General features: G+C 42.7%; 1 protein-coding gene across 3 annotated transcripts; it reads right to left on the reverse strand.

Moving 5' to 3' along the window:
- Window positions 1-12,006: 12,006 nt before the first annotated feature.
- LOC144683746 (uncharacterized) lies at window positions 12,007-58,556 on the reverse strand. Of its 3 annotated transcripts, none has more exons than XM_078547090.1 (8): window positions 58,335-58,556; window positions 57,778-58,006; window positions 39,231-39,405; window positions 35,642-35,785; window positions 26,355-26,480; window positions 22,695-22,940; window positions 20,223-20,348; window positions 12,007-15,934 (listed from the first exon to the last, which is right to left on the reverse strand). In XM_078547090.1, the coding sequence occupies exons 2-8, from the start codon at window positions 57,906-57,908 to the stop codon at window positions 15,680-15,682; spliced, it is 1,203 nt and encodes a 400-aa protein (XP_078403216.1). In that variant the 5' UTR covers window positions 57,909-58,006; window positions 58,335-58,556; the 3' UTR covers window positions 12,007-15,679. The 3 variants fall into 3 exon arrangements, with proteins under 3 accessions (XP_078403216.1, XP_078403214.1, XP_078403213.1); XM_078547088.1 differs by lacking the exon at window positions 58,335-58,556 and adding an exon at window positions 58,221-58,248; XM_078547087.1 differs by lacking the exon at window positions 58,335-58,556 and having other exon boundaries at window positions 57,778-58,237.
- Window positions 58,557-72,089: the final 13,533 nt, after the last annotated feature.

A 72,089-nucleotide genomic window follows, 5' to 3' on the forward strand; every position in this document is an offset into this window, starting at 1 on the left:
GAGGTGGAAATGAGTCAAGACGAGCCCCAAACATTAAACGCACATGCAGACAGGCTGGTCAGATGGCCTCAGGAATGCCACATGGCATGTTATGAACCATAGGAGTGAGGAGAGTGCAGAGGTACCTGATGCGGATGCATCGTTGCCCGGATAGTTGCGTGGCTGAGGAAAAATCTCAAACAGTAACGACATTTTCCGCTGATCACATGAGATTGAGAGGTCACATTATTGGCCTTCATTGTGTTAGGAGGGGCATAGACTGGGTGGGCAGAAGGCAACATTTCCCCTTGGCGCAGGAATGAGTAACATGGTGGCATTCATCTAAGTTGAGTGCCATGAGGTTCACAGCTGAGGTGCTGAGGACCTTTTGGATAAAGTAATGTTGGGCGCACTGGCTGAAAGGGTGCTGGATGTTCCAAACACCCTCAGATGAAATAAGTCTTTGGCTGTGCAGCAGCGATCCAATGGCATGTTAGACCATGGGGATAGTGGTCACAAATGGGATAAGGTGACTTTGGAGGGTGGTGGAGACGCTATTCCTCAAGGGGATGAGGGTCCCTTCTGTATGACCCACACGTCAGAGAGTCTCAGTCTGTGGATGAGCAGTGTTTCAGCATTAACAATTGCAGCAACCATCAGTGGTTTGGATGGTGGGCAGACAGAGTGGATGGGACTGTGGACCTCAAATACCTGCCCGCTGGACCCCAGCCTCGCCACCCCCGGCCACCCTGGCCTCCTACCTCCTGCCCAGCTCCATGGCCTGTTCTTCGAAGGTTGTGAGGCGCTGGAGGAGGGCTCGCCCACCTCCAGTCCTCAGGTGCTCGCGGGCATTGTGGTGACTTTTTGCCTGCAAAACAGAGAAGACCATTTATTGGGGCTGATCGCTCATGTACTCTGCACGTGCACGCCGCACCCCAACCACAGTGGCCCATCTGAGGCCTCCAGCGGCTCCTGTCCACACTACTGGTGATCAGTCCTCAGAAGATAGTACGGCTGCTCCCAACCCCCTCCCCCAACGGACACCTTGGACACATTCAGCATCCATCACTTTGAATAACACACGGGTCTTAGTGCCCATGGCAAGGAGACGCAACTAGGTTCAACGCCAATGCCAGCAGATGGCAGTTGCCTAAAACACCTTGAAGCTCCCCTTGGACCATCTCATTACGATCAATATGACATGTGTTGGAGTTCTGAGTATGTGTCTAGCTGCCTCCCCTGCAGGTTTCCCCCAGGCTACTCAAATGCAACAAACACCAACATATGCTGCAGGGAGAACCCAGCTTCTCCTCAACCACTAAGGCTGGTGTAAGCATGGTCAGTACCCATTTGCCCACCCAGCATGCGACAGATGCCCTATGCAGTAATGATAGCAAGACGTGGGGTGGGGGGGTCAAAGGCTAAGGCTGCCTTCTGGGTCAAATGGCCAAGACAGACATGGTACTCACCCGTCCAGAAAGCAGCAAATCATTGAATCGTTTCCTGCACTGTGTGCCAGTGCGCCACACATCATCATGGGCACTTACAGCGTCACCCACCTCCTGCCACGCCTGGCTGGTGACATGGGGGGCCCTCCGCCTCCCATCCTCTGGATACAGAAGGTGCTGACGGATGCCCACCTCTTGCAGGAGGACAGCAAGGCGTGCATCGGAGAATCAATGGGCACATTGGCCCTCCGCTGGCCTTTCCTGCAGCCTGCCCCCCTCCTCCTCCTCATGCTCATGCTGCTCTCCACTCACACCTCCCTCCCTCTCTCCATGAGTGGCCATGGTGCACTGCCTCAAACAGGCTGCCTGGCCACTCTTTATGCAGGCTGCTGGTTCCCAATTAGCCGCCCGCCACCATGACTATTTTCCCTTTCTCCACAGGAGTCGCTTAACCGCGGGACGGGCGTTAATTGACCCACCCTTGGAAAATGGCGGCGTGGCCCGTTTCTTCAGCAGCAATCGGCCACCTGCCCGCAAACGGAAAATTCTGGCCCATGGGTTACTGTTGCCTTGGTGGGAGTGATTAATTTGGGGATTTGATTAAAAGTTATTATGGTAGTAATTTGTAGATATGTATATGTGTTTAATTTGTTGTAAATTTCTAAATATTTAATTCGTTTTATATAAAAAAACCTCTTGAGCCTCAGTGGTCTTATTCCTGAATTCAGAGCTACATCTCAAATATACCAAATGAAAATATAGTTTATGACAGTTGTTCAAGTTCCCCTCTGGGGTTTAAACAACTCAGCCTTTAGCAGCTGCTGTGCCATAACACCAATAGAAAACTTTTTCTACTGCACAATGTGACCTCACGTCAGCAAATTAAATATTTTTGCAAATAGGCTTTATAAAATGTAGAATTATCAGCAAAGTCCCTCTTTTGGTTATGGTGGAAGTCTGCAACAGTTATCCTGCGTATTGCCCCTTGGACTGCTGTGGAAACTTTATTGTAGGAGAACCCCCTAGAGCAATTAGTGATCCCTTTGTAGGTCTTCAATCTTTGAGGAGCTTAGTTTGCACATCCTTAAAACCCACCTTTGTGACCAAGCTTTTAGCCAACACTCCTAACATCTCCTCCTTTGGTTCTGTTTGATTGTAGTTCTGTGAAGCACTGTGACATTTTACCATGTTAATGGTACTATGTAAATGCAAGTTATCATTTCATGCATGGAGAACTGCAGAAGATTGGTGCACCATGGTATGATAAAGTGATATAGTGGGAGTATGTTGCACATGCATCATGAATTTTTGACTTATTCTGCACTTGATCAATAATGAATCACTATTCACATTGAATGCTGTGGTGGGGGGTGGGCTTTGAATTTCCTCCGAGTAAACTGAGCTGTTGTTATGCCAATGAAAAAAGATTTACATCCTTTGGCCCCTAAAGAGGTAGTTACACAGGGCTCCTGGGTAAACATGATTTAGCATATATTAGAGTAATCATTGGTGTAAATCTTGTGTAAAGCAGATGTAATGAGTTGAAGTGCATAGAAATTGGAGTGCAGTTTTCATAAAGGCAGTTCAACTGCACACATAAAGCTGGGGAAGGAACAGGTCTGAACCTCACTCACTTTAATCTCCAAAAACATTGGTGCATGTCCCATCAATTGTTTCAGGATACTTTTCAAGAATTATATTTCTCTCAGCAACAGATTCACCAAATGGCCCGGGAAGGCAACAGGGCAGGAAACTAAACAAGAAAAGTAAACATTTTACAACTATGTTCCAGGACCTTCTGGAGAAAACAAAGATGCCCAGGTGTGTGCTAGCAAGCCAGCTGGAACATCACTTGTGATGTTTAGTGGAAGCTGGCATTGAGTGCCAACTCCTTCACCTCCAGAATGCAAAACATTGCTGAATGATAGTCAATGACATTATCAGGGCTGGCGAGGTAACACACCTAACACTCTTTTCCTTCTTCGACCATCTGGGCAATAGCACACTCTTCATCCTTTTAAAACACCATTTAAGCAGCCAGTTGTTCACAATATACCCTGGTTAATGGGAGCTTTAACTTGGCATCCTGTTCTATAGCTAACAGCTCTCCTAACAACAATTGTTTAAACACACAACTCTAAAACCACTTTCTCCACTTTATCAGGCTCTTAATCACACCTTTACATATTTGCATCTCTTGAGTCAGCTTTCCCATGTGCTTAGCATATACTCCTTAACTGTCAGCCTTACACTCATCTCTTAAGGTAGAAAATAGTGCAGAATGCTCGACAGAGATTGGCCGGCAGGGGGACATTTTCACTATGAAACTTCTAATGTGCAAAGAATAGACATTCTGACAACAAATGGTAAAGACACTTGCATAATGCTGAAGCCATGTCTGTGATTGATGACCTGCACTGTCACCTCAGCATCACATGCAGTACCTTCAACTTCCTTGCTCTGTCTCCTTAATATCAAGGGGTTGTTGTTCACCCATTCTTAGCTGGTGACCTCCTCTTCTGCAGATCCATTTCAGTAATGGAGGGACGGAGAATGATGAAGGAAAGAGGATGAGGCTGAAGAGATGGAGCAGCAGAAAAGACATTGCTATCTTGTTAACAATAATGTTGATAACATTGACCAGGACGATGAGAACAGGGGTCCCTGGAAAATCATCTTGCCCATATATCTCTCCCCTGTGCTTTCATGATGACCTGTGGCACTTACCACTCCATACCTAGGCAGCAGCTCAGACCATCTGGGCATAATTGGATATTGTTAATGAGTTGATGACACTGTGGGATTCACAGAGCTTGAGGTAACTTAAGGACTAAAAAGTGAGTGAGGATATGTCACCTTCCCAGCAGAGGCTGAAAAGCAGGCTGCCCATGGTTTTGGAGTTGTGGGATCCAGAACTGATTGGTACTCACCTGAAAATAAGGATGCTAAAGGAATACTATATTTATTTGCAAGCTTTAAGTTCCAACTTTATGGATGCACAGAATACAAATGTAAGTATTGCATAAACATAAAAGCAAGAACCAATTGAGAAAATGGCAGCTTCAATGGAATCTGCAGCAGATGCCCTGCTAAGAAGAAATAGGAGAGCGATAAAGAGCAGCTTCCATGTTGTCCATGATGCATGCTGCTGTCTTTTAAAAGTCTTCACGATCTGTTCACGGTTGTTAGATGAGCCATCCCACTGCTAACTGGGGCCATAGGTCCTGGGCTTGGTGGAATGGCAATGACTTGTGTTGACTTGCCTGATACAGATATCTGTCCTTTCAGTAGCACATGCCAGACATTTCCCCAAAGGTCACCACAACATTGGAACTTGCAAGGTCACATCAGGCGGTAAGGCCCAGAGCTGCAGCCAGCAGTGGCTCCCTGACAGGCGCAAGCTGCCACAAGACAAGGCCCGCATGAGGAACTAATCACTTCCCACAATCCTGGCCCACACATGTTGTGAAAGTAAAAGCAGTAGAGAAAAGGCATGTGTGGGGCCCTAGGGGAATTCTGGTGTTAAGAAAAAGCAGGGTGTGTTGAGGTGCCCTTTGCTATTATTATATTGTCATTGATTCATGCAATATAACAGCCAAGTCTCTGCCCTCTCAGCAGACTTTAATTCAGATCTCATACTAACTGTCTTCCAGATTTACCTTTTCTATACTACACAACTGTACTATACTGTGATAAAAACAAAAAGCTAAAAGCTACTGCGGATGCTGGAAAACCAAAACAAAAACAGAATTACCTGGAAAAACTCAGCAGGTCTGGCAGCATCGGTGGAGAAGAAATCAGTTAACGTTTCGAGTCTTCATGACCCTTCAGCAGAACTGAAGCATAGATAGGAGAAAGGTGAAATATAAGCTGGTTTAAGGTGGGGGGGCGGGGGGAGAGAGAAGTTGAGGGTGTGGTGATTGTGGAGATAAGCAAGCAGTGATAGGAGCAGATAATCAAAAGATGTCACAGACAAAAGGATCAAAGAGGTGTTGAAGGTGGTGATATTGTCTAAGAAAAGTGCTAATTAAGAATGGAAGACAGGATACTCAAGGTACAGCTCTAGTGGGGGTGGGGTGGAAAGACTAACAAAGTTTTAGTTTTAGATTTAAAAATAATGGAAATAGGTGGGAAAAGAAGAATCTATATAAATTATTGAAAAAAAAGGGAGGGGGGAGAAACGGGGTGGGGATGGGGGGAGGGGGAGTTTAAGATCTAAAGTTGTTGAATTCAATATTCAGCCCAGAAGGCTGTAAAGTGCCTAGTCAGAAGATGAGGTGCTGTTCCTCCAGTTTGCGTTGGGCTTCACTGGAACAATGCAGCAAGCCAAGGACAGACATGTGGGCAAGAGAACAGGGTGGAGTGTTAAAATGGCAAGCGACAGGGAGGTTTGGGTCTTTCTTGCGGACAGACCGCAGGTGTTCTGCAAAGCGGTCGCCCAGTTTGCGTTTGGTCTCTCCAATGTAGAGGAGACCGCATTGGGAGCAACGAATGCAGTAGACTAAGTTAGGGGAAATGCAAGTGAAATGCTGCTTCACTTGAAAGGAGTGTTTGGGCCCTTGGACGGTGAGGAAAGAGGAAGTGAAGGGGCAGGTGTTGCATCTTCTGCATGGGCATGGGGAGGTGCCATAGGTAGGGGTTGAGGAGTAGGGGGTGATGGAGGAGTGGACCAGGGTGTCCCGGAGGGAACGATCCCTACGGAATGCCGTCAGGGGGGGTGAAGGGAAGATGTGTTTGGTGGAGTTGGCGGAAATGGCGGAGGATGAAAAACACCTTCAAAAACAGCTCCTCTGACATGTCCTCCTTCTTCCTTAACCGAGGTTTTCCACCCACGGTCTTTGACAGGGCCCTCAACTGTGTCCGGCCCATATCCCGCGCATCCTCCCTCACGCCTTCTCCTCCTTCCCAGAAACATGATAGGGTCCCCCTTGTCCTCACTTATCACCCCACCAGCCTCTGCATTCAAAGGATCATCCTCCGCCATTTCCGCCTGCGGTCTGTCCGCAAGAAAGACCCAAACCTCCCTGTCGCTTGCCATTTTAACACTCCACCCTGTTCTCTTGCCCACATGTCTGTCCTTGGCTTGCTGCATTATTCCAGTGAAGCCCAACGCAAACTGGAGGAACAGCACCTCATCTTCCGACTAGGCACTTTACAGCCTTCTGGGCTGAATATTGAATTCAACAACTTTAGATCTTAAACTCCCCCTCCCCCCATCCCCACCCCGTTTCTCCCCCCTCCCTTTTTTTTCAATAATTTATATAGATTCTTCTTTTCCCACCTATTTCCATTATTTTTAAATCTAAAACTAAAACTTTGTTAGTCTTTCCACCCCACCCCCACTAGAGCTGTACCTTGAGTATCCTGTCTTCCATTCTTAATTAGCACTTTTCTTAGACAATATCACCACCTTCAACACCTCTTTGATCCTTTTGTCTGTGACATCTTTTGATTATCTGCTCCTATCACTGCTTGCTTATCTCCACAATCACCACACCCTCAACTTCTCTCTCCCCCCGCCCCCCCACCTTAAACCAGCTTATATTTCACCTTTCTCCTATCTATGCTTCAGTTCTGCCGAAGGGTCATGAAGACTCGAAACATTAACTGATTTCTTCTCCACCGATGCTGCCAGACCTGCTGAGTTTTTCCAGGTAATTCTGTTTTTGTTTTGTACTATACTGTACTACACAACTGTACCATACTGTACTACACAACTGTACCATACTGTACTATACAACCTCTATGAGGTTGTCTCAAATGCAATTCTTCATGGTGAAAGAGCCTTAATTTCCACAGTAGACAATGAGTTAAATCTTCCTGGAAAAATAACATTGAGTGCAAAACACATACAGTTAATAATGCACACATTCAGAGGAAGAATTTAAGGATTCCCAAGAATGACACCTGACTATTAAGCCCAGTTCTTTTTATGAAATTTATTGGATATGTAGATTAATTGCTGCAGAAAGTTAGGGTTCATAATTTCCAGTGTAGGCACTTTTTTTAATGATGTGATAACTGTTAATGCAATGACAATTAATCTCTCCAGCACAGAAAGGGAGTGGTTAAATCTGTTGAGTTTTATTTCTGCATATAGTAAATTCTTCAAGGTGATTTTAAAATTGCATTTTTTATTTCTTAATTTGTTTTATCATCTCTCTTTTCTTTCTCTCACTCTCTCTTAATCCAATCTTTCTGCTACCTGCTTTGATTCTAATTCACTCTCCTTCTCCATTGCTCCTCTATTTCTTTCCCATTGGTTAAGGAGATAGACTGTTGGACCTGTCATTTTGGACTTGTCATATGTTAAAGTTCCACATGCCTTGTTGCCTTTGCTGATTTGTCATTATTAGCTTGCAGTTCCAGCAAGTTAAGCTGAAAAAATATTTAGAGCTGAAGGATGCAGGAGAAACATAACTAACATCACGCATGGTGAGGTGTCCCGTTCAGAGAAGTTTTAGCTCATCATTTGCAATTATATTTAATTAAACCAAGGAGATACTGAAAGTTCTGTTTCATGTGCAAGGGTGTGTTGTTCCTCTAAGGATTCTGATCTCACTGTCTTCCAGTCACAGAAATATTAACATCTGTTTTCTATCACTATTGTAATGACATTCACCACCAAGAAAAACTTGCCAAATGGCCTGAATTCATTGCCCACAACTCCACTTGTCTATGTTAAAGAATATTAGAGGGCATGATATGTTAAATCATTGGCACTCCACTTAGCTTTGTGGTGTTTTCTGTCTCTCAATTTTTTTGCCTTACAGTACAAGCTAACAAGTTTATGTGTTATTTATACATTGTGGTCAATGTGTTGGTATGTGCACTATTATCCTTGATGTAGAACTGTACTCTGTGAATTGCAATGTATCTGGTTGTACTGTTGATTAAACTCATTTCCTCCATAAATGTTAAGCACTGCAGCTCCACCCTGTGGTGAGAAGGTTAGAAAAGCAAAATTCAAGTCTCAAATAAAAATAGAATAAGTTGAAAATGCTCAGCAGGTTAGACAGTATCTGTGGAGAGAAACAGAGTTAATGGGCTGTATTTTCGGGGAGTTGGGAAGATTCAGTGGAGGGGTGAAAATGGCGGCCGAGATCCAATTCCCGGATTCCTGACCTCATTCCTAGGCTTTCCGGTTTTCAGGAGTGCATTTTGAGGGTGCGGGCTGGTTTGGGTAGTGAGCTTGCACCCTGCACTCCTGACCTGGCTGGCTCCATTGGCATGTCCTAGAACTCCACAATGTTCATGGAGTCAGGCCAGCTTTTCAGAGTCCTGAACCATAGTCTACATGAGGGAAGCTTTTGAAAGGTAAGTTCAAAAGGTCTTCCTCATGCCTCCCATACGAAGGTATGACCCCCATCCACCCGCTATAGCTCCTCATACTCCCCATACCAAGGTATGGCCCCCACCCATAGCCTGTTGCCCCTCATGCCCCATTGCTAAGGTATTCTTAGAGCCCAGGCATCCACTAGAGTACAGAAATACCTTTGCCACAGGAAAGCATTGTTTGCTTCATAGCTCTGTCTCTCTGATCTCTCCTGTTAATTTCACAATGTTTACTTATACAAGATAAAGAGGTTTCAAGTACTTGCAGTTTTGGCTATGGATCCTTTAGAGGGCCTAGGTGATTGAAACTTTCATTGGCCTTTAGTAAAAGGTTATTTTTAAGGAAGTGGCAAGTTATGAATGAACGACTTTTTTATCCATCTATTATTGTCACTATAGGGTTTATTTATTCCCTACAATGTATAGTGAGTGAATGAGCATGGAAGTGACATAGATTGGGGGGGGTGGGGGGGTGGGGACAAGGAAGAACAAAAGGAAAGGTCTGTGATAGGGTGGATGGCAGGTGAGATTAAATGACAATAGGTTTCATGGTACAAATCCAAAGGGAGTAGTAATGGGCATAGTAAAGAAACAAAAGATGTGCCCAGATGAGGTGTGAAAAGCAAGTCTCCTCTGATTGGACAGTCTCGTTTATGCTTATCATAGTAGGTCCAGTGAGATTAGCATTGTGTTGTGGGGCTGCCCTGTTCTTTTCAGCACTGCTTGTGGGTGAGCAGGAGCAGCAGTGTTCTCCCCATATAAAGACTTCCCTACTCCCCAAAGAAAGATCTCCCTCAAGGTTGGGAATGGGTCTTGCAATTCCCCCACCCTCAACAGATCATGGATCAAGGCTACCTGCAGCTGTGACCTGCTCCCCACTTAACTGGAAGCCAAACCGGTCTATCAGTAATGGTTTCTGATTAGGAACCTGTCAAGAAGAAAAGACACAAACTCCCCAGTTTAGACTCCACAGTATGTGGGGAACCCTGACTTCCGGGTTTTCCACCTGAAACTCCACCCAGCTCTGTTAATATCCAGGTGTTTGTTTCTTAAGTTTATCCTTCACACACCTGTACCTTCACATTACCATTGCTGACCATATCTAAAGCCATATAGGCCCCATGCTCTAGGATTCCCTTCCTGAACTTCTCCTACTTCCTCTCTTCCTTTAAGACCTTCCTTTAAAATCCACCTCTTTTACCAAGCTTTCAGTCACCAATCCTAATATATCCTCCTTTAACTTGACATCCAGTTTTCTCTGATTCAGCCTCTGTGAAGCACTTTAGGGGTTTCCTCTATGTTAATGGTGCTGTACAATGTGGTTAATGCTTCTTTCCTTTACTCGACCCAGATGATCTGTTCGTTCAATAATTATTTCATTTGCACTCCCTCTTTGTTTGCATTTTCCCCATTTCCTGCTTCCTTTTCTTCTGAATCTATTAACATGTTTCTTCAGCTTGTTTTTCAGTTCTAAGGAAGGGCAGAAGCTGAACATATTAAATGTATTTCCTCTGCAGAGATGCTGATCTGCTTGTTACATTTCTCATTTTTTTCTATTTTTGTTTCCAATATTTTTCACATTGATAATCAATAAGAAAGAAGGTGAAAGTGTGCACAAATTGACAGGCAAGAGTCAGGTTTCATTGTAAGCTGAATTTCTTATTTATTGCTGCAGATATTTTAAATCTGTTGTGCATGCATTGTGCAATTGAATGTTGTACAGACAGCTTGAGTAAATGGCTTGCAATTACTGAACGGCTTTAAGCATTTTATTGTATCAGTAATAGGCTTCTCACTTTGTAAACAAAATAAATCTTTTTGGGAGACCGTTAAAGGGAGATTGTAATGCAGTCAAAAGGAACAATCATCACTGATTAATTGTTTAATTTTATCAGGTTAATGTATGACTAGTATTTGTAAAGAATTAATGACAAAACACTAGCAAAACTCATTGCTTTATCCATCAGCTTCCGAAAGCCAATTCGCCTGTTATCAATTTTCTTTGTTTGAAGAAATGCACCCAGCCTTACAATCAATAATTTCTTGAATATTTCATGTATCTATATATCCTTTAAGAACTGTTATATTGGTGCTGATGCGGTAGGGGAGCCTCTTTCTTTTGGGAGCAGATAAAGCAGAGAGAACAAGTTGCGTTGAATATAACCATTCCCCTTATTATTTTGGCTGGATCACCCTTATCTCAGCAGGAGATGGTTGGATCATTCTGTCAGATACTGGGGAAGTCTGCTAACAATTAAGAAAGGCAAAAAGAATTGTATTTATATCATGCCTTTCATTGTTCAAGATGTCCCAAAGTGTCTCACAATTCATAAATTAATCTGAAGTGTAATCACTGTCGGCAAACACAGAAACCAATTTGCACAAGACAAGGTCTCAGAAAAAGCAGTAATCAGTTAATCTGTTCTGGTCATCTTACTTGAGGAATAAATGTTTGCTAGGAGAGTAGAACTCCCCTGCTCTTCTCCAAATTGTTCCATGGGATCTTTTATGTCTATCTGAATAGGTAAGAGTGGCAGCTTAATATGCTATTCATAAGATGGCACCTCCAGCAGTGCAGCACTCCCTCAGTACTCAAGTTTCAGCCTAGATTCTGCCATGTCCTGGAGTGTGACTTGAACCATATGGTTCAGGAGTGAGAGTGCTACTGCTGATGTTCGACAGCCATGACAATCAAACAGGATGGAAAGAAGGGAATATGAAAGAGTTGTTTCTCAGATATTGTGAAACCAGACTGGTGCAGAATGAACTTCAGCTTTTGCCCTTTCATGTATCTGTTACCTGTAGGGTAACACTATGCAAACCAGAATTATCCTTAAATTTGATTCTAATCTCAGTTGAATGAACTGATCTCATCTGGAGCGACATTAAGAATGCTGCAATGGCCTCTGCACCTAATCTAAGGAGTGGAAATGTGTTCCAGCTTCTCATAACTCTCCAGTGACCTCAGGCGAAAAGTGAGAGATCTTTGGTTAAGGAAAGCACCAGGGTCAGCTGTAATATAATTGACAAGCATGTAGCACTCACAGATGATGAATGAAGAAAGACCTGTTAGCCCTCATGAAACCACACCTCACCATGGTTAAGTGTCTTTGATATAAATGAATGGCAGGAATTTGGGGGGAAAATAAAACTGAAGTTGGAAAATCTGACAAATACTTTTTAAAAATGTAATTAAACATCTGTGGTTTGATTTCCATGTAAACAAATATTTCAAAAATCAGTAAATCATTAAACAACAGCTTTTAATTCAGAAGAATGGCTATTCATATTGCAATGGCTGTATTAATAAGGTACATAAACATTTAAAGGCACAATTATTTTACAGCAAGATATTACATGGAACTGTCATCATATTTAACTGAGTTGCAATTCTCCCCCACCTCCATTCCAATCGGTGGCAAATTCAACTGTGGTGTGTGTCTTAGAGGCGGTAACTAGCTTGTACCGCTATGTTATTTCTAGTACAGACCAGCTCTGCATAGACTGCATAGTGCTGAGAAGATTAGGTAAGTGGCAACACACTTAGGGTACAACACTTCAATCTCTCCTATTAGATAGTGAAAGAACTCCGCCGTCCACTGTGCAACACATTTTTGCACTATACTGGGACAGGAGAGTAGGGAACAGTGAAATCAGCCACTCAACCATAAGTACAATACCATACTTCATAAAATATTCAGGTCTTGATATTTCTTAAGTAAAATACTATCTTTCAACATGTAATTAGTTCTGTACACTCAGAATCTAATGATCATGACAGTTTTAATTTATTTTGTCATGAGTAAAAGTGACACCAGGTTTGCTATTATATTTTAAACAGTGATATCATCCTCACAGTGATATCATCCTCTGAACAAGAACATATAAGAACTTAAGTTGCTTCCCTTGCAGAATTGAAATGAACCAAAGGTGATTTGTCTAAAGCGTATTAAACATATCAAGTTCTTGTTTTTCTATATAATATATCAAATTTCAACATATTCTACTGGCTTAACAGATCCCTTGTTCTTCTGCCAATTTGGAATGCCTATTGATGACTATTTATATCACAGGATGTTTTTACAGCAAATGCTTCTGTTGAGGTCACTATGACGCAGATGCACATACCTCAATAAGGCAGCAGAAGTGTCAAAATATTTACATGGAGCACCTTACAAATAACATAATGGGTTTGCACCCTAAAGGCTGAATCTGTATACAATACAAAGACCAAGCATATCAGTTTTTAAAATATTTAGCTGAATTAGCACTGGACATACAAAGCTATAGAAGGCTGGTGTCAAAATTATCTTGTTTGTCTACTTTTCAGAGACACCAGATTAAGGCCTAGGTTCCTTGATTCATCCTCACAAGTGATGCAATTCATCCCATAACAAGTTAGCAATCTTTTAAATTAATATCTCGAAGAAACCAAAACTGTATTTACTCCTAATGGAGTTTTATTAGCTATAAGTTACAAACTTTACTCTGAGGAAAACCCAATAAACCAAAAGATTATGGGCAGAATTTTATGGCCCCTCCCTCAAGCGGGATCTTCCGTTCCCGCTGTGACGGGGTTTTAAAATTCCACTCTATGTTCTACACAACTTTGTTCTGCTTGACTGTCAGGAACTATGGGATAGAAATTTCTCAGTGCAAATCTCAACATGGTCATTAAACAGTTCTCATGCTTTATTTTAACAAATCATTAGCCTCTTTAGTCTAAAATGATGCACAAACAGGCTACTAAATAAACAAGATTTTTTTTTACAAATAGCATGAAATAATTTCTTCCACTTTTTAACCTTTCCCCCAGATGCAGATAATTTTAAAATAGTGTGTGTAAATACATGAAAAGTAAAATGCACTTCAATATTAGCAACATAAGAAATGTAGCTTCATTTACACTAGAAAGAATGCCTTACTTCTGTATGGCACATTTCATGCTATCAGGGCACCCCAAAGCACTTTGCAACTAGTGAAGTCCTTCTTAAGTGTTATCACTGTTGTAATGTAGGAAACGCGGCATCAATTTGCTCACAGCAAGGTTCCACAAAAGCAACATGATAATGACAAGATAATGTGTCTGCATTGGCCCTATTATTTAGCACCTGGGCAATGAATGAGCTACATAGTTGGCACATCTCTTTGCTAAAACATTTCAATTTGAACCTTAATTAATCAGTTGGTGACAAGTAAGCCTGAAATATAACACAAGATTTAGAATATCAAGATAGATGGCATGTCATAAACTATCCTGCATACCACTTTGAAAGTAGATATCACTCATTTAGGTAGTGAGGAAATATCGGGTGACAACTGTGGAAGAGTTACATGGAAACTGTACTTATATATCTAAAGTTTGCTGCCTCCCTTGACTAGCTTAAAATTGCCACTAAACCTTACCTTCAACTGGTGGAACCCCTCATTCAATGAAGAATGCTGTGATCTATGCTGTGGTCAGGACGTTGGTGACAACGAATTCCAATATCTTATGGTGAGTTTTATTGGTTGTCCTGACCATCCTAGTATCTGCTGTTGGCGTAGTAAGGCTGAACTCTTGCTCATCAGTTGTATAATGACTAAAAAATGATTATTCTCTGAGTCTTTGGGATAAAGTCTGGTGACAGGAAATGGAACCCAGTGATCCACTATGACAAATGCTGAAAAATCAGATTAGTGAGCCAGGCAGGTCTGAAGTAATCCAGGTTGCTGTTTTGTTTCATTCATCCATCAGTACATATATCAGTAGGGGCTAACATGCTTTCCCTTTGCTTCAGTTAACACTGAAAATCATTGCCTTAATGGTTGGGATGGTCCTTCTTGAACAGGCCAAGGGATGCTTCCACTGTACTATGCTAGCCAATTCAACTCCACAGTAGCCCTAAGCACAATATTTACCAGTCTGGCCAAAGCTGGGTAATTCAACCCCATGCAAAGTCTGAGTGTGAAGGTCAGCCTTGGAACTCAAATTCTACACTTGGGTCCAAAATTACACTGCTGTGGTTCCCAGGGGTAACCATTTGATGAGTGTATCAGACTCAACATATTCTGTGAATAAGTGTGATACACTAATTTTCTAAAAAAAAAGGCATGAAAGTGCAATGTGTCAGGAATGATGTATATTGTGGATGAGATTGCCAACTTCCTGACAGTCTACCAGACTCAGGTCAGATGTCACACTTTACCCGAATCAAGTCATGGGTCTGTTCCCACTGAATTGTGTACAGCAGCAATTCATTAGCAAAATCTGATTCCAATATTTTCACTCCAAGAATTAAAAACATCAGCAGCACTGTGATGTCACCATTTTGTTGTGGTGCAAAGTAAATCACAAATCTTTTTACTGGTTCAAAATGAAAGATGTTAACATATCTGTAATATTTATGCATACTCAATATGAAGTACCCACTTAAGCAAGAAAGTGTTTTTTTCTCTTTAGACCAGTTAAGAAAATGTGACTGTATCCTGTACATTCAGGAAAGACAGAACAACAAAATCTAGCTTTATGTTACACGTGTAAAAAATCATTCATAACTTTAATGATATCTGTTTTATTTAAAAATACATGATTTTGAAGCCATGAATTTGGTTCGAAATTGCACTGAGGGATATTAGTAAGAAACATATGCATGTGTTCATGTAACATACTTCAGTCTGCTATTTTAACTACAGCATTATATGAACCCATTTATAAAATGAAAGACAATGAAATTTTATATAAACGTGTTAATGCGTTCATGTGTTTAAGTTGCTCTCCTATATTTAGAGGGCATGAAAATCAGAGAGGTGTAAATTATACATTATATGTTATGGTCATGGATTTTCTTAATTTGTGAGTAAAAACATAAGTGTGGCAATCTTCCAAAGTATTGACAATGCTCTTGTTTGTACCTGTCTTCTTCCAAGTGTTTGCTCTAATGATAGTCAATGGAGTATGGCTCTGCCTGAATTTCTGCAACTCTGAACCTATGGTGATTTGAACATTCGGCATGTCGTTCAACGCAGTGCTTGCCACACTGTACTCTCCTAATCTCTGGAGATTTCTGGTGAGTGTTGTTGCACCGATGAACCAGAACTGGCTCCTTACTTTCCGATTTACTCTTTAGAAGACGCTGTAGAATTTCCTTGTCAGATCTTTCCCTTTTAAAGTCATCCTCGTAAATCTTGAGCTAAGGAAGGAGGGAAGCACAGTGTTAGCCTTTCAGCACAGAGCAAATTCTGCTTTTTATTTCAGCCCCTGAGCCAATTTATCCCCTCTTCTTCCAAAGGATTTGTCTCTTAGAGTTAGATTGTACAGATGCTGGCAACCTTCCAGCATCCATGATTCTTTACATAAGAAACAAACAAACATTCACAAGGTATTTGATCATGAAATGTTGACAAGACAAGATTGTAGTCCTTGTCCATTGATGTCATGGAAGAAGGTTGTTCTTATCAAATAAATATTCTGCAGCAATGGTTAAAAGTAACCTTGAGTAGTTGCTCTAATACCTCCCCACATACAGTATTCCATCCACACTGGCAACTTATTACTGACCATAAAGATACCCTTGGAAAATATTTTCCTTGGTTGGACACTAACGTCACTAGATACCAAACTAGAGAAAAATCAAGAATTAATTCTTGATTTAGGAAGTTTAGGAAAACTTCCCAAACCATAAAATGAATAAGACTGCTGTGCCAGTGTTGAAATATGTTGGTGTACTGAAGGATTATTTCATGATTGTATAGCTATTATTTATACTATTGGAAGAAGGTATTGTCTACTCACTATATGTAACATAACTGTGAATATGCTTATAGGCTTATTTCATAGTTGACACAGGTGATGTCACAGGAGGAGGCCATTTGGCCTATTGAGTCTATGCCGGCTCTTTGCAGAGCAATCCTGTCAATCATACTCCCCCGCTTGATCCCCATAGCCCTACATGCTTATTTCCTTCAAGCGTTTATCCAGTTTTCCTTTGAAATCATTGATCATTTCCGCTTCCACCATTATGGGCAATGAATTCTTCCTTTGTGATGGATTCAAGATTACAGTCAGGTTAACTTGGAGAAAAGCTGAGTGCCGGCAGACACTTGTGCAAGGAGAACAAGACTAAATAAAAAAACAAGTCCTTTAAAGAAGCTTGTATACATGTTTTAGTCTTTGCTTACACAGTAGCATTGATAGGGGCCTGGAAGAGGGTCATCTACCCAGCCTAAGGGGGGAAAAGCTGGAACAACATTTAAAACCATTAAGGGAAATAATAATTAATAGCCCAGGAATTCTGATGGGAGCATGTCAATGTTTTGTAATGATAAATTGCTAATCATCAGCTACATGGCTAAAAATGAGAGAAGGAAAGAAGAGACAATGGATCAACGCTGGTTACATGAGTCAATGTCAGGAGTTCTATGGGGTTTCTCTCATCATGTGGCTGCAATAATGGGCAATGTCTGTCACTTGTGAGGTCTGAAAACTGAGAAATAAGATCCTGAGTCTTAACCACTGATACTTTAATTTTTGGAGGACAATATGTACTTTTAAAAGGAGAACTGCACATTTCAATAGGTTACCCATGAAACAATCCTTTGTCTTGCTTCCTGTAACTTATATAGAAATCATTACCAGCAGGGAAAGTGACATTTCTTTGTACTACAGTTTTTATGATTCATAGTGACAGGTCTTTCAGTGAAACTCCCCTCTCAGCTTTCTACCCACTTGATGGACATATGATTCTGTGGGAGTACGGTTGCAGCTTGGCTAATGTCATTAATGTCCGGCTATTCTGCGGTGCATTGAAATTAGCGAGGAGCATGTCTACTGCAAAACAAGTTAAGCATCAACTACACTAAGCCCCTCCAATGCATTCCTTGTGTGACATCATATTGCACAACACTGCTGTGACATTAAAGTCATTGCTTGTCCATTAGAAAATATGTGACTACCAAAACACAGGCATGTACGTTTTCTTTTCATTTTTTATCCAAGGCCCTGCTTATGTTACAGATCAAAGGCTGGACTGGTTCACAAACTGGCCATATTTTGGTTACCAGTTTACAGTATATGTCATCAGCGTCAGTGCTGAAGTAATGAAGATACAATCCAGGGACCAGTTTCACTTTGACAACGATTTTAATGCAGTTTTAGGACACCCAATATAACTGGTTCAATATGACAACAATTTAGACTTCTATAGTGCTTGTAATGCAATAAAACATCCTAAAGCACTTCACAGAGGCAGGAGAAGAAACAAAATCCATTAACTTACTCTCAGCACTTCCAATGAACAGTAAGCTCCATTTAACCAGAATTTGGTGCAGGAAACAATTCCTCAAACGTTAATGGAATGCCAAAGTTGAAATGTTTAATATTTCTGTTTCAACCAACTAAGTTCCAACAACAGCTCCAACTATATGTTCTTAACTGTTCAGCAGTATTTTTTTTAAAGTATACTGTAATGCACTCGAGAGCTTCTTGAAGCAGTTGTGGCCTGCCTTTGGAAACATGTTCTCGTGCTGGTCAGCAAAGTATGTGCTGAATGTAAGGTCAGCTGATTTGCTCTGCGTTACCATTGTTCTCAAGTTCAGCCCTGCTCACTGGCACAGTAGCACATTTCAAAGGACAGGCCCTGGGTGGAAGATGATGTTCTGCATTTCTTTTACAATCTAGCCTAGATAAGGAAAGCTTTCTTTATGCAACAAGTTATTTTTCACCCTCATAAAAACTGTTATATTCTTTCTTGTGTTCTTACACAGTCATTGGAGGAAGCTCCCGACATTAAAACTTTAGAGATTAACCAGTAAGGATCTTGAGAAAGAGTAACTGCACCGTGACCGGAGGGAAAACCCATCGGGGATTATAGGAAGCACACTAAAACTTCAGGGGAAGTGTCCAGTAAATTGGAGCTGCTGGCGCAAGTTCTCATCAAGCCTCATGAATGAATGTGACCAGATACTAAGGTGGTTGTTAAGTCTGTGTTCCCAGTATCATAACAACCTGCAAATATTACAAAACATTGTGCTCTGTGAGTGGTCAAATTCTTTCTGGTGGCCTATGCATATGTGGAATGTTTAATTAAACTAAAGGAAGAACCATGTTGTCAATCTGGCTATGGTTTATGACTCCCAAAAACAATGAAAGAAAGTAATTAACATAGGAGTTCAGCAACAAACACTGAAGCAACAATTTCTGCTGTGTCGATTGATTTGAGTACGTCACTCAGAGGATTCACTGCATATTAATTGTTCAATACATTCATTCATAAATTAAGCAAAACAGCAACTAATATAGTCTAGTTACTAACATCTTTATGACTGTAATAACAGCTCCAACTATATGTTGCAGCCAGCACTCTATTATTTTGACTTAAGATTACTGATTTCTCTCCCTACTACTATCACAGTAGATTAGATCATCTCTAGCCCATGTGAATCCTAAAGTCTCCTCCAACTAGCTTAAACACCAACTCAAAAAACCTGCATTTATACAGCACATTTATAACATTTGAAAACATCCGAAGGTGTTTCATAGCAACATTATCAAATGAAATTTCACACCAATCCATAGAAGGAGATACTAAGACAGATGAAAGGATTAGGTTTTAAAAAGCATCTTAAAGGAGGAAGGAGGGGTAGAGAAGCAGAGAGGTTTAGGAAGGGAATTCCAGAGTTTAGGGCCAAGGTATCTAAAAACACAGCCATCAAGGGCAGAGTGATTAAAATTGAAGATGTGCAATAGGTGCGGGTAAGGGTTCCACGCTCAGGGTATGAGCCATGGGCAAAGGCAGAACTTTTGGTGGTGAATTTTCAGTGGTGATGGCAGAAGAGCTAGAAACTTTGAGGGACAATGGCTGCTTAGAAGTGGAGGATCCTCTGAAAAGGGGACTTGTGGCTCCTTTAAACACACTTGAGAAGGCAACAGGAAACCACCTCATGTATTCTTTTCTCTAGTCATATTGTTCATTGAAATTGAAAATGGGAGGCGCCTATAAGCAATGTGGTCCAAGACTGCGAGGCATGAATAAATGAGCAGAGGGGCTGCTCTTAAGCAGATCACATCTACAATAGGTCACAATTAGGTGAGCGCAGACATCTCAGAGGGCTGTGGGGCTGAAGAAGGTTGTAGAGATGAGGAGGGATTTCAAAACAAAGATGAGAATTTTGAAATTGAGGCATTGTTGGACTGGGAACCAATGTAGGTCAGGGTTGACAGGTGAAAGGTAGGACATGGACAGCAGAGTTTTGTACAACCTCAAATTTATGGAAGGCCAGCCAGGAGAGCATTTGAATGGTAAGTCTAGAAGTGACAATGACATGAATGAGGGTTTCAGAAGCAGATGAGATGAGATGGGGAAATTTAGGTGATGTTACAGAGGTGGAAGTACGCAGTCTTGGAGATGGTACAGATGTGGTTGGAAACTCATTTCAAGGTCGAAAACGATACCAAGGTTGGAATAAATAAGTTTAACTAACCTGTTGCTGCAGAAGGTTCATTTGCAGATACATTTCATCTGTTTTCTTCCTCAGCTTTTCATTTTCAGCTTGAGTGCGCTGTCGGTCTTTGCGTTCCGTCTTATAATCAGATTCATAAAGCTTGGTCTATATTTAAGAAAATTATGAATCAAATTTTGGACAGATTCTACATTAAACCTCAATAATTTTTGCCATAGTTAGAATCAAAGGCCAGCAAATTTGGCCATCCAATGCACGTTTTGCAGGCACTAAGGTCCCAATATGGTGGCATGGGGCTCATATATATTTCCGGCCATATTGGGAAAAGAAATGATAACATTGCTATAAAACACCTTTGGATGTTTTCAGATATTATAAAGGTGCTATATAAATGCAAGACCCCCGTCCAGATCTGAAAGATGCATTAGGTCTTTGTATTGGCAAGTAAAGGACTTAACGCTTGTTTGAAGCCCCTGCTACAAGATTGGTTTACCCTGAGGAAGCCAGCTAGTGCCAGTGCTACTACCAGCTTCAATTAGTAAAAACAGATCTTGGGACTTCATGTCATCAAGAAGATAAGTTTTGAAATATCCAGAACTGAATAGACATGGAAGGTTGCATCATCAGAACAGGTACAACAGAGATGGAGAAACTGGAAGAATGAAATAGGGTCCTTAAAGGAAGTGGGGCATGAGGAAATGTAGTTGAAGTAGCTGTGGGAGTCAACGGGAGGCTTATAGTAAATATTTGTTGATGGCCTATCCCTATACTCGCACTTCTGATAAGTCTTCCCTTTTCCTCAACTGAGGATTCCCACCATCTTATTTGACAGAGCCCTTGACCGTCTCTTCCATTTGCTGCACTTCTGCACTCACCCCTTCCCCTCCCTCTCCCTCCCAGAACCATGATAGTGTTCCCCTTGTTGTCATCTTCTCAACAGATCATCCACCATCATTTCCACCACCTCCAGAATGATGGCTACCACCAATCTTCACCTCCCTGCCCATTTTAGCATTCTGAAAGGACTGTTCCCTCTGCGACACCCTTGTCACTATTCAATCACCCCCCACAATCCATCCCCTTCCATACAAGTGCCGGAGATGCAACACCTGCCCATTTACCGCCTCCCTTCTCACCATCCAAGGTTGCAAACACTCTCAGTTGAAACAGCAATTTATTTGTACTTCCTTCAATTTAGTATACAATGTTTGCTGCTCACAATACAGTTTGCACTATATTGGGGAGACCAAACACAGACTGAGTAACCAATTTGCTGAATACCACTGTTCAGCCTGCAAGCAAGACACTGAGCTTCCAGCCGCCTGTCATTTTCAATTTCCAATTTGCTCCCACTCTGACTTTTCTGTCCTTGGCCTCCTGCTGCATTTCAGTGAAGCTCAATGTTAGTTCAAGGAACAGCATCTCATCTTTTCATTAGGCACTTGACAGCCTTTTTGACTCAATGTTAAGTTCAACAATTTTAGCCTGAAACTTGTGTCCCTATTTTGTTCCTCTTTGCTGTTGTTGATTTTACTCACTTGTTTTACTCTTTTCTTTGCTGTCAGACAGCAGTTGTTCAACATTCTGCCATTCACACCTCCTCCAGACACATCCTTTTTTTCCCTTTATCTATCCCATTACCACTCCTTTTGACTTGCACTACCCATCCTTCTGTCATTTAACCTCTCGGGTCTTCCACCCTGTCACAGGCCTTCCCTTTTGTTCTCTTTCCCACCCTCATTGCTTTCACTTGCCCAAAACCTATTACATCTCTAACTTTTACCAGTTCCGATGAAAGTTCATCGACCTGAAACATTGGGATAAATCTGCCCAGTTGCGCGGAGGTGGCTTTGGTGGTCAGCAGACGGGTGGACCCCATACTGCAGGTGAAGCCCAACAGGTCTCTGGAAGCAGCCTTCTGGCAGCAGGCTTGCAGGCCAGTGAGACCTTCTTTATTTACGCATTTCCCCCCCAACTCACTGCCCTCAGCTGCTTCTGTGGAAGGTGTCCCTCTGCAAATGACAGCCTGGCAGTTGTGACCACAAATAACTTTAAAATTTTCCTACATCTTCAGAGGGCACCTCCACATTGAAGCATCCTCACATTCTCCTGCCTCCCACAGCAGTGCCCACCTGCCCCAGTGGGGCTGCTGGCGTGACAATTCTGCAGGTCCTCCCATTGGCCCAGCCACGTACATGTCCCGCCTACTATTCTTAATTGGATGATGCTCCTGGAGACAACCTCTTAATTGATCACCTCCGGCAAGAACACACAGGCTTCCAGGTATCACCAGCAGGGTCGGGACCCACTTTTGGTCCCAACCGCTCAAAATCTTTGAAGGTAGTAAGATTCCACCTGCTAACTCAGTTTCCCTCTCCACAGATGTTGGTTAACATTTTTTTAAAAATTTCCCTTCACCTCCGCAGTATCATCCTATCACAGCTTGATTTGAAGGAAGAAAACAAGATCCCGAGGAGAAAGATTACACCTTACCTGACATACGAGAGCAAGCATCTGGTCTCGAAGCTCTTTACACTCCTTTTGTGAAATTGCATTGCTGGTTATGTGTCGAGCTGCTTCTGGTTTTCCCAGTCTGCACTGACTGTGGTCCCTTGGCTTCTCTGAGACCTGTACATGTTTTGGTGATGAGGGTATTGTGTCTTTATAATCCGGTTGTGATTGGTGATAGACGTCATTTGTTTTTTCATTGCGTCGAATTTGTCTCCATGGCTCCTCTTTCTAAACAAGGATACAAAAAAGTTCAGATAATACTGACCCTACCTTACCATAGTTTTCATATCACATCAAGATTTTAGCAAATTCAGGCCCGATGTTAATATTACATGATAATTGAGCGGAATGGAAAAAGACAGAGCGTTTGAACATTACTTGAGGAAGATTTAAAGTCAAGTAACTTGGTTATTAGCTTACATTGTTATATATGCACACATGCAGGCACACAAACATCCAACGTAACAGAAACTAGATACAGTGCTTCATCCATCTTACACACACACACACAGTCATTGGAATTGATCCAAAAGCAGCTTGCACTTGGAACCTCTGTACCTGGGAGTATAGTGCAGCAAGAATGTAATGATGTTGGAATGCACAATCTAGTTCAGCAGACCGGTAACACCTGCATTTTCACTGGTGTAGGGATAACACACAAATCATTCTTGTGTAAATACCATTGCCTGATGTCAAGAAGGCCATGGAATGAAGAGCCAGGGGTGGTTGGGGACCTGGCTTTCCTACGGTCATGGTCTATGTTGGCGGAGACGGTTGGCGGTGGAGACCCCATTTTCAATTTATTTGGGTGGCAAAGGGATTATTTGGGTCTGTGTGCTTACTGAGTAATTTCTCTCTCTCCCTGGTGAAAGGGGAGTTACAGGGTCATCTGTCACAAGAGTTGGGAGCTGCTCAAGTGGAACATTGCTGAATAGCATAGCCTTTGTGGCCATGTCAGACTGCCAATCGGTGTGAGGCCTGGGGTGGGCTAGGACGACTTCCTCCATGCCTGGGCACTGGATTCCTCTGGAGCACACCCTTTGTCTGTATCTTTCTCTTCTTCTTCCTCCTCCCTATCCCTTTCTTTTATGGGACGTAGGCATCACTGGCAAGGCCAGCATTTATTGCCTATCCCTAATTGCCCATTCCTTAATTGCCTCGTCTAAGGAAGGAGTGGCATTCCAGGTCTTCCTCTTCATCCAGCTCCATGCCTCTTTGTATTATCATATTGGCATCACATAGCAAACAACCACAATATGAGACGCCTGGGTTGGTGTGTACCACCCAACAAATCAAGGCGATAGAAGTGCATTTTCAAGATGCCAATGGTCTGCTCAAACAGCTTCATTTTAGGGGATGGCTTGGGCTGTAGCTTCTCCCTGCTCTGTGTCTGGGTGCTGGGAGCCAGCTCTTCAGGGAATAACCCTTATACCCCAGCAGCCACCCACGGAGTCCAGATGTTGGCCTGAAGAGGTGGTGAGGCACTTGGGACTCTCGCAGGATGAAGGAATTGTGACAGCTGCCTGGGAAGCAAGCACAGACCTGCAAGATGAGATCCTTGTAGTCACTTTCCAACTGCACATTCAATGAGTGGAAGTCTTTTCAGTTGGGAAATCTGGCTAGCTGGTCTGTTGGTACCTTAATTGCTACTTGGGTACAATCGATGACCCTCCTGAACCTGAGGAAATCCATCAATTCTGGCAAATCCCAAGGTCCTCTGTGCCTGTATTGGCCCATTTGTCTGAAAATTGGCATAGTTTCCTGCTCTGTGGAAGAGGACATCCATGACCTGCCTGATGGTGTGAATAGCTGCTGGCTGCAAGTTGCCACCCAGGTCCACAGCTGGTTCCTTGACTGATCCTGATGCATAAAAATTTAGTGCCACCTTGGTCTTGATGGCAGCTGGTAGGGGACTGCAAAGCGGCCTGGAGGCTTCAGATCATTATGGACTAGAGCAGAAACGTCCGAGACCATATGCCTGTATGGGCACAGACCTTTACAGCACTGGCACACTGCCACTTGCGGGTACCTAAATCTTAGGAAGAACACCCAATGTCATGGGTAGAGAGTTCTTTCCCTTTTAGCCTCTCGTATGCTCCTCTGGCCTCCCCGGAACAGAAGGATGCATCTACTGCATCTCCTCCTCGCTGCTCTCTCCAATGTCAACGTAGACTGCCACTCATTGTTTCACTAGGGCTTCCTCTACCAATCTCTGATGCCCAAGTGATGCCAGCAGATTCATGTGACACTCAGGAGTCCAACCACTCACTGGTTATAAATACAAACTTCTCGGCACCAACGATAGTGCCTCTGGGCCACTGGATGAGCAGCTGAGTTCTCAATTCCCATTTCTCAATTGTTGAACAATGCATTCATTAGCAGTCATGGCTCCCTGCTCTGTTCATGACAGCTGCATCTCAGACCCTCCATTTTCCCTGTGCCTCCCAACTGAAAATCTCAAACTGTTGCTTCAAAGACTGTTAATGAGGTCCCCAAAGAGCTCAAGTCTCTACTAATTTGAGGGCTGCAGGTTGCCATCCCAGGAATCTGATTCAGCCACATACCATAGGAGCAGGAAGTATAATCTGAAATTGCTCGTTCTAGGTAGGTTAGACAAATGGGATGGAAATAATAGAAAGGGAAATTCCCCATCATGCAGTCTATACATTACTTTAACAAAAGGAGAAATAGCATTGTTCAGCATATCTTTGTGGCAAGATAAAATAAGGAACATTATTTTTCTCACCTTAACCAAATTGTTTCACATGCTGGCTCAGGACTTAATCCTAATCTATCTAACTTCCACAAACAGTGCTTTTTACCACTGCACTGCAGGGCTGTAACAATGGGTTTGCGAACAGACATCCAATCATCTTTAGAATAGGTTTATATTCTAGTTCCAAGTCTTCCACTGATTCATTAAAAGTATGGGGGAGTTGTACACTGCACACTCCCTTTACTCCAATTATGTTCTGACCAGTACATTTTAATGTTCATTAATGAGCATCACCATTAAGAATGCAAAAATAATCAAGAACAATCTGTGTAAAGGCAATAAGCCAGGGGGAACAGTTAATAGAAATGTAAGCATTACTGTCTCCAGTCAAACGTATTGACATATGTAGAATATTAAATTTTATAGGTAAGGTAAATCCAGATTATAAATTCACATTGAGCCAGGTCATTTGAAGCACAGAGCATAAATTTAAATTAGTGAAATGTAACTTTACACTGGTTAGTAATAAAATAAATTTTTACTCAAAGGGTGATAAATGTTTAGCATTGTTAGGATGTGATTTATTATTGTAAATAACTGTTCAAAAATTGGCATTTTCATTACCTCTGGGATTTTTCTGCAGTGATGTGGCAGCAGATTTCATTATACATGATGAGTGTAGAAATCTGTAGGATCTTTTATGCTAGGAATAATTTACTTAGAGAGAGTTAAGGATGTTTAAAATGCGGTTGGAAACAATGCTCGATGTGCTGCAGTGCTGGAGCGAACAAGCTTTGATGGACAGAAAGGTCTTTGTCCTTGACTTGAAGCAAGATTTACTGACCATTCACAATAAAAGGAGAATAAATTTCACCCAGCGCATAATGATAACCTGTAAGAAGTTGGAATAGAATTCAAAGACTTACCAAGGGTGGTTGGACTGTCTCTCTCGTGCTGTGTAATTTACTTTCCAATTGTCTCACATATTCCTGGAACTGTTGATTTCTCTTCATCTCTTGGATTAAGGATTGCTCATAATACTCCCTTTTGCGCTAATTTCAAAATGAACAGAAGTATTAAATACATTAATTAATGGCAACATGGATATCTAAGGTTGAGAGCCAAGTCAAGTGAACCTGCTTAGCAAATTAACAAACCATATTTTTGACATTATATCCATTCAAATAATGAGGCTAGTTATCCTGCACTGATATAAATAAATGGTAGGAGAAACTGTTGATACTAGAGACTTAAGCAAGAGATTCTGAAGTTCTTAAGTTTCCGTGTAGGATCTAACTAAATAATTGAACTCTTTGGGAGATGAGAGAATACATGTTCGATTAAAAACACAGAATACTAAACCAACTGGCAGTGTTGTTCTACTGACTCATAGCAACGACCAAGATCCCCAGAGGTTAATTTGGAGAAACTGTCTGTGCCGTTGATGCACTAATGGTCAAATTTGGATTTAACAGCAACTAAGTTGAAGAAGTAAATTAGGAAGTAGACATATTAACCAGCCCTCAGCATTTTCACTCTGTTGCCTGTTTGTCAATACTTACTGATAGAAAAAGGAACCGGGAATTTAAACTTGCAACATTGTGCTAAAGTCTTCCCAGAATGCAGCTGAGCACAACTTGGTTGCTCTGGCTGGTTGAAGGCTGCTGTAAATGTTTCTGGTCTTTGTGTGACTGAGGTAGTATTGGGCAGGTGCTAATTTGAGGCTCCAAGCGAGTGAGAGAGATAAATTTCAACATTATTTCAGTAGTCTGCTACCATATTCTGCACATTATAATAACTAAGCCTTACAACGATTTCAGAAGTGTTGGAATACTTTAAAAATGACAAAACATAATTATACTGGTAGTCATATGACACTGCCACAGCATAACTGTTTGAAAATACCAGTAAGCTGAACAATATAAAGATTCAAGACTGAAGCACCATCATTAATGGAATGCAAAATGAGCTTTCTGGTTCGTATGGATTCTGTTGGCTCTTCTTATTGCAACCTGAAAGGTAGGGTTAATAAGACATTTGGGAGGTGAGGTGGGGTAAGTGGAAGAGACTCAAGCAGTTACAAAGCTAGGGGTGTGTGACTGAGGCAGCGTGAAGGCTTGTAAAGAGGGGATGTGTGTGTGACTGAAGCAGAGGGGGTAGGGTTTTTTTTTTAAAAAGTCGTTCATGGAAGCTGAGCATCCCCGGCATAGGCCAGCATTTATTGCCTATCCCTAGTTGCCCTTGAGAAGATGGTGGTGAGCTGCCTTCTTGAACTGCTGCAGTCCATGTGCAATTACATCCACAGTGCTGTTAGGGAGGCAGTTCCAGTATCCTGACCCAGTGACAGTGAAGGAACGGCGATATATTTCCAAGTCAGGATGGCGTGTGGCTTGGAGAGGAACTTGCAGGTGGTGGTGTTTCCATGTGTCTGCTGCCCTTGCTCTTCTAATGGTCGTGGGTTTGGAAGGTGCTGTCTAAGGAGGCTTGGCGAGTTCCTGCAGTGCATCTTGTAGGTGGTAGACACTTTTGCCACTGTGCATCGGTGCTGGAGGGAGTGAATGTTTGTGGATGGGGTGCCAAACAAGCAGGCTGCTTTCTCCAGCTTCTTGTGTTGTTGTTGGAGCGGCACTCATCCAGGCAAGTGGAGAGCATTTCATCAAACTCCTGATTGTGCATTGTAGATGGGGGACAGGCATTGGGGAATCAGGAGGTGAGTACTCGCTGCAGGATTCCTAGCCTCTGGCCTGCTCTTGTAGCCACAGAATTTATATGGCTAGTCCAATGCAGTTTCTGGTCAACAGTAACTCCCAGTATGTTGATAGTGGGGGATTCAGTGATGGTAATGCCATTGAACATAAAGGGCGATGGTTAGATTCTTTCTTGTCAGAGATGGTCATTGCTTGACACCTGTGTGGCATGATTATTACTTGCCAATTGTCAGCCCAAGCCTGGATATTGGCCAGGTCTTGCTGCATTTGGACATGGACTGTTTCAGTATTTGAGTTATTGTGAATGGTGCTGAACATTGTGCATTCTTCAGCAAACGTCCCCACTTCTGATGGAAGGAAGGTCATTGATGAAGCAGCTGGAGGTGGTTAGGCCTAGGACACTACCCTGAGGAACTCCTGCAGTAATGCCCTGGAACTGAGATGATTGAGCTCCAACAACAACCCATCTTTCTTTGTGCTCGCTATGACTCCAACCGAGAGTTTTCCCCCTGATTCCCATTGACCCCAGTTTTGCGAGGGCTCCTTGACACCACACTTAGTCAAATGCTGCCCAGATGTCAAGGGCAGTCACTTTCACCTCACCTCAGGAGTTCACCTCTTATGCCCATGTTTGAACCAACGCTGTAATGAGGACAGGAGCTGAATGGCTCTGGCAGAACCCGTACTGAGCATCAGTGAGCAGATTATTGCTAAGCAAGTGCCACTTGATAGCACTGTTGATGACCCCTTCCATCACTTCACTGATGATCGAGAGTAGGTCGATGGGGCAGTAATTGGCTGGTTTAGATTTGACCTTTTTGTGGACGGGACATAGCTGGGCAATTTTCCACATTGCTGGATAAATGTCAGTGTTGTAGCTGTACTGGAACAGCTTGGCTAGGTGTACAGCAAGTTCTGGAGCACAATCTTCAATACTATCGCTGGAATATTGTCAGGGCCCATAGCCTTTGCAGTATCCAGTGCCTTCAGCTGTTTCTTGATATCACATGGAGTGAATCGAATTGGCTGAAGACTGGTATCTGTAATGCTGGGGACCTCCGGAGGAGGCCGAGGTGGATCATCTACTCAGCACTTTTGGCTGAAGATTGTCGCAAATGCTTCAGCCTTATCTTTTGCACTGATGTGCCGGGCTCCTCCATCATTGAGGATGGGGATATTTGTGGAGCCTCCTCCTCCAGTGAGTTGTTTAACTGTCCACCACCAATCACGACTGGATGTGGCAGGACTGCAGAGCTTCAGTCTGATCCATTGATTGTGGAATCGCTTAGCTTGGTCTATCACTTGTTGCTTATGCTATTTGGCATGAAGATAGTCCTGTGTTATAGCTTCATCGGGTTGACACCTCATTTTTAGGTATGCTTGCTGCTGCTCCTGGCATGCCCTCCTGCACTCTTCATTGAGCCAGGGTTGATCCCCAGCTTGGTGATAATGGTAGATTGGAGGATATGCCGGGCCATGAGATTACAAATTGTGGTTGAGTACAATTCTGCTGCTGCTGCCCCACAGCACCTCATGGATGCCTTGTCTTGAGTTGCTAGATCTGTTCGAAATCTAACCCATTTAGCACAGCGGTAGTGCCACACAACATGATAGAGAGTATCCTCCATGTGAAGACTGTATTACTGAGGCAGTGTGAGGTCTTGGGGGCTGGGGCATGATCTGTGTGCAACTAAGGCAGTGTGAGGGTTTGCGGGGAGGCGGTCTGTGTGTGGCTAAGGCAGCGTGAGGGTGTAGAATAGTCTGTCAAAGTGTAGAGTGAGAGCACGGCAAGAATGTTTGTGAGGTAATGCAGTCAAGCTGCTGAAAATGAAGTATTGCTGGATATGTAACCTGACTAATTTAATGAAAGCTTGCGTTAAAAAAGCTGGCTGCAAGGTCAAAGCCCAGTGAAACCCCCAATCAGCTCTCTCCCCCCATGAGTAGCCTGTTCAACCATGCTGGTAATATCAAGAATAGTAGCAAAACTTCCATAACTCGGGTTGCTTAATATTTCTGATCTACTGCTCTGTGCCACCTGATTTCTCTAGCACCGTCACTAAAACCAGAAAGAGTGAACATTATAGCAGAAGGCACAGTATATGAGAGAAAGTGATGGCAAGGGGCTTCCATATTTTACTCAGCTTCAGTGAACAGGGGCATTGTAAAGAAGTCTACAAGGAGATCTTTATTTCTTAGGAACAAGGACATTTGATTCTAAACTGGGCACGATGATTACAAATATACTCCCGAGACTGATTTTCTGATTTCTCCTGTGCTTGAGTTCTGCTTCAGCACAGTACATCCAAAGGGCTTAACCCAAACTGAACCAGCAGCCTCAACTGAATTTGTAATTCTGGTCATTTGCATTGCCGCACTGTGCCCCATGGTAGGGAGCTGCACTTGGAATTGAAGGTGGAATGTCAGGCATTGCTGCAGTGGGAGTGGGGTTGCCTTTTAGCTGCGGGGCCTTCATGCTATAGACACAAATTGAGGCAGAAGTAACAGGAATGTTCCCGCCCACTTCATTGATATACCTGCAGTTAACATCAGCACCAGCATTCTGACCACATTCCCTCCCAGGGAAAGTCCAGAAAGCCCTAAAGCAACATGAAGGGGTGGGAGGTGCCATCATGGATCTCCCCCCTTTCTACTGGGCTTCATATCTGGGAAAGAAAATGTTCCTCAGGGCACAAGCCATAGAAAACTTAACTCGTCTCTTACACTAGACAGAGTTTGGATTCAGTTTAGTGTATTTGAATAATTCAAATCCTGTTCAGAAAGGCTTTGTGAGGAGTCATACTGTCTTTCTGAATGACACCGGTATATAAGGGTCTTCATCAATTTCCCCCCACATCAATAAGACACTTCAGCGACAATATGTTGAGGGAAAGCAATGTCTATGCTGTGCTATAAACAAAGTTATTTTGCTAGTTTTCTTAAATACTTCTGAACTAATGAATACATTTAAAATCTTGATTTTCTGTAAATTGTTAACCATGAATCGGCACCTGGATTAAACCACTGTTTAATACTTGGCATGAATTGGTCACAATGTAAGCACAACTCCAATTAAACAATGGCTACTTGTATTCTTTTTGGATGATTCCACATCTGACTTTGTACTTGGATCTTTTAATAGTTCATTGAATTTGTTCCTAACTGTCCATTGTTGATTAAGACAGGCCTGGTTGAGCTGTCCAGTCAGTTTAACATATATGCAAGGTATTTTTTGCAAGATAAGAGCATTTCATATCCTTAAGCTGTCCTGAAGCATTTGCAGCCAATTAAGCACTTTTGAAGTGTGATCACTGTTGAAATAGAGGAACACACAGCAGACATTTTGAGTCAAGCAGGGTCCCACAAATAGAAACGTGGTAATTCACCAGAAAAAACATATTTTGGTGGTGTTTGTGGAGGGCTAAATGTTGGCCTAGACACCAGGGAGTTTCTTAGCTAATATCACCACCGTCAACACCTCTTTGTCCTTATGTCTATGACATCTTTTGGCAATCTCCACCTATCACTGGTCCTCTATCCAACTCTACCTGTCCCACCCCCCATTAAACCAGCTTATATTTCACCTCTTTTCTATTTTTCCTTAGTTCTGGTGAAGAGTCATACGGACTCGAAATGTTAACTGTGTTCCTCTCCGCAGATGCTGTCAGACCTGCTGAGTTTTTCCAGGTATTTTTGTTTTTGACCAGTGAGTTCTTCCCTGTTCTTCATTGAATGGACTTGTAATATAATTTACATTCATCTGAGAGGACAGGTGGGCCTCAGTTTAACAATTTATCTGAATGATGGCACCTCTAATCATAAAGCATGTTCTTAGAACTGCTTTGAAGCATCAACCCTAAATTATATGCTCAAATCTTTGGAATTCTGCTTGAACCCACAAGTTTCTGACTCAGAGACAAGAGTGCTACCACTGACCCAGTGCAGGCATCTGGTAGGTGCCTGAAAGCCAAGTTCCAAGAAGGTACAGTGTGGATCTCACAATTATAATAATTCAAATTCCTGAAGGGAGCAAACTAGGGAGAACTGGAACATTTAGGGAAGAAATTGTTTGTGTAGCACTGCTTCCACCACTGTGCAGACATATGTCAATTCACCAGGGCAAGCAGCGCTGTGGGCCACTACCTGCCTGCTGTTCTTCAGTGGTATCAATGAAGGACATTGCCTGGGAACTGGCACCTGTTTTGCCTGCCGCAGGGGAATCAATACGTTTTTCCCATTAGATTTTTGGTCAATTATGTTCTCTTTTAAAGTTCTATACTACAACGAGTGTCCTGCTTTAAATAAACAATTAAGGTTAATCACTGCAATATTTGTTGCCTTTGCTGCTGTTTGCAACAGGAAGTCTGGCAACAGAAAAGGCAATACTGAGATGAATCCAACTGGCCACAATGTTACAATTACAGCTGGTATTCTCTAGAGAATCAGTAAAGTGACCTTCATAAACAATGCAATTGAGATAAAGAATCCACCATTGACTTTATTCAACTGATACTTTAAAAATTGTAGATTCTGTATGTCTTCTATTACCAATTTACTGTGATTGAACTTGTTGCAAAGAAGTTTGTGTGCAGCAATTTACTATTGTCTAGCAAGCAGTAAAATAAATGATGGGCTTTAATCAATTTGCAGCTCTAAAGATCATTGTATTCAAATATATAACTTTAAAATGTGCTTTCCTTCAGAAAATATAACTCGGCATGATAAGATGACTGTTCTGAGGAAAAAAATACTCTCCTCTTATCGAGTGGGGCCCATTACTGTGAGGTTAGCATGAGAATTGCACATTTATTATACAGAGAACTGGTTAAGATTATGCTTATGATTTTGCATGTACGGACCTTATTATTTTTATAAGTGGCACTGCATTGGATTCTGGTTATAAATACAGACTTGTAAAATGGGGTAATCGGTAGAGACCACTGTTACTGCAAAGAAATAGATTCTTCTTGCGCAGACTTTCAGAATATTCTATAATAAATGAAGGAGAAAATGTATTTCTATCTAAGAGGTGCTGAGACAATAGTTTAAGGTGGCAATATAATTTGGGATTCCTCATGGCACCCAAAGCAGTGAAGTCACTTTGGTAAGGTTCCTAAAACTCTTCAGGGTCTAACATGGTTTATTTATTTTATACTCATACCAGTACATACTTCTCTGCAGTACACCTGACAGGCATCTTGCTACTCCTTCAGTTTACTGGGTCCCATTGTATATTAGACCACCATTAAAATGTTTACAAGAAAATTCTCATGTCACATAACAGGAAGAGGGTATGCGTTACACCTTTGTAATGAAAGCACTCTTGATCATATCGCAAGAAAACTTTTGAGCCAATCTAGGAAAATAGCAGAAGCTGATCAGCAGCTTCAGAAAAACTGACAGTTCACAAAATGTCGACAACTCAAGAATAGCCTTTATGTGATTTATGGTTAATCTTAATTGGGCCAAAATTTCTCATTTACACCTGGGGAAGAATCCCCCCCCCCCCCCGTCGGGGAGGGAAGTGCAGGAGCGAGCGCGAGCAGGCGCGCCTCCAATCGGCGCCCCCAATTGGGGGCCCGCCGCCATTTTACGTGGACGAACCAATTAAGGCCCGCACAGTGTGACGTCCGCCAGGAAGCACTATGCGCTCCTTGTGCGGGCAGGGGGATTCCCTCAGCTGAGAGTGTGCCCTTTCGCACATGCGCACGAAAGAGCGTACTCATCTCCCTGAGGCTAAGCGCTGCCTCAGGGCGATTGGCTCCAAATGTAAAAATGGTAAAGGTGCACAAACAAAATTTCCCTGAAATGTCCCCTCATATGACACTGTCACATGAGTTGGGACATGTCCATCACTTTAAATCAAATATTTATTAAATTTTTAAGAACCCTCATGAAACGTCATCCCGCCCGTGGATGAGGTTTCATGCTTTTTCTGAAGCCCGCCAGGGCTCCCGGTCTGCCTGCCAACCTTAAGGTTGGACGGACAAGTCCATTAATGGGGTTAATGACTTTGTCAATGGCCTCAATAGGCCGTTGACAGACTGGTGGATGCACAGCTGATTTGGCTGCGCCCCCACCGACCTGAAAATTGAAATGACGCAGGGTGGCATCGGGTGTTCCGCCCGACGTCATCCCGCATCATTTTACATGTCGGTGAGCAGGCCCCGCTTCCCGCTCACTGACCTCAAGATCCTGGCCCTGGCGTGCGCCCATCAGGACCCTCCAGCACTGATATCTGCATGGGGCAGGCAGGTGCCACCATGACTACAGGTGGATCTCCATTATAAAACTGGAGGATCCCCTGAGGAATTTTGTCCTGAACACTTTTATTTTTAAGAAATTAATAGATTTTTAAGGTAATAAGTGAAAACCAATGGGACATAGATTTTGAACAGACCAGTACCTACCCAAAAGTTGTGTCAACTTTTACTAATCCACATACAACCCTCAGCTGGCATTGTCTCACATGCAACCTCCACCATTCAGTTCATAAAAACACACAACCTGCTCTAGATCCAATTCACAAACACTAGACCCCATTTAACCCCCCACTCTTTTAGGGAGATGCTCTCTTCTTCAATTCTCCTAGTTTAGACTGGTGCAATTCTCCCTTTCCTTCTTGACCTTCATCATTCTTCACCTTCCCTGACCTAATTAATCTGATACTTTTCTTCCAATTCATATTTGCCTGTGGCAAAGCAGTGGCCTGAGCCCGCACCCCTGCCTATTCATGCTGGCAAACTCTCTCCCCATCCCCTCACAGCTACTGCTGGTATTCTCCTTCTCCACTAGCTCAAAAGTGTCTCTCTTAGCTTCTCCTTTCTTATCCTCAGCATACTCTTCTGCTCTTTCTCTTTCCGCTTCATTGCCATTCATTTCACCTTTTCCTTTATTCTCATCCATTTACCCCCTTCTTTATTGCCCATGACAATATCTTCCCAGTGCTCTTCAATTTTCCCTTCCATCTCCCTTTCATTTTCAGCTACTTACTGCTACTCCCTATCTTTCGCTGCAATCCACACCCTCCCATTGTGATCCATTCTTTCCTTTCTCTCTGTATCCATTTCCCTCCATGTCATGCATTCTGTCTTCTTCAAATATTGTTCGTTTTCTATTGGTTATCAACCCTCCTAACCTAGCCCAATGCTTACACACCAGTTCAGCCTCATTCCTCCTGTCAGTGTGCTCACAGGTCTATTGATTGGGATTGCCAACTATGGAGGAGTTCTAGTTCTTGGAAAAGTTTCTGCTTTCAGCGTACACATAGCAACCTAGGCTATTAATTCTGGGAGGAGCAGACCTGTCTGGTGTATAAGCCAGTATACCAGAAAAGCCAGCTAGCTAGTTAAACAGGGATCCAGTGACACTCATTTGTGCCCAAACATTGATTAGCCTAAAATGCTGACTGTCAGAGAAAAGCACTAATGTTTGACATATACGAGAAAAGGGATTTTACTAGAAATCTGTCATTGATCAGTAATTCTGGTTGGTGGTGCTATCTATACCTGCTCATTATCCAGTTTCTTGGAAAGTGCATTAGCATGCTGATTGGTATCTGAAACTTCCATCTGCAATGCTGTCACTCTTTGCTGAAGTCCTGTTGTAGTCGCTCGATAGATCTGGTCCCAGTCTTGGTTGAGCTTCATCAGCTGAAAGAAGGATTATATAAGAATGAAGCAGATAATCCATTTAATTGGTGTTCAGTGACTGCTGACAGCCACATTCTCCAGTTTTCCTTTTAATGGATTACATCTACTTCTAAAGAGAATTTCCTGATCAATTGGTCATTCTGTCTCAGTAAACTAGCAGTATTGACCCAATGAACAATACTTTTTTTTATCATTTGTTAGGGACAAGTACTGCACTGATTAATAGATTCTGAAACAATGATCACAAAATAGTTTCTCCATATACCTTGTCAAATCCTTTTAACATTTTAAATATCTCAATTAGATCACCCTCATCCTTCTGTACTTAAGGGGCAACAAACCAAGTCAGTGTCCTTTTAATTTAACCCTTAAAGCACTGGTATCATTCTTGTGAATCTGCACTGCACCCCTTCCAAGTGCAATATATCTTTCCTCATGTGCGGTCTCCAAAACTGAATGCAGCACTCCAGATAATGTCTACCCAAGGCTTTATACAAGTAGAACTTACTCCTCTTTATATTTCAGCCCCGTTGAGATAAAAGCCAATATTTCATTAGCCTTGTTGATTACCGTATGTAGCCATCTACTAACTTTTTAATGATTTGTGTACTTGGACTCCCAAATCTCTTTGCTCATTCACAGTTCCTAGTTTCTCACCACTTAGAAAATACTCCAATTTACCTTTATCTTTCTTGGGCTCAATGTGGGTGACCTCACGGTGACAGCAGTTTTGCCATTCACTTAATCTGTCTATGATCCTTTGCAGCTTGCTGCTCCCCACTTACCGTACCTCCTAATTTAATGTCACCTGTAAACTTGGATACACAATTCTCTACTCATTCATTCAAACTACTAATGGATATGTTGAAAGTTTGAGGCACTTGAACAAATCCCTTAGAAATACCATTTGTCACATACCAGCAATCTGTTATTGCCACACTCTGTTCCCTGCCTCCAAGCCAATTTTTGAGTCAAGTCAAAGGCTATCTCCAATTCCAAGTGCTCTCATTTCAGATAATAGTGGAACTTTAATGAGTGCTATCTAAAAGTCCACCTAGATAACATCCATATACATTTACCTACCTTTATATAGTGACTTCCTCAAAAAATTCAATTAAATTATTCATACATGACTTATCCTCAACAAAGCGACATTAATACTTTTTAACCCTAATGACAGATTCTAGTAACTTCACGAAAAATGCTGTTAAACTGACAGGCCTGGAGTATCTGTCTCCTACCCTTTTTAAATAATGGAATGACATTGGAAAATTTCCAAACTGCACAATTCACAAATCAAGAGAGCTATGGAAGATTATGACTAATGCTTTTGCAATTCACTTACCTAATTAGTTTAATAAAACAAAACATTCTAGAAAGACTCAGCAGGTTTTGGCAGTATCTGTGAAGAGAAACAGAGTTAACATTTCATCTGTGTTTTGAAAGATCATTGACCTGAAATGTTAACTCTATTTCTCTCCACAGATGCTAACTGTCCTGCTGAGTATTTTTAGCACCTTTTGTTTTTAGTTCAGATTTCTAGCATCCACAATACACTGCTTTTGTAATTACTTTAATATCCTGGGGTGGAATCACCAGGGCCTGGATAATTATCTATTTTAAATACCATTATTTTCTCCTTTACCATTTTGTTACTTGTATTGGATCCAATAGGTTCCTCCCCTTGATTTCTTTTAGCTTCTCTTCTATCATTGGTACTTTGTATTCATTTTCACAGTAGAAAAAGAGTATAAAGTACTCACTTAATAAATTTGCAATTGCCTAGTTGTGCATCAGTGTCACTCGTGTCTGTCTTGAATGGACACACCTCTCTTAGCCACTTTCTGTTTACTCAGTCGCTATTGCCTGTATCAGTAATTGCTCCTCATCCAAGAATACAACATGCACAGAAAAACCATTTCCCCTGATTTCACCCTACAACCACATTACAATAAATCTAAAACAGAAGTTACTACACAATTTATAAAATAAAGCAACAGCTGTTGAAAACAAAGCCTGAATTAAACAGTTTGATCCTCATTTCTTTGCAAAGGAAATGTTCATTGCGTGCGACTGCGTGAGCTTAAACCCTTGGAGTGTGGGTCACCACGTGCAATAACCACTACCACAACTGACATCTCTGTTAAGCAGTGCTTTTGACTAATCCATACAAGTATACCCTGGAAAGCACTCAGTCTACAACTTTGTTTCCTTCTGCTGTGTCATCCAACTCAGAGTTATACAGCAGCACACTCACTCTGCAATCGACTGCTTTGTATCCCTGCTGTTCTCCTTCCTTTTTGTTGGCAATATGCACTCATTTTTTATATCTCTCTCTACAGGAGAAAAAATACACCCAAACAAGCAGAAAATATCCAGTGGCTAAATAAAAGTTACTCTGGCACAAGCTTCTGCAGCGGGTCACAAACTTTGGGAGCACCACTTTGGCTTACAACAACAGCACCCTAAATATAATTTACATTTTTCGACTCATTTTGAGCAATTCCTAAGGAAATCCGCAATAAAATAATGTTGGGTATTTCATTATCCTCTGTACATGCACATGCAAGGGTCACAATTCCGAATGATTCAAACTTGACAAAATTTGAAATAATGCAAAGAGCAGAGGAATTCTCCCATTTTCCTTGTCTTAAATAACAATCAAATCAAATGACCTAATCATTTATCTCATTGCTATTTGTGGGACTTTGAGTGCAAATTGACTGTTGCTTTTCTACATTACAACAACAACTGGACTTCAAAAGTACTTTATTGACTGCAACAGGCTTTGGGACATCCTAAAGTCATGAAAGGTGCTATACATATAAATGTAAATATATAATCTGATATAATGTATATATTGCATATATGAACACGTTATTTCTTATTTCTTTCTAAATCCAATGAGTCGTTTCAGTTTTTCAATTGCACTGAGCACCTGTGCCTAGAATATCATTTCAGAGTCATACTCATTCATTAGACAGGTTTTTTTAAAATAAATCTGAAAAGTGCACAGAACATCATTTAACTACAGAATGAATGGAATGAAACCACAACATATTCTAAATATCTTGATGATCAACATAGGCAATCTCTCCCACAATAGCACTAGTAATAATGTGGCTTACATTATTGTATATGTTTATATTAATTATATGTGCTGCCTTGATGTGATGCTGGACAGATCACCGACATCTCAGGGGCAAGTGTCCAACAGCAGACATCAGAACATAAATATTCTCATGGCATTTTAATAACTACAGGCTTGACAGATTTTATTTTGCAGAGAAGAGGACTGTGTTAATTATAAATGGCTGTCAGTGTTGTTCTTGGGTCAGAAGGGAAACTCCAACAGGGTTTTGCTTAATAGACTTTGCTAATATAAATGATCTGGTGTACTCAAATTGCTTAACAAGAATAGAGAAGTGGAAGAGGAAAAAACTACCTCTTTGTTCATGCGCCTCAGTTCAGTGTTCCTGTTCAGCAGTAGCAGTTTTTCCTCATCTGCAGTAGTTACACTCATGCTCTCTGTGATAAAGGTCACATTCTCCTCAGCTCCAAATTCATTCACATTTTGGATCAATTGGAATGGTTCATTTGGTGTTCTTGAGGTATTTTCTCTGAAAAAAAGAGATATTGTTTAATGTGAATACTCAGGAACCTGGGGCACTGCAGTCAGACAATCATATAGCACAATAAATTAGACCAGCAGCACTGCACTATTTAGATTTTAAGTCTTAGAATGTCTTGTAGGTAATTTTGGTTTAATCTGACGTACGGGGTAATTCGAACAGTTGTCACAAGCAGTGGAGTTTAAGTGCAGAGCTTTCCCATTAATGAGAAAAGCATCTTGGCCACTAAATTGGTCAGGACCCAAAAACAGGCAATGCAGAATTACCGCCACATCCAGTGCTTCTGATGCAGGCAGCACACGAACTTGGTGCTGTTAATTTAAATGATTATAGCATGCAGCCAGCACTGAGCACACTATTGAGCGCCTGCATGCCTGAGCAGGGACCATAAAATCATGAGAAGTTATCACAGGTTAGAGCTAGACTTCCTTACATAAAGGCAGCCAGCACCTTAATCCAGGAGGCAGAGAGCTGGAAAGCTGTCATCTATCTACAGGGGTCAGGAGAACCTCCAGACTAACTTTTCAAAGACAGGGAAGCCATGGTCCTCAATGTCAGGAGTGAGGACCTGGATGCAGGGCACAAGAAGTTCAGTGATCTAATCGGTGTGGTCGAGACTAGTGAAGGTATTTTCAAATGGCATATCCCACCAACTGTAGCATCAGCCTCATGTACCGCTCAATGCACCACACACTCATCACTCACTATCGATAAGGGCTCATACCTCACATTTATAGCTTCATCTCTCCCTCACACACTTAGTACTGCTGCAAGCTTTATGCCCACATCTCGCTGCTTGCACACACTGCTAGCTATTCAATCAAACAGATTGCGCCACTCTCAATGACACACTTCCCCCTCTCCTCCAGGATGAGGTCCTGCATAACCAGAAGCAGCAGCACCTAACCCATGGGAGACAGGCACAGCTACATGTCCTTAACCCATGGAGGAGATGGTCCATCATTGGAACAACTGTGGCTGAGTCTGTGGCCAGCCATGGGGCTGCAACCAAAAATGATCATATCCTCATACCTAATCTCCCTTTCTCACATCCCACTTCCCTCATCCTACAATCTCTTCTGATTTACTAGCTACATATGGTGTTAGCATGCACCTCTTATTTTTCCACCATCCCCACAACTCAACCTTACCCTGTGCCTTTCTCTTTTCAAATACTCAGGAACTCCTGAGTCAATCAACATCAAAAACAGATTATCTGGTCATTAATATGTTGTTCTTTCTGGGAGTTTGTTGTGCGCAAATTAACTGATGCAGTTCCTACATTACAACAGTGACTACACTTCAAAAGTACTTCATTGGCCATAAAGCACTCGAGACATCCAGTGGTCATGAAAGGCACTAGAGAAACACAAGCTGTTTTTTTCCTATTTTTAGCCAGCAGTGGTGGAAGAGCTGGAAGACAGTGATGATAAAGAAACACCATCACTAGCTCTCAGACAGGCGGCCACCAGCTCAGATACTGACATGGTGCATATGCTTTAAAGGATATCATGGAGACGAGATTTGCATGTGGTGAGGCACTGGGTATGAGCAGCCTGCAGCCACGCAGGGGTCAAAGGTAGGGTTGGTATTGGCTCAAGAGAGGGTGAGGGGTGAGGTCATGCTGCAGAGGACTCAGATGGCAACTTTGATGTTAGGGGGTTGCACAGAAAAAGGTTGAAGGTTTTTTTAAAATTCAGTCATGGGATGTGGGCTTCGCTGGCTAGGTCAGCGTTTATTGCCCATCCCTAATTGCCCTTGGGAAGGTGGTGGTGAGCTGCCTCCTTGATCCGCTGCAGTATGTACACCCACAGTGCTGCTAGGGAAGGAGTTACAGGATTTTGACCCAGTGACAGTGAAGGAACAGTGATATATTTCCAAGTCAGGATGGTGAGTGACTTGGAGGGGAACTTGCAGGTGGTGGTGTTCCCATCTATCTGCTGCCCTTGTCCTTCTAGATGGTAGCAGTCATGGTTTTGGAAGGTACTGTCTAAGGAGCCTTGGTGAGTTTCTGCAGTGTATCTTGTAGATGGTACACACAGCTGCCACTGTGCATCGTTGGTGGAGGGATTGAATGTTTGTGGATGGGGTGTCAATCAAGCGGGTTGATTTGTGCTGGATGGTGTCGGGCTTCTTGAGTGTTGTTGGAGCTGCACTCATCCAGGCAAGTGGTGAGTGTTCCATCACAATCCTGACTTGTGCCTTATAGATGGTGGACAGGCTTTGGGGAGTCAGGAGGTGTGTTACTTGCCACAGGGTTCCTAGCCTCTGAGCTATTCTTGTAGTCACAGTATTCATATGACTAGTCAGTTCAGTTTCTGGTCAATGGTGACCTCCAGGATGTTGATAATGGGGCATTCAGCGATGGTAATGCCATTAAATGTCAAGAGTGATGGTTAGATTTTCTTTTGTTGCAGATGGTCATTGCTTGGCACTTGTGGGGCATGAATTTTACTTGCCAATAGTCAGCCCAAACCTGAATATTGTTCAGGTTTTGCTGCATTTGAACATGGACTGCTTCAGTATCTGAGGAGTTGCGAATGGTGAACATTGTGCGATCATCAGCGAACATCCCCACTTTGGACGTTATGATAGAAGGTCATTGATAACGCAGCTGAAGATGGTTGGGCCTAGGACACTACCCTGAGGAACTACTGCAGTGATGTCTTGGAACAGAGATGGTTGAACTCCAACAACGACAACCATCTTCCTTTGTGCTAGGTATGAATCCAACCAGCAGAGAGTTTACACCCTGATTCCTATTAACCCCAGTTTTGCTAGGGCTCCTTGATGCCACACTCATTCGAATGCTCCCTTCTCATCTCTCCTTGGGAGTTCAGCTCTTTTGTCCATGTTTGACCCAAGGCTGTAATGAGGTCAGGAGCCGAGTGGCCCCAGTGGAACCCAAACTGAGCATCAGTGAGCAGGTTATTGCTAAGGAAGTGCCGCTTGATAGCACTGTTGATGACCCCTTCCTTTGCTTCACTGATGATGATCGACAGTAGACTGATGGGGTGGTAATTGGCCAGTTGGACTTGTCCCGCTTTTCGTGTACAGGACATATCTGAGCAATTTTCTACATAGCTGGGTAGATGCCAGTGCTGTAGCTGTACGAGAACAGCTTGGCTAGGGGCGCGGCAAGTTCTGGAGCACAAGTCTTCAGTACTATTGCCGGAATATTGTCAGGGCCCATAGTCTTTGCAGTATCCAGTGCCTTCAGCCGTTTCTTGATATCACGTGGAGTGAATCAAATTGGCTGAAAACTGGCATCTGTGATGCTGGGCTTGGAGAAAGTGGAATTCTTTCCAACTGAAGTAAATTTCATGGTTGACATGTGGTGTCCATAATATGTGCAGTCAGTAGCATCCTGCACCATGGGGTAGCCTGTTATCCCACTGAAGCTCTGTACTTGCTCCACCAGCTTCTCTCTGGCAAGAGAGAATGAAATGTATTCATCTGTCTTTGCATACAGAGTCTCAGTGGCTTCCCTTACACAACAATAAGTGTTTAGCTGGGAGGCATTGCAAAAATCAACTGTTCCATCCTGAAAGGAGCAAATGCATGAAAGATCATGGGCATAGTCACTGGTAATGCTTTCCTCACCAGGCTCTGCAACCAGTTGAAGCTGTAGCATATGTCAGCTTTCACTGAGGATATCCTTAGTGAAGCACAGATGTCTGACACTGTTCTTAATTGAGTTTGAGGTAGGGGAATTGCTCCTTACATACCCTGGACGAATATGGTCTCCTGCTGAAAGCACTCCTCCTAATCCCTCTTCCAGCAGCCTATCCTGTTCTGTGTTGCCTCTCCCTATCATGCTGTAGTTCAAGAGATACAAACTTCTGCACCCACGTTTGGAAGTGAGTGGTTTGTGCGGAAACTTTACAGTCAACACAAAATCCTTCAGCACATGCCACATCACTCCCTGTAGACTTCAACAACTTTAACCAGCCCTGGAAACCACCAAATACTTCTACAATCGCAGCAACAGCCAGTAAAAATTAGTCAGCAACTGACTTGAAACTGGTTGATGATCCCTTTCAATAGAGCTTGTGGGGGGACTTCCTGCTGTTGAATGCATGTTTGGCTGTGCAAGGTTAAAAGAGGGCATTAGCTCGAATGATGATCTCCAAAATGGCAGCGCTGGTATCAAATCAGCATTACACATTGACTGTTAATCTGCATATTTTCAGTGGACAGTCCCTGTGCATGTGCTGATGCCCTCTCCAAAATGGTGTCCGTGCGGTTAGCTCCAGAAGAATGCTTGTGCTCTGCCGGCACAATTTTGGTGCAGTTCGGGCAGGACACGAAGCTGAATTTCATAGCCCTTGTGCTCCTGTGAACTATGATGTTCTTTCTTATTCAATAATATTTCGGAATCCCCAATTGATGTATTTTCATTTCAACTTGGATTTCATCCAATCATGTTGCTATTATTAACACTTCCAATGTTTATATTATTTCAAAGCTGCATTTCCTTACAAATTCTTTCACACAGTCTTGAAGTATAACATGTATGGGATATGAATAACACACCCAGCTCTGTCCAGACTGAGCCATCAAATCATTTAAGCATGACTTCCCTCAATAAAAGGGGTTAACTTGATTGTTATAGGAACAAGGTGACTGACTGAATGAAAACATCTATTCACTCAGTTAGATTGCGAGCATAATCAGGTTAACGTGGTGAGCAGAATAGTGCTTATTTAATAACGTACATCTTTAAACTAATAATATTTTAGAAACTATCAGCGCACGCATAGATGGCAGAGACCAAACGTCATAAACAGTCAATGTCTAATGAAGCTAGAGAGTCAGGAGTTAAATAGTTCCATTCTTAGAGTGAGATTATGATTGATCTATATCCTGCAGCTTTGTGATGCAGATGGTGACTTTACTGCAGCATGGGGAATGCAGCATGTGGTGTAAACGCCAACACGGTTACTTGTAGAAAGAGGCTACATTGTGCCGTGACAGATCGAGCTCAGTAATGTGAGGTCCTTTGCGGCCGATATGCTAGGCAACCAGTCTGAGCTATGGTGTTGGACAAAGGTCATTTTCCTTGCAGTGTTATTCCTTCTAAAAGAAATTATATATAAAGCTACTCTGCAAGACAGGTATATTTTCTGAAAATGATAAATTTATTTGAATTCTCTGAGGTTCATTTGCAGTTTCACTGACAGGGTGTTAATCTGGTGGAACAGATAACCTGGCTTTGTAGAATCCACTGATTTTCATCCTACTGAAATCCACTTTACCATCTCACTGCCCAGGCAGTGGAAGTGAAAATTACATCACCCCACCCCCCGCCCCCCCCCACTCTGCTGTGTCCTTAGTTATCAGCTTTAAATTGTTTTTCTACCAAATAAATAGTATCCTACCTTCTAAAAGATTTTCAAATGCCTTTTCTATACATAAAGATAAAGGATGGCCCTGCTGACGATAAAACCTTGAATGGGGCTGTAACTTCCGAGCTTCCCAGCATGGGATTGGGGGGATATCCCAAAGGTACGCTGGGGAATCCGCTTCTGATGTTCCCAGGTATGGTTTACATGGCAATTGCCCAGAAGTGCAAACTTCCCATGGGCAATGGTCCTGTGCTGGGAACCATCTGAAAATGCGATATAAATAGCAAATTTCAGATGGTCGCGACTGGGTTACATCAATAGTTACCCAGAAAAAGTTAAAAGGGTTAAAACCACTTATAACTTCTGATTAACTATTATATAGACCCAGGGGACTTCCCCGCACTCCCCGCCTCACCCTCCTGCACCATAGGACTCCCCCTCTGAGGAGTTCAGGCGCACTGTCTTTATTTCCCAGATTTAGTGCAGCATAAGCGGATATCAGGGAGATTCTGCAATCTGACACAGCCCTTAAGGAGCTGTGCTTGTAGAATCCACATCTATGTGTATAGCCTCTGATTTTCCATCCATTCATTTAATGCTACAATGGTATAGGAGGGGAAGATTGAAAATTGTTGGGAAAGGACAGAGTTATTCTCAATTCAGCGCTGCATCAGCTGTGGCTCAGCCGACAGCACTCTTGCCTATGAGTCAGAAGGTTCCAGGTTCAAGTCCCACATTGGGACACAAGGACAAAAATCTTTGATGACATGCAAGTGGTGTGAGGTAGTGAGGGTGTGCTGCACTGATGAGACATTAAAGCGAGGCCCATCTGCCCTTAGTTGGACATAAAAGATCCCATGCCACTATTTCAAAGCAGGAGATTATCCTTGGTGTCCTGGCCAATATTTACCCTTCAATCAACACCACAAGAAGTCATCTGGTTATGACATGTGGGACCTTGCTGTGTGTAAATTGCCTGCTGCATTTCATATGCTGCAACAGTGACTACACTTCAAAAGTATTTAATTGGCTGTAAAGCACTTTGAGACGTCTGGTGTTCATGAAAGGGGCTATATTAATGCAAGTGTTTCTTTTCATTCTTTACTGGGAGAAGATTCTGCCTAATTAAAATCTACAAAAACAATTTTGTCTTGCCACTTACATATTAGAGCTAAGCAATATATATTCCACCCTGGTACTAGACAAATACTTTCAAAAGTTACTCTTGCCCTAAGATTTATTGTTTGTTTTTAAATTCTAATTGAAATTTACTAAGGTTCATGTTAATTAAATAAAATCAGAATTATTTATTTTGCCTCAGCAATAAATCAAGTAATCTGAAATAAAAGAATCAAGATTTCCTTTTCTGAAACAATGACCTACTCAGGTTGGACAGAATTACAGACTTCAAAGGGTTAAGAGTAGCAAGAAGTAGGGAGAAAAAAATGGGGAAGAGTAGGTAATTAACACACTGATAGTACTTAGAAGCTGAAACATTCCTTTGTTTCCCAGCCAGGAACAGAAAGGGAGAGAGGGAAGTACCTTGCACCTGCTTACGTGTGTAAGAGAATGTCCAATTATGTTTTTTTTATAACACAATCCTTGGTAATGAGGTACATTCTGTAATGAATTAAGATAGTGCTGAATATCATGACAATAAACATGGAAAGACAGTGCTCAGTAATTCTGTAATAGAGGCAGTTTCCTGTGAACCCTGTGCTTTATGGCATGCCAATGTATCTTTATAGATCCACTATTCTTGATTTATTGATGGCAACAAGTTAGGAAGTGAAATGAGACATAAAAGATCTTGAAACAATCGCCTGATCTTAATCATACCAGACTGTAGTATTTTGCAACACCTAAAGTGCAATTCACATTTCCATGGTGGGCAGGGGAAACCACTAATTAAAGTATTCGATACATCTCATGTGTTTCTCAACCATAACTTCATGGCAATAAGCCATATTTCACTGGTAACAATTCCAGCAAAATATTCACTTGTTTTCGTTATTTTCTAACCACCCTCTGCTGTGTGTGGCATTCGCTGCCTCCAGTGCAGTTCAGAAAATGATAAATTGTGAACTCACAAAACATTTAAGTATCACCTATATGTGGTTCACCCAAAAGTTGTTAAAGGGGCATCTTTAAATTTAAGGGAACTTTAAGCGCTGCCAGTTCATGAAACCATTTCTTTACAAAAATTAAGTGCCATCATATTATCTGCATCAAACATAAGCGTGTCACATCCCATGTTACAACAGCTGCAGCACAAACTACTTTGTTGTGGTTTTTTGCACAGTTATGTTCCCTTAATGTTCAATAAAACAAATAGTTTAGTGGTTGACACGATAAGTTTATGCATTTACATCAACGATCAGCTGACTGCATGCTCCAACTTATACTCGCAAAAAATCTTTTGTAGAATATCAATACTCCTTTAGCTTTATATAATCAGTGACACCTCATTGTCAACTAATAAGTTACCCATGAAAAATAAAGAGCAAACTTCCAGTCACCTTTATACTACAGATAGGCATCTCTCATGCAAACATTAGAACGGAGACTCACTTCAGTGCAATGCATATCAAATTCCAGTAAAATTACCCAAATATTCATTTGCACATAGCAAGAAAATATCTTTAGATCTGACATGAAAATAACCATGCCAAGCTGTTTAATCTAGGTCATGCACTGCATAAGAAAATTTTTAACAATAGTTCCCCCATAGAAACTGCCATCTAGTCTGTTTAAAAAAAATCCTTCAATTTATATTTTGTTTCCAATTCCATCCTTAATATATTCTTCCCACTTTTCAAGAGATTAAGTAGCGAATCAGCCAACAATTTTAATTAAAGTGCTGTCTGGAACAAACGACAAGTGTTTGCTTCCTTTTGAAGGGAAAATCACTTTGTACATGGTGCAAAGCCATGCTTCTCTGGTTACTGAGAATCTTAGCAACACACTGAACGATTACATTAGTCAGATCATAGTTGGGCTAATTTACCACTTTACCTTTGAAAAAGCAAAATTCTAAATGCAATTCAAATACAAAGCAAGTATTAGCAATTGTAAATATCTACCTACTGTAAGCAGCATAAGTCAGGCTCCTCGATAGTACTGCTGGGAAATATTTTTTCTAGTTTCTATGTAGAACATTACCTTAAATAATTTTTGAAGACTTATTCTCGACAAGGTCTGAAGCAAAATCAGAAACATATCTAAAAAACTACACAAAGTGACCAGAGCAAGTCTCTTCGATGCAGCTCGTGAATGTAATGCTTGTATCAGCAATATCAGTAAATTATTCATGACATTGTCCATATTCAGTTGAATGCGAGAGTATTTTTTTTCTAAACAGTGCCAATGATGCTTACAGAGGTACATGAAAGTGAAACACTCCACTAAATCACCTAGGGGTCAGAGTCTATGTTGTGACAGTTGACAGTAAAATGGAATGTTGACATAGCAATTTACAATTGTGTACATTAAAACAAAAGCATAACCAGAATTCATGATAATGAGGGAAAAAAGTTGTGGACAAGATTTTTCGTAATGATATGGATTACTTGTCTGCTAAATGTTAAGGTTCAATTCTCTTACAACTTTTTCTAGCTATTATTTGACCCTTAGTCGCACTGGAATCTTCCAGAATTGTCAACACTCAAAGAAAATTAATTAAATCTAATTCAAATATCTTTCTCAAACCTGGTTTAAGTCAAATAAAAAGAATGTAATGCTCAACAAATGTCTCAGGGAACAACTCAGTACTTATACCAGCCTTTTATCAAAACTATGTTTTGTTGTAATTTATTAAACATCTTATGTCTGCTTATGCTTTCTGCCTCATGCTCGACTTGACTTTGTTATCAAAATGTATCATACTTTGTGTCAATTTTTCCCAACAGGAGGCCCTACAGCATGGAAGGAGATGAACACTAGTATTTCAGTTAAGGGAAAGACAGGCTGGAATTTTCCAGCCCTGTTGGGGTCGGGCGTCATGGCGGGCGGGAGGGAGGGGGATATGTCGAGACGGCAAAAATTGGTTTTACGCCATCATGAAATCAATTTGCGATTGTCCGCTCTACCCATCAATGACGCGCCGCATTTCCCATCGCCACACATCGGGAACATAATTTCAATACGTACTCACCGGAATCATCCCCGCACCTCAAATTTACCACCCACATTGGTGTGACTACAGACCGGCGTGCTTCATGACTGCCTTTAAAAGGTATGCACCTGGTCGCCTGAACTTCAAGGTGAACTCGGAGGTGAGTGTGCACAACATTGTGCGGCACTTACGAGCAGTGCTTGTGAGCATCGCCCGTAGGTCAATAAGGAAGAGGCACTGCGCATTCGCAGGGGGAACAGGCAAGTCGCTTTTTACTGGCTGGCTTACAGCGTGATGCCAGGGCAAGGGTTCCAGTGAGGGTCAGGTCGGAAGGCTGAGAGTGGGCGCAAGGCAGCACAGACTGAAGGAAATACTCAAACACATGCTGGGATTGGGGAGGTGGTGGTGGTGGTGGTGAAGCAGCCACGCACTTGGAAAAGCTTGTCAAATGTGAGCATTCTTACACAGCTGAGACTGTTCAGCTGCAGTGCCATCGACTGCACTCATGTGGCGCTCAGATCTCCATGGCAACAAGCAGTCAACTATGTCGACCGCAGGGGCTTCCACTCGCTGATGTTCAGCTGGTGTGCAGCAACCAAACACATCCTATAGGTCTGCGCATGATTCCCTGGGAGCATCGTTGAATCCTACAGGCTTAGCAGGTCTCAGATCCCTGACGTCTTCCAGGGTCCAGAAAGGCTGCAGGGTTGACTCCTTGGGGACAAGGGCTGCCCACAGAGGAAATGGCTAATGACACCTGTTCGACGGCCTCAAACTGCAACACAGCGATGGTAAAATGAGGCTCATGCTGCAAACAAGACTTTGGTGGAGCATATTAAAGGCATTTTGAATATGAGATTCCAGTGCCTCAGAAGGTCCGGCGGAGCACTGCAATACAGTCCACCGAGGATATTGTGTATCATCATCGCTTGCTGCATGCTCCACAACCTGGCACTGCAAACAAGGAAGGACCTGGCTGAGGAGGAGGTGGGGCAGCTGCACATATCCTCCGATGAGGACGACATCGAAGAGGATGACTGTGAGAGGTCCTCAAAGGTGAGGATGCCGGTGATGAGGCCATTGCACTGGCCAGGTGAAGCAGGTGCGCTCGGGAGGCCCTCATAGCAGCAGGATTCGTGGAGGATGATGACGAGATGCAGTGAGGACAGTCCTGACATCCTCACCTTGCTTCTGTGAATGTTTGACTCCCGTGTGGCTGATGGCAGCGCACATACCCTCAGTGCTTAGGCTCATGTCATGGGGACGTAGCGGAGGCCCTAATAGTCGCTAGATTCCAGGAGGAATTTTCTTTTTATTATTCATTGACAGGATGTGGGCGTCATTGGCTAGGCCATCATTTATTGCCCATCCCTAATTGCCCTTGAGAAGGCAGTGGAGAGTTGCCTTTTTGAACGGCTGCAGTCCATGTAGCATAAGTACACCAACAGTGCTGTTAGGGAGGGGTTCCAGGGTTTTGACCCAGCGACAGTGAAGGAACAGCGATATATTTTCAAGTCAGGATGGTGAGTGGAGGGGAACTTCGAGGTGGTGGTGTTCCCATGCATCTGCTGTGAGGACACTTCATAGGTCTTCACATAGCCATTGTGAATGTCCGACTCCTGTCTGGCTGAGGGCAGCTCGCTTGTGCTCTGTGAGCAGGGTCATATCATGGGAAAGCAGCCGTGAAACTTTAAGCATACCTGATCCTTTGTCTGCCTTCAGCGCCTGACCCCTCCAGGAGCACAGCATCACTGGTCACTGAAGCTGAAGAGATAGGGGCCAGCTTCACCTTAAAAAAGGTGCTGAGAGCACACAGAGAGAATGAGGGAACTCTGTGACGCCTGCCCACAACATTCTGGCAGCAATGACAAGCACCATCAAGGTGCAGGCATCACTGATGTGTCCAGTGAGTGTTAAGTCAGGCCATCACTTTGGTCTGAAGGTTACACACTGCACAGGGAAGAGGCCCAGGATTGAGACACCTGCCTTTATCTTGTACACAAAGGTTTCACATCTGAGTGACACAAACACTGCTCATAAGAACAAGGAGCCATAGGCAGGGAGATATTCCAGGGAGTTTATCTGCAATAATGAACATTAAGTAGAAGTGATTAATACCCATGCTGCTCACCTTAACCTTCCTAACCCTGCCGCTACGTCTTGGTGCTTCCCCGACATCCACAGTGGAAGTGGAGGCAGCCTGCTGATGGCTACGCCCTGTCTGTTATTACCTTGGCAAGCACCCTCTGGAGGGCTGAGACCTGGAGGGCCCCAGCCTGCTTTCAGGGGTCCTGCTGTGTGGCAGTGCATCCTCTTCAGCTTATGGAGCTGGAGCTACTGAGGTCACTGGAAGAGAGGATTCGAAGGGCCGGACACTTCCGGCTGATCCTCCTCCCTATGGGTGCCCAAGGGCCCCCAGCTGACTCCTTGAGAAGGGGTAGCTGGAATGAGATCAAGCTGCCCCGCACCCCTCTCACGTTGACTGTTGGAGGACAACCATGACGTCTGCTATGGAGTTCGACCCATGCAACAGTGGTGGACCAATGTCCTGGACCAAGGTCTCCATGGCAGTCGCCATCCTACCAGCGTTGATCTCAGTGCATTGGCATGCCGATGCTATCAGGCTGAAGCTGAACGGAATCCTCCATTGTGCCTTGCAATCTGAGGAATGCAGCGGACATCCCTTCCGGATGTTCCCGAACTTGCCTTTGCAGCTCCAGCAACTGTGACATGACTGAGTCCAGAGGCACCTCGTATGACTCAGACTCAGCAGATTTCTGGCCTCCAGCAGTCCTCCACCTGCTGGACACCTAGGAAGTCCCTGCCGTCGCCTGCTGTGAATCAGACAGTGTGATGTGCTCAGCAGAATTTGACCCCGAGGCTACTCTAGAACCAGGTCCCACCGAGGTGTGTGTCTTTGCGCTGGTGGAGGGTGGGGGTGAGCGTTGTGATGGGTCTTCAATGAGGGTGTTACCAGATTCTTCTTCTGAGATATCTTCGGGGCTTGAGTCAATGACCTGGCTTGTGGACCCCCTCGGCTGTTTCCCAGATGTGCCTGCGAAAACAAGGAGAGATAATTAGTGCTTGGCATGGGGACTGCGGAACAGGGGAACTGACTCACAGCGTGGTTATCTGATGGATGTTGCACTGCTGGACCCTCACTTGATTGAGCATCACCAGCCTGAACGTCAGTATAAGAATGGTCCAGATCGTCACTGGCCAGCTGGATGACTATTTTCAAAGTCTGTGAGGACCTTGATGTTGGGCATTCCTCCAACAGTCTGCGACCTCTCCCTTTTGTTGTGTGCCAGCTTGTCCTGCATGAATGTAGATGGATAGAGTGTAAGCAGGACACCTGCCAGACCAATTGAGAAGAAAGAAGCAAAATACTGCAGATGTTGGAAATCTGAAACAAAAACAGAAAATGCTGGAAAAACCCAGCAGGTCTGACAGCATTTGTGGAGAGAGAAACAGAGTTGACGTTTCGAAGAATGTGGGCTCAAAACATCAACTCTGTTTCTCATTCCGCAGATGCTGTAAGACCTGCTGAGTTTTTCAAGCATTTTCTGTTTTTTTTTCAGATGAGAAGAATGCCTGGCATGTGTGGGTGGTGAGTGGTACCATGGGCAGGATGAGGACATGATTCGCAGGACAGATGAAGGTGTGTGTGAGAGAGTGAGTGGTGATGTCCCTTGAGCTAGCAGTGGATTTGTGATGGGTTTGGGAGTGTGAGAGTTGAGAGTGATTTAAAGAGCGACTTTCTCTGCCGGAATGGAGGAGATCATTCATTCTTTTTCGGCACCGTGTGGGTGCCCTCTTTTGCACAGCATTGGTGCTGACCACCACTGCCACTGCCTCTCATGCTGGATTGGTGACCTCAGTTGCTGGTCTTCGCCCAGAGTTGGGTAGATAACTGCATGGCGGGCTTCCAAAGTGTCCAGTGGGCACCCGAGGGAGGTGTTGCTAAATTTAGAGGCAGCATGTTTCATGCAGCCATGACTTTGCAGCAAATTTCAATCCCCTAGAGAGTACGAGCTCTGTGGAGGGGCACCCTTTAAATATGATGCCCAGGTTACTGAAGGCCTGAGATGACAGCAGAGCATTGGAATCAGAGTCTGCTCCGCCAATGACCTGGCACGTTTCTTGGGAATGCATTCTGAGTGAGGGGGGATGCGTCTGGAATGGGACAATACGGCGTGGAAGGCCACCATTGCAGCCAGTGGGTAAAAAGTCCTTTGTCCCACCCACTACCGCACTTTGTGAAAATTTGGGATGTTTCCGCCCACAGAGTGCCTCCAGCTTAAATCACACTTTCAGCATTTTTCAAACTTTTCAAATAAAAACCTTATGCCCACACCTGCCAGACTACCAGCATAGAAGGGAGTCCCTCCACAGAGTGGCCTGCGGTCATAGCTGTCATTGGGCAGGCAGGGAGGGCCTCCAAGCTTGTCTGGAGACCTGGCTCCCTGGCCTGTTGCCAAATGCTACCGCCAGGCAACTTGCCTGTTCCTGACACCACTTGGAGGCAGCCTCCAGGAAAATGGCCGGAGGGATGGGGAGGTGTTGGCAAACCATCATGCTGGCTGACAGCATGAGTTTATGCGCCAGCCCACTTCCGTTCTGACCCACATATCAGTTTGAAAATTCTGCCCGTTATATAATTTGTCACTCTGTCAGATGGTGCAATAACAATCAGGATCACACGATTGTTCAAAACGATTCTTGATACTATTTTTGTTCCCACAAAGCATTATTTTCTCAGTAACTGAAATTTATAATGTCTAAAATATGGTTCAAATAAAATGTAAACAAAAAAATATGTATTTTACATAGTTTAATTAAACTTATCCATTGAACTGTACTTTTGTTCAGCAAAGCCTTCAGAATGGTTTTTACTTGATACCACCTACTTCTTCAGCTTGATTTGATATTTTTAAACCAAAGTTGTGCCTCTCAGAGCTAAAGCTGAAATGTATAACCTGAGTATAAACAGCTTTTCAGAATCTCAGTACTGTTTAGTCAGCTACAACGATGAAATATCTTCTTTAATTTCTGTACTGTAGTATCTCATTGAATGTTATTAAATATGCGAATGATTTCAAAAGCTTTATTGAAGTAAAATTTATAATGTATTTTTTTTAAAAGCTGCATATGTTCTGTATGCATATCTGTTTGTATGTATGAGAGAGAGAGAACAAAAAATTCAGATTTATTTTACATGGTGATAGTTCAACTTTCAGAAAGAACCAGTTGAATTTTAAAACTAAACAAACCTCCTGAGGCAAACAGTTAGAAAAGGAGAGAAACAGGTTGAACGTGAGAGGCCATTGGTTTTGCCCCAACCTATCTCTGCAACTTTCTCTGGCCCGACAACCTTCCAGGATCCGTACACTCCTCCCTTGATTGCTTCTTGTGCACCCAATTTTCATCGCTCCACAATTACCAGCTGTGCTTTCCACTGCTTAAGGCCAGAAATTTCCCCTTGTTTGGGGGGGGTTGTGCGGGGGCGGGTGCGAATCCGATCAGCGCCCCCAATTGGGGACGCGCTGTCATTTTACGTGGTCAGGCCAATTAAGGCCCGCCCAGCGTGACACTCGTCTAGAAGCGCTGAGCACTCCCTGTGCGGGCAGGAGTGGGGGGGGGGAGGATTCCCTGAGGGGTTCCCTGTGCTCTTTTGCGCATGTGCGCGAAAGAGCACAGAGATCTCCCCGGGGCACAAAGGTGCCTCAGGGAGATTTGTTTCAGTGCTAAAGTTTTAAATAAAGGTTCTTAACACTTTTAAAACATGCCCTCTCATGTGACATTATCACATGAGCTGGGACATGTCAAAGAATAATGTATACATTTTTATTAGATTTTAAAACACTTCATGAAACTTCATCCCACCCGCGGATGAGGTTTTATGAAAAACACGAAGGCCGCCTGGGCTCTTTGCCTGCCCGCCAACCTTGAGGTTGGATGGGCAGCTCATTAAATTGAATTAATTAGGTTTTAAATGACCTTAATGGGCCTTTGATAGTTCAGCTGCATGCTCGCCGAACTGAAAATCTAAATGACACGGAGTGACGTCAGGACACCTGCCCGACTTCACCGCACGTCATTTTACGCATCGGACAGCGGACCCTGCCCCTGCTCGCTGACGGGAAAATTCTTCTCTCAGGGTAGAAGCCAAGCTACAGCTATACAAAACCCTGGGTAGAGCACACCTGGAGTACCGTGTTCAGTTCTGGGCACCATTACTTAGGAAGGATATACTGGCCATGCAGCAATGCAGCGTAGATTTACTGTAGAATGATGCCTGGAACAGCATTATTAATTTTTGGTCGGGACTCTGGTATTGGGGTCAAATGCGGGTCCCAACACTGCACTGTGTCTGCTGCAGTTACCTAGCATTTATTTATGTTAGGTTGGTCAATTAGTGGTCAGAGGGTGTATTCGCCATCTAATTAAAGACAATGGGTGGGCTCTCAAAGATGGAGGGCCAATAAGAAGCCCTCCAGTGATAGTATATCATCAACCCCATCCTCCACCGAGGTGGGAGCTGCCAATCTTCTTTCTGAAGATCTGGTAAAAAAAATTTAAATTAAAAAAGGCCATAGCTGCCCAGCTGTGATTGTGAAGGGGCAACTCCTCCACTGGACGGCTAGTGGCCACAGCTGTGGCCCAAGGGCCATGTCCCTAATGGGATGAAAATTCCAGTTGGCTTGGGAAAGGGGCCTTAACGGACAGACCAAAACACTGGCCAGTAGCGCAAAATGACTTGCCTGCCCACCTCAGTTTTCGCTCCCCCACCCTCCCATCTCCCATCAGCCTCTGAAAATCCTGCCCTGAACTAAATTAAGAGGAGAGATTACATAAAACAGGATTGCATTCCCTGGAATTCAGAAGAGGTTATTTCATCAAAACTAAGGGAAGCCAATATTACAGACAATGAGAAACTATTCCTTCTGGTTGGGGAATCTAGGACAAAGGACCATAGCCTAAAAATTAGATCCAAACCTGAGGAGTGATGTAGGAAGCACTTCTACATGCAAAAGTTGGCAGAATTCAGAATTCTCTTCCACAAATAGCAACTTAATTCTTAATTTTCATTCCCATTGGCTTCATAATGGGCGTCCAATTTTTGTGTCGTCACTGAAGTTGACAGCTCCATGCAATATTTTAATAAAGATGTGAGCCCATTCATTTTAAGTGGTTCATTCCCTTGTTATAACAGCAGAGGTGAATGTCATGTGAATAGAAGATTAAAATTTGTTACTTATTTCACAGAATGTGATTTCAACGCATTGACTTCAAAACACTGGCTAGGGTTTCAACCCATATGTCTGAACTGACTGCCAGAGCTCATTTAAGGTATAAAAAAAACAATAAAATACATCTTATATCATTTCATATCAACCATTACCAAACATCCAAAGGTAGGAGATTCAATATGCAAATGTTTAAGGTTTAATATGCCTGACTAATTTGAATAAACTCAAAAATGGATTTTGAACAGTTTCCTCAGCAAAAGTTATTGGCCCATCCCTGTTTTTATTTTTTGTTGAATTACGAGGCTTTGGTGTTGCTTAAGGACTGGCGTTGCTGTTGTTATCTGACTCCTAACTATTATTTTAATTATAAGAGAGATAAGGATTAATGCTTTCAAAGAGCATACATATTTTTTAGCCACGCAAAAATGAACCCATGATACAACTATATCGGTCTTGCATATCTGAGTGTTCATTTGGTTGAAAACAAAGGGCCTTTAATATTAGTTCGCTACCCACAAAAGTGTTTTTTTTTAAATTCATCTCCGTAAAGGGACCATGAAAGCTGACAAAGATGATTTGGAAAATACTTTATGGTTAATTATCAAAGGAGAAAGCGATTTGAAAATCAACAAGTTGTTAGTTTTTGTAGGAAACAAATAAACATTAAAATTAGGTCAGAGAATCATGAAAATAACAGATTACACATTAACAGTTTTGTAAATAAACTGATAGAGGCATAAGTTATATGCTACCCAAAACTAACTTTGTGACTGGTGTGTGAATCCAGAAATGCCTGAAATACAGGTTTAGGCTTCTTCACGAGCTCTGTGAAATGGCAACCTATCTTTTGGCTCATGTTTTTAAAATAGATCTCCTAACTGCTCCTAATTTACAGGACTATCTTGTGTCTAGATTCTACTGCCCCTCAAGTTTTATTCAGAGGAATACAATTCTGTCTGTAGAATACCTGAAGTGTTGTGAAATTGAGGGGATTCAATGCATATCACATTATTATTCTACAAAAAGTAAGGAAATAGCAAAAATAGACGACAAGCAAAATCTTCAGCCATCTCCATGATTGAAATGCCATCATAAACTAAAATTCCCTACCTAGATGTGCCTCAATAAAAACACACAATAAAAATTATCTTAATGAGCTTGCATACAGCATTTCGAAACTGGTTTGGCAGTGACTCACTGAAATGGGATTCTGAAAGTTGGAATACCTGGTTTTAATATTTCATGATGAGGTTTAATCACAATTAAACTCATTAAGCAATTAAACTCTATACATAACAGCATTAAGAATATTTTAAATTTAGAAAATGTTTTACTTTTGCCAACTTTTTTGTCTGCTAAGTGTTTCTTCTCCCTTGCTGGACTCTAGTATCTTCGCATATCTCACTCGAGTGACAATTTTTCACACTTGAACCTCGACAGCAAACTATTTGACCATAGGAGGCCTCAGCGCTAAACTTAACCCTGTGCTTACTCAAAAATTCAGATCTAGTTAAGGACCCCTGAATCCTGCCTCATTTTCCTCTTTTTTTTTGGGGGGGGGGGGGGGGTTAGCTGGTGGCTACAGCTGTAGAGGATAGGGGAGATGGAAGAAGGTCTGTATTAAAAAAGTTGACAATCAACTCACCCAAAAGTAATTTCAGCTGTTATGGCGTCTTTTCTTTCCTCCCCCTGGTGAATCTTGGAAACTTTGTCGAGGATCGGCTGCAGCTCAAGGCTGTGAGCGGAGTGGGGCAGCAAGACAACTTGGCCTTCCATTCTTCAATTACAGTCTAGCCGCAGACTTCAGTCTCCCCTGACCCTCCGGTTATCTACAAAAATCCCAGTCCCCTGTCACCGAATCTTCAACCTACATGCTGCAAAAGAGGAAGTGGCTTTGATTCAGTTTCAGGAGGAAATTTACTCAGCATCAGGTGCAAGTTGTACAGACCAGCTGAATACCCGGCGTTAACAACCCTCCTAATTTTATATTAAAACAAACGAAAGGAAACCCGACCGTTTGAAAGTAGCCAGGACCTGCGAATGATTCATATTTATCTTATAATTTTGAATCATAAGTAAATCTTATACCAGTTCTTCAGTCAATCACTTTCAGCTCACTCTTTTCCAAAACACTGGGTGTTATCATGTGGATGCAAAACGCCCATTATTTAAAAAAAACCTTTTCATCACGTGAATACATACACTGAGGCTACAAAGTTGGGCGGATGTGATCTCTGCGGTTTTAGAAAATGCCCCGGGACTTTCCGAACATAAAGGAAAGCGGAAGAGATTGTCCGATCCCTAGCAGAACTTCAAAATGAGCTGATCGTGGGTTTTGGTTTTGGGTTTGATTAATGAACTGACCAGTTTTGCTGCGGGTCACAACCCTCACCCTTTCCCCCGTATTGCAGTCCCAACTCATCTGCACATGTGGCAATTGTGAGCACACGCAATGTTCTTGTCTAACAGCCCACGCCACCGACCTTGTCTTTTTGGTCAGTTCATTGTGTAACGATGACTACTGTGTCCTTTTCACCGCCCGGAAAAAAAGTGTACTTTCCGAGGCATATGTCTATTATTTCAAAGTTGTACTTTCCACTTAAAAGCCAACCCACTGAAGCGATGACTGCAGCTGTGAGTCAGGTCTGGCGTGATAGAGTGAATTCACCCTGTACGTCCTGTAACATCGAATCTACAGCATAGAAACAGCCACTGGGCCCAACAGCTCAATGCTGCCTTGAATGTGCCAGAAGAATATCCTCCTATCCATTAGAATAACTTTCTATTTCTGTCTCTCTGATGTGCATATCTAGCCTCCCTTTAAGTGCACCTATGCTATTTGCCTTAATGTGGTAATACATTCCACATTCTGACCACTCTGAATAAAGAGCTTTCTCCTGAATTCCCTGTTGGATTTATTAGTGACTAGTTTTAGACTTCCCCACAAGTGGAAACACCTCTACATCTACCTTCTCAATCTCAGAATTTTAAAAATGACTATCAGGTCATGCCTAACTTATGATGTTATTCACTTTGGTCTTAAGAGCAGAAAAGCAGAATATTTTTTTAAAGGTGTGAAATTTGTAAGTGATGATGTTCAAAGAGATTTGGGTGTGCTAGTACAGAGAAGTCTTGTTGCAATTGTACAGGGTTATGGTGAGACTACTTCTGGAATACTGTGTGCAGTTTTGGTATCTACATTTAAGAAAGAATATACTTTCACTGGTGGAGGTACAGCAACAGTTCACTAGATTGGTCCCTGGGATGAGGGGTTGCCCTATGATGTGAAGCTAAGTAAATTAGTCCTATAGTGTCTGGAGTTTAGAAGAATGAGAGGCGAGGGTCTCATTGAAACCTACAACATTCTGAAGGGGCTTGATAAGGTAGATGCTAAGGGATTGTTTCCACTGGTCGAGAATCTAAAACACGCGGGTGCACATTCTCAGGATAAGGGGCCAATCATTTAGGACCGAGATGAGGAGAAATTACTTCTCTCAAAGGGTTGTGAATCTTTGGAATTCTCTACCCCAGAGGGTTTTGGATGCTTCATCGTTGAGTACATTTAAGGCTGGGAGAGACAGATTTTTGGTCTCTCAGAGAATTAAGGGATATGGGGAATGGGCAGGAAAATGGAGTTGAAGCCCAAGATCAACCATGATCGAATTGAATGCCAGAGCAGGCTTGATGGGGCATATGGTCTACTCCTCCTATTTCTTGTATTATGCCTCAGCCTATTTTTTTAAAGAAAGGAGAGTCCCAGCATCTTCAGCCTTTCCTATTAAGAATATCCATCGTTTTTTTTCCCCAAAATTACACTCTGTTCATAAAATTTGTAAAGGTACATTATGTAACAGTTTAAATTTATCACTGCATTAAGTGCAAAACAAATCAGTTTCTTTCAATACAGTATGTGGCATTCTGAGGTGCCTCATTACACTTACAATTACAGCTTATATTGACAATATTAATTTCATGCCAAATACATAGCCTGAGGGATTTTACAAAGTTTCCAAGTCCTCAGCATCCTATGGCAGGTGGGCCTTATACACGGGCCTTTCCTCATATACCCATAAATTCCTTTTGCTCCTCTAGCTTATTTAGTCTCTTATTTTCCAAGCAGTATGTGGCCTCCTTATTTTTCCTACTGTAATGCACTACAATCTCACAGTTATCTTCACTAAAATTAATTTGCCAATTACACACTCATTCTGCAAATTTATTCATGTTAAATAAGCTCAATAATTTGGAGTTGGTTGCAAATTTTGAAATTGTATGCCTACAAGTGTGTTCCTCCTCCAGACAAAAATGGATATTATGGGTTTGCAGATTACAACCTGCCTGAAGACTGGGCCTGCAATTGCTGAAAACTTGCATCATCTATGATGTACATCATTGTTATATGCAGAAATTCTGGCTTGTTTAAAAATTGGATCGCTCTTTCAAAAGCCATATGAGGCATGATGAGTTGAATAGTCACCTTCTGTGTTTGGTTCTTTAATCTATCCATTTGTGCATCTCCTCCTTTAATTACTCCACCATTGGTGGCTATGCCAAGGTCCTAAACTCTGGAATTCCCTCTCTAAACCTCTCCGCCTCTTCTATCTTTAAGATGCTCTTTGAAACCTACCTCTTTGACCAAGCATTGGGGGGGGGTGGTGAGGGAGAGGGAGGGAGTTAGGGGAGGGGGGAGAGGGGAGGGAAGAGGGGGAAGAGGGGGAAGAAGGGGGAGGGGGGAAGAGGGGGGGAAGAGTGGGGGGAAGAGGGGGGGAAGAGGAGAGGAAGAGGAGGGGAAGAGGAGGGAAGAGGAGGGAAGAGGAGGGGAGAGGGGGGGGAAGAGGAGGGGAGGGGAAGAGGGGGGGAGGGGAAAAGGTGGGGAGGGGGAAGGGGTGCCAAAGGAGCCTAAAGCTCCATAATCCACAGAGGGAGCAGCAGGCAGGAAAGGCTGCGTCCCAGAGAGGTTAGCCCTATGATTGGTGGGGTTTTTCGCCTTGGCTATCCTGAATTTTAATTTTTACTTAACCTCTACAAGGGCACGTCCATTTTGAGGCACCTCAAAAGTCCCCGACCTGCCTCAACAGTGCCCACCTTGCTTAGTGGTGTTGCTGGGGATTCAGATTTGCTGGGCCTTTGTGTCATCTTGAACTTTAAAATCCTCATCCTTGTTTTCAACTTCTTCCATGACCTTGCCCCTCCCTATCTCTGTAATCTCCTCTAGTCCTATAACCCTCTGAGAGATCTAAGATCCTCCAATTCTGGCATGTTAAGCATCCCTAATTTTAATTGTTTCACTGTTAATGGCCGTGCCTTCAGCTGCCAAAGCTCTAAACTCTCAAATTCCCTTCCTAAATCTTACTCTCCTTCTTTAAGACACTGCTTAAAACCCACCTCCTTGACAAATTTTTGGTCACCCACCCTAATACCTTTTTGGGTGTCAAAATTTGTTTGATAACACTGCTGTGAAGAAACTTAGGATGCTTTATTACATTACAGGTATTATATAAATGCAAGTTGTTGTTGATATTAGTTTGGTTTGGACCCTAGTCTCAGATTAAGATTGCATTGCTAAATGAACTGCGCATTAAAGTGAGGGCTATATATAATATATAAGTCTTGCAGTGTGCCCTCTAAAACATTGCTTCCTTATTTTTATCATTAATTGAATATAGGTAATACGATTCTGAATCTTCCATCATTTAAATATTATTCTAACAAGATCTCAGACTATGGACAGAGCTTTATTTTAGAAGTATGATCCAATGAGTTTATGCACATTTAACTCACTGGGTAAAATCAGACTGCAGAACATAAATTTATTTGGCTCTTTTCTTTTGTCTCTGTCTCATTAGACACCTTCCAGTGATGACAAAACGTCCTGAAGCACAAGATCAGCCTGCATGTTATAAAAAAGGCAAAGTTTTATTTAGATACTTCTCTCTTGCAAGACACTTGTGCAGCATCCTCCATACAAATGGCAAAATAAGCCACCAGCATCAAACATGATCCAGAGAATGGAGTCTCTCTATATGTAAAGTTCACCAAATGTGTCAAGGTGCAACAGTGTGTTAATAGGTTGTCTTATTTCTTTTAGAAAAGCTAATTTCCAGAATTTTGCTAACACTCAGGAAGGTGCCTAGCCTCTGCTCCGTGTTAACCAAGACATCACTATTCAGTTAACAAGGGGTTTGCAACCATAACTGGGTTCTCATTCTGGATGGTGCTGCTGACGAGGATGACAAATGTAGGCGAAGCAAGACCTCACAGGGAAGAAATGGAAATGAAAGACTAAGGCCCAGATTTTTGCCACAACGGAGAATGGTGGAAATGGCCGAAAATCCTAAGGCCCACCACTGTACACAGCATTTCTTATTTTTGCCAGGGTGGGATTGGAGTTGGGCTGGGGTTCACATATGCATGTTTTATGGACTTAGCTGGCCATTTAAATCATCAGCTCCCTCCACTGAAGTGGGATTTTGGTAGGCCAGGAGTGTGAAACCCTGAGTGTGCTGATTAGACCAGGTAAGAGCTGGTCTGAACTTGGTGGATTTGTTTGGATAGCCAGGGTACCCCTTTGGTGGGGTAAGGTATCCCTTTGGATCTGGTCCAGAGACACCCATGTAAGAGGTAAGGCACCCTTTGGGGTAGGTAAGGTACTCTTTTGGATTGTTAAAAGTAGATATTATTGTGCATAAACTCATTGGATTTAACTCTGCTGGGCTTTAATTTAAAGGTAGGATTTGCAGAGCCAAGAATTCTCCCGTCTCTACACATCTGACCCAGGAGCAAAAATTTGGGCCTAAGTCAGTCTTCAGTTAGGACAATCAGAGTCACCATGCTGAGTTGGTATGGTAAAGCATACAGCTAGTTCCAGACACCTATCATTGCCACTCTCTCAGTTTTACTATCAGTAATTGGGAGTTAAGGTTCCTGCTTTCTCATTTTCAGTCCTGCAGAGGAAACATCTGGTTATCATTTGCACCACTCCAGATAACATTGCTGAAATTTCAAGCTCAAGACATGAAGAATTACAAGTATGAGTTGGCATCCTACTGCTTTATGGTTCAGCATGTTGAGACACCACTTTGTTATACCATCTGCTGTCTGATGCAAATTTGTTTGTGCAGTTGAAGGAAAACAAAATCTGTCCTCACGAGATGCCCATGCACGTAATGAGTTTTTGGGTTCCCCAAGGACAAGAACAGAGGCCCAAAAATATCAGGTTGGCTACCATGTCAATTTCAAGATGTTGTTCCCTATGGCGGCAATGTAAACCAGGGTAGGATAGGGATTCGACTCAGTGCCCTATTGAGACCAATTCATGTTGTTAAGATGCTCTTTAAGAGCTTGCCTGAGGGCAAGAGTGAAATTTTGAAGAGGCCACTTCAGATTCAAAGCAGCTAACCTACTGTTGCACATGAATAATGTTCACTTAGGTGAGATGCTGCATGCAACCAGCCTACCTAACATACTTGTGTAATAATGCCATTACTGCCAAAATTATCCCTTAGGAAATTTAGTTTAAAAAATTACCAAAACCATTTTCAGTGTTCAATTTTAATTTACTTTAGAGTAATCAAAATTACTCATTACCCTAATCATTGAAAATGGTTTCAATATATATTTATCAAAGCACTTCATAAATTAAATGCTAATTTAGTCATAGTTCTATGTTAAAACCATTCAAAAATTGTTTATATTCTGATTTTTTTTATTGTGCCATTCACAATAGGGAGGCCACCTATAAAGGAAGGCTACAGCTGACAATGGAGGCACAATTGTCAGATTTTGGCAATTAGGTCAAAACCCTCTGCAGGGAGGATGGACTCTCCAGGCAGATGGTCAGACACCTGTGCCCCCATCAGCAAAGCCCTCACATTACTAGTCGCCATCCCCTGCCAGTAGCCATCAAAACCACTATGGCCTTGAACCTCTTCACTTAGAACCATAAAACCATAGAACACTACAGCACAGAAAACAGGCTATTCGGCCTGTCTAGTCTGTGCCGCTAGTCCCATTGACCTGCACCTAGTCCATAACCCTCCAGACCTCTCCCATCCATGTATCTATCTAATTTATTCTTAAAACTTAAGAGTGAGCCCGCATTTACCACATCAGATGGTAGCTCGTTCCACACTCTCACCACTCTCTGAGTGAAGAAGTTCCCCCTAAACCTTTCCTCTTTCACCCTAAAGCCATGTCCTCTCGTGTTTATCTCTCCTAATCTAAGTGGAAAGAGCCTACTCTCATTTACTCTGTCTATACCCCTCACAATTTTGTAAACTTCTATCAAATCTCCCCTCATTCTTCTACGCTCCAAGGAATAAAGTCCTAACCTGTTTAATCTTTCCCTGTAACTCAACTCCTTAAGACCCGGCAACATCCTAGTAAATCTTCTCTGCACTCACTCAATCTTACTGATATCCTTCCTGTAGTTAGGCAACCAGAACTGCACACAATACTCCAAAGTTGGCCTCACCAATGTCTTATACAACCTCACCATAACATTCCAACTCCTATACTCAATACTTTGATTTATGAAGGCCAGTATGCCAAAAGCTTTCTTTACAACCTTGTCTACCTGTGATGCCACTTTCAGGGAATTATGTATCTGAACTCCCAGATTCCTTTGTTCCTCCGCACTCCTCAGTGCCCTACCATTTACTGTGTATGTCCTACCTTGGTTTGACCTTTCAAAATGTAACACCTCACACTTTTCTGCATTAAATTCCATCTGCCATTTTCTGGCCCATTTTTCCAGTTGGTCCAGATCTCTCTGCAAGCTTTGAAAGCCTTCCTCGCTGTCCACAATGCCTCCAATCTTAGTGTCATCAGCAAACTTGCTGATCCAATTCACCACATTATCATCCAAGTCATTGATATAGACAACAAACAACAATGGTCCCAGTACAGATCCCTGAGGCACACAACTAGTCACAGACCTCCAGTCTGAGAAGCAATCATCCACTACCACTCTCTGTCTTCTCCCACACAGCCAATTTCGAATCCAGTTTGCAACCTCTCCATGGATACCAAGTGTCTGAACTTTCTGAACTTCTGGCTCCTTCCAACGATCAGCTGTGAACCTCATGGACATCTTGCAAGTGGCTGCACATCACTGCAACTGGTCACTGAACCCCTCATTTATTGTTAGGCACAGCCTCCTAGGGACAGTGGGCATTAGGTTTTGTCACCCTTGCTGGATTCCCTTAGGTGCAAGGCATCACTGATTGCACCCATGTGGCCATCAAGGCATTCTGACCAGCAGTGAGATCCATTAAGGGCTTCCCTTCCCTCAATGTTCAGATGTCTGTGACCACAACAAGAGCTTCCTCCACATTTGTGCTCACTTTCCTGGCATCTGCCATGATTCCTTCATCCTCTACCAGTCCAGGCTGCCTTAGATCTTCACTCCACCCGCTAGGTGGATCGATTTGAGAGGACAAGGGAAATCCCTTGAAGAGATGAATACTGACTCCTCTGCAGGACCCCCAGACAGAGGCACTGAGGTGGTACTGCCAGTGCCTCCTGCTTAGTAGGACAACCATTGAGCAGGCTTCTAAAAATGTGATTCTGGTGCCTGAACCAGCCAGGTCTTGCCTGCCAATACCTATGCAAGAGTATCGGTCATTGTGGTGGTCTGCAGCGTTCTCCATAACATGGTCTTCCAGAGATTTGTAGGCCTTGAGTATAGTGAGACCCTGAAAGAAGACTGTTCATTTGTGGAGGAATTCGGGCATGAGGTGAGAGAGGAAGAGGAAATGGAGGTGTAGGGAGAAGGATATTCTCCCTACACCTCCAATTTTTAAGGTGTTTTAGAAGGAATTGAATAGAGAGGTGCTCATATTGGCTGCCATGGGGACTCAAAATCAGTACCAGACTTCGTCAGACCCATCTCTATTCCCACCCATACTGGCTCTAATTGGATAGGGAACCTGTTTCCATGGATTTAAGGGCTCACCTCTGTGAAAATCTTAATGTTACTTTCCCACTGGAAGCAGGTTTCTGACTCAAACAAACCTGACTCCTGTTTCCCACCTCCATAGTGAAAATTCAATCCATAGTTTCCAGCAGTATTCATTAGATAGCTATCAGTGGCAGCAGCACTTCTATAATCCAGCAACTTTGAGTCCTTCAGCAGCACCACTCCCACCATCACAACTGAGATGCAATCAGAAAATGCAACATGGTTTTGAATTGAAACCTAAGACCTTGTGTTCTCTGCTGCAATGAATACTTTCTTTACCGCCAAGGCCACAGGAGAGACCCAGTAATTTTTTATGGTGTTTTAAAATGTTTGGAGGTCAGGTTCAGTGGGGATTGTTTTGTGTGGGACTAGGAGGAGTGTGTCTGTGGTTAGTGCCAATGTTGGCAGCAGTGGAACAAGTTGCACTAGTGGGAAGTGATTTTAATCAAGGATTAGCTTGAGGCTGTAAGCCAAAATATAAATACATTGTGTGTGGCTTTGCTCTTAGACTTGAATGGATCAATTCTGATCTCTGCCAATGAAAGCAGCATCTCTCTTTTTTAAGCAGGATCCAGGGGCTGGTGTTTAGTTGGACAGGGATCTGACATGCTAGCTTTCCTTCATTTGTAGGATGTGAGTGATTATTTCTGTAGATTATGATTGGTTCATCAGGAAATGTTTAAATACACAACGATGAATAAAATGTTCCAATGCACTTCACAGGAGCATTATAAAACAAAATATGAGGTTGAGCTACAAAAGGAGATATAGGTTAGATGATCAAAGCTTGGTCAAGGAAGTAGGTTTCAAGGAGTGTCTTAAAGGAGAAAAGTGAGGTAGAGAGGTGGAGAGATATAGATAGGGAATTCCAGAGTTTAGGGCCAAGGCAACTGAAGGTGCAGCCACCAAAGGTGGAGCGATTAAAACCGTGGCAGCCTAAGAAGACAGAATTAGACAAGCACACTTATCTTGGAGGGCTGTGGGGCTGTAAGAGATTGCAGAGATAGGGAAGGGAAAGGCCATGGACTGACTTGAAAACAAGGATGAGAATTTTAAAATCAAGATCTAGCCAACGTAGGTCAACAAGCACAAGGGTGAATGGGATTGGTGCACATTAGGACACAGGCAGCAGAGTTTTGGATGACCTCAAGTTTACAGCGGGTAGAATGTGGGAGAATAGCCAGAAGTGCATTGGAATTGTCAAGTCTAGAAACATTGTTATGGACAGGAAGAGATGTGGAATAATTTCCCCTTTTTCTCACCTGTCAGCTGACTGCAACAAGGTGTATTTTTGAGAAGGAGTGTTTTAACCCCTTGAGTGCTGTGACTTTAAAAAACAGGCACAAAACAGGCTTTCTTGTAATTTTAAATCAAAAGAAAGGATGAATGTTTATTTTTCACAATACCAGAAATGTAAGTATAACAAACACTCAGTCCTCACACATACTAGATACACACACACAAGAAAAGATATTTCTAAATGTGCAACGTGCACTTTAATCAATTAAAGCTTAAGAGAAACAGGTCACTTCTTTAAACAGTCCCTGAGATGGTGGATGAAATGTTTCAGGCCTGAAGGATTCTCTCTTGGTTCATTCAAGACAATGGAAGTTGGAAGTTTCTGGCTTTTTCAGTTTAAATTGTGACTGAGCTCCTCTACTAACAATTTATAATACTGGAGATAAAATGAATTAGCCTGTCACTGCCTTAAATGATTTTGTTTTCGAGGTAAGGTCCAATCTTGTGCTATGGAAAAAATGGCTTCCCTCTGGTCTTTCTATCCCACTAGGCTGCCCTTGTGGATTATAAGATATTGGTGATCTCCAGCCAGTTTCAGTTGTGTGACAACAGTGGCAATGTATTTCATTGTCCACACAATGGGCTGATGGCAGATGTAATTGATACATGATGGAGAATGAATGATATTCCATCAATATTCCAGCCATGAGTAGCCTCCTGAATGTCTTTTTTTGAAATCCCATCTTCATGGGGCCAGCAAGTCTAACAGCCATTATTACTTTCAGTCTCTTCAATTAAAATTGAGAGGGCAGCCATCAACATGTGGGAAGGCCATTTACATTTTAATGACTTTCCAGAGATGTCTAGACATGAAGTTAGTCCTTGTCTATTTAGAAACTACAAAAGAAGTCACCTGACTCCTCTAGAGTCAGGTACTGTGTCCATATTTCATGCTGCATTTTAAAAGTAATGTGTCCATCTTCCAATAAGCTTTACAAGCATATGAGATGACTGTAATGGCATGAATGAGGGTTTCAGCAGCAGATGAGCTGAGACAGGATCAATGTTATGGAGGTGGAAATGGGCGATCTCAGTGATGGCAAAAGTATCAAGTCGGAAGCTCATCTCAGGGTCAGATATGACACCAAGGTTGCAAACTGACTGGTTTAATCACAGATTGTTTCCAGAGAAAGGAATGGAGTTGATGGGAAACCTTGTTTTGATGTAAAATAAGTGGTTAATTTTATCCATCTCAATAAATGAGATAACCAATTATAAAGAAGATAACCAACTACTATGGACATGTGGTGATATTGGGACATTCCACCAGGAATAAAACTCCTTAGCAGATTTTAAAATGCACCTCGGTGCTCAGCTGGCTGAGCTGGAATACCACAAGGGTAAACTTGATCACCTGAATAGTCTTCTCCAATTCTTTCCCTTTTCATAAGAAAAATAAAAAGTTACAGATATATAAAAGTAATGGTAATTTGCACAAAGGATACAGATTGTATACAGAAACTGTTCTCAGACTGTTTACACGAGAAAAGGTACTGGTCGATGCTTAAACTGTAACCATGCTCATTTTAGTTACATTAAGGACAAGTCATATTGTGGCGTCAAGTGAATTTCTACACCTGTGTAGCATGATGTTCTGCCCTATAGTGCCACTAACCTGACTGAAAAGCTGCATGGCGAAGATTTTGATTTCTGAGGCAGGAGATCAATAACCAGTCACTTCAGCTACTTTGCACTAACACTTCTAGTTATTTCCTTCCTAGCTACTCTTGCATGATTTAAAGTAGCTCTTCATATTCTTTATTATTTTTGACTTTCCATTTCAGCAGTTTTGGCCTTCTTATTTTTCTCATATGGATAGAATTTATTTCCACAACCCTTAAAGCAAGTAACATGAAGTAAGAGGAGGATAGTGATAAACTTTAAGATGGCATGGACAGACTGGTTAGAATGGGTGGACACGTAGCAGATGAAACTTAATGCAGAAAAGTGTGAAGTGATACATTTTGGTAGGAAAGGCTGTCTAAAATATCAGGTGCAATTCCAAAGTGGGTGCAGGAACAGAGGGACCTGAAGGCATATGTGCAAAAATCGTTGAAGACAGCAGGGCAGATTGAAAAATTGGTTAAAAAGTTATATACAATCCTGGGCTTTATAAAATGAGGCATAGAGTACAAAAGTAAGAAAATATGATGAACCTATATCACCCTCTGGTTTGGCATCATTCTGGGCACTACACTTTAGGAAGGATATGAAAGCTTTAGTGGGGGAACAGAAATGATTGACAAGAATTGTTCCTGGGATGAGGGTTGTCAGTTACCTGGATAGATTGGAGAAGCTGGGATCATTCTTAGAGAAGAGAAGGTTAAGAGGAGACTTGGTATAAGTGTTCATCATCTAAACAGAGTAGATAGATAGAAACTGTTGCATTGGCGGAAGGGTCGAGAGCCAATGGATACTGATTTATGGTGATTGACAACTGAACCGAGGGTGTTATGAGGAAAATCATTTTCACTCAGTGAGTGGTTAGAATCTGGAATGCACTGCCTGAGAGTGTGATGGAGGCAGATACAACAGGGGTTTTTAAAAGGGAATTGGATAAGATCCTGAAGAGAAAAAAAAAATGCTGGGCTATGGGGGAAGGGCAGGGGAGTCGGACTAGCTGAGTTACACTTGCATACAACTGGCAGGGACAGGAAGCACCTACTGGCCTCCTTCTGTGCTGTAACCCCATGACTTTGATATGAAATAATTCAGTTCCCTTATTTTGGTTAACTATCTAGTAATACGTCCATTATTAATGGGACAGGATTAATTCATGACCTCAGAGTGAAGGCACCCCTAGGTAGCAGTAACCACAATATGATCGAATTTACATCCAGTTGAAAGGGGGAAGAGTAGGTCTAAGACCAGTATTTTAAACTTAAATAAGAACAACTATGCGGGCATAAAAGCTGAGCTAGCTGAATGAACTGGGCTACTATGCTTGGAGATAGATTAGTAGAGCAACAGTGGTAGACATTTAAAGGGTTATTTCAGAATACTACGGGGGAGGTGAGGGTGTAGTGGTATTGTTGCTGGACTAATATTCCAGGGAGGGTAATGCTTTGGGGACTGGGTTCGAATCCTGCCATGGCAGATGGTGGAATTTGAATTCAATAAAAATCTGGAATTAAAAGTCTAATGATGACTATGAAGCCATTGTTGATTGTTGTAAAAACCCATCTGGTTCATTAATGTCCTTTAGGGAAGGAAATCTGTCGTTCTTACCTGGTCTGGCCTACATATGACTCCAGGCCCATAGCAATATGGTTGACTCTTAAATGCCCTCTGAAATGGCCTAGCAAGCCACTCAGTTGTATCAAACCGCTACAAAGTCTCAAAAAAGGAATGAAACCGGACAGACCACCCGGCATTGACCTAGGCACTGGAAATGACAATGGCAAACGCAGCCCTGTCAACCCTGTAAAGTCCTCATTATGAACATCTAGGGGCTAGTGCCAAAATTGGGAGAGCTGTCTCACAGACTAGTCAAGCAACAGCCTGACATAGTCACCCTCATGGAATCATATCTTACAGATAATGTCGCAGGCACCAGTACCATCCCTGGATATGTCTTGTCCCAATGACAGGACAGACCCACAGACCCAGCTGAGGTGGTGGCACAGTGCTATACAGTCATGACAGTGTTGCCCTGAAAGTCCTCAACATTGACTCTGGACCCCAGGGAGTCTCATGGTATCAGATCAAACATGGGCAAGGAAACCTCCTGCTGATTGCCACGTACTGCCCTCCCTCAGCTGATGTTGAACACCACTAGGAGGAACCAATGAGGGTGGTAAGGGCACACCCCCTGGATGGGGGACTTCAATGTTCATCACCGAGAGTGGCTCGGTAGCACCACTACTGACTGAGCTGGCCGAGTCCTAAAGGACTAGCTACTAGACTGGGCCTGCAGCAGGTGGTGAGAGAACCATCAAGAGGGAAAAACATATTTGACCTCATCCTCACCAACCTGCCTGCCGCAGATGTGTCTGTCCATGACATAATCGGTAGGAGTGACCACCGACCACCACACAGTTGATGTGGGGACAAAGTCCCACTTTCACATTGAGGATACCCTCAATTGTGTTGTGTGGCACCATGCTAAATGGGATAGATTTCAAACAGATCTAGCAACTCAAAACTGGGCATCCATAAGGCACTGTAGGCCATCAACAGCAGCAGAACTGCACTCGAACACAACCTGTAACCTCATGGCCCAGCATATCCCCCACTCTACCATTACCATCAAGCCAGGGGATCAACCCTGGTTCAATGAAGAGTGCAGGAGAGCATGCCAGGAGCAGCACCAGGCATACCCAAAAATGAGGTATCAACCTGGTGAAACTATAACACAGGACTACCTTCATGCCAAACAGCATAAGCAGCGAGTGATAGACGAAGCTAAGCGATCCCACCATCAACAGATCAGCTCTAAGCTCTGCAGCCCTGTCACATCCAGTCGTGAATGGTGGTGGACAGTTAAACAACTCACTGGAGGAGGAGGCTCCATAAATATCCCCATCCTCAATGATGGAGGAGCCCAGTACATCAGTGCAAAAGATAAGCCTGAAGTATTCTCAACAATCTTCAGCCAGAAGTGTCGAATGGATGATCCATCTTAGCCTCCTCAGGGGTTCCCAGCATCACAGATGCCAGTCCTCAGCCAATTCGATTCATTTCACGTGATATCAAGA

The sequence above is a fragment of the Cetorhinus maximus genome, chromosome 8 (assembly GCF_964194155.1).
Source record: "Cetorhinus maximus chromosome 8, sCetMax3.hap1.1, whole genome shotgun sequence".
NCBI classification, from domain to species: Eukaryota; Metazoa; Chordata; class Chondrichthyes; order Lamniformes; family Cetorhinidae; genus Cetorhinus; species Cetorhinus maximus.

Bases quoted from the DNA above. Each gene is read 5' to 3' on its own strand.
- LOC144683746 (XM_078547090.1), bottom strand. From the start codon at position 57,908: ATGGAAGGCCAAGTTGTCTTGCTGCCCCACTCCGCTCACAGCCTTGAG. The intron at 39,406-57,777 runs GTGAGTTGATTG...TCTTTTTTTCAG, and splicing joins ACAGCTGAAATTACTTTTGG to AGAAAATACCTCAAGAACAC. The intron at 20,349-22,694 runs GTAAGGTGTAAT...TCTTAAATATAG, and splicing joins TGCTTGCTCTCGTATGTCAG to ACCAAGCTTTATGAATCTGA.